We start from the raw sequence: 68,445 nt of genomic DNA on the forward strand, positions 1-68,445 counted from the left end.
CCTCAGCCATGGTGGAGGCTGCTCTGTATAATGGCTCGGGCCTCCTGCTACTTGACCCTGAAATGCAGCCACCCAGGGAAGAATCAGTGTTGGCACCAGCAATCAGAATTTCTGTCTTGGAGGAGCTCAGGAATGGCAATGTTCTTAGAAGCCAGAAGAAGCTGTTTGCTTAGCAGGAACAATTTTTACTTATTCTGAAAGTTTATTTGGAGTGGTGGATGAATGGTGTGTGTAGGGGGAGGCTGGTAGAGAACATGGAGAGAAGGCTAACACCTGTGGGGTTGTGATTGGAGGGAACTCAGTTAAGGGTTAGGAGGATGTGTGGGGGACTGGGTACAGTGGCTCATGCCTGTAATCCCAGCACTTTGGGAGGCCGAGGCAGGCGGATCACAAGGTCAAGAATTTGAGACCAGCCTGGCCAACATGGGGAAACGCCATCTCTACTAAGAATACAAAAATTAGCTGGGCGTCGTGGCACATGCATGTAATCCCAGCTACTCGGGAGGCTGAGGCAGGAGAATCGCTTGAACCCGGGAGACGGAGGTTGCAGTCAGCGGAGATTGTGCCACTGCACTCCAGCCTGAGCAACAGAGCAAGACTCTGTCTCGGAAAAAAAAAAAAAAAAAAAAAAGAGGATGCATAGGAACTCTACTGATGCTTCCAGAACTAAGTCCAGATGAGACTGAAGGTAGGGGACAGGAGGATACAGAAGGAGAAGGTCAGGCTGAGGGAAAGGACTCCAGATTGAGGCAGTCTATGATCTTACAGTGTTCCTGGAACTCTCCCAAGCCCCACTTATAGACAGCTCACAGAGGCTGTCAGGCTGCTGGAAAAGGGCCAGAAGAGGACAAATTGTATCCACAGAACATTATCTGAGGGTGGAGGATGAGGGGAGATAAAGGGCAGAAACCTTCAGAAAGCCTGGGAGAGACGGCAGCCAGCTAATGGTAACACCTGGCCTTTCCACCCTGAAGTTTCCCTCAGGCCATTCCCCATCCCTGGAAGTGAATGGAGCTTAGGACATGGGTGGAGAGCAGGTATAGGCCTTGGCCCCAGAGCCACGAGGTTTGACTGGAGGAACACTGGTTAGGCTGTATTCTCAAAACAACATCCACTCTCCTACTGCGTGTGGTGGGCACTAGAAATCTCACTCTTAGAGATCTGTCCCTTTGGGTCTGTGAAAGGCTTTCAAGCATCCTTTATCACACGGAAACTATCCCTGGGTGGGGCAGCAACAACTGTGAATTAAGAGTAAAGCTCAGGCTGGGGCACAGTGGCTCACGCCTGTAACCCCAGCACTTTGGGAGGCCGAGGCAGGTGGATCACCTAAGGTTAGGAGTTTATGACCAGCCTGGCCAACATGGCGAAACCCCATCTCTACTCAAAATACAAAAATTAGCTGGGTGTGGTGGCAGGCACCTGTAATCCCAGCTACTCGGGAGGCTGAGGTAGGAGAATCGATTGAACCCGGCGGGGGGGCAGAGTTTGCAGTGAGCTGAGATTGCGCCACTGCATTCCAGCCTGGGTGAAAGAGCAAGACTCTGTATAAAAAAAAAAAAAAGTAAAGCTCAGATGAAACAAGGCCCAGGAGACACTGGGCTTGACAAGGGAAAGGGACTACTCTCAATTTTGCCCAAAGTTGGTCTTCCTTCAATCACAAATCTCCAGGAGCCCTTATTTGTACGGTCTTGATTCCTGGACAATCAGTGGTTTATTTAAGCTGTGGACAGCCCATAGTTCTGTCTAGTAGAGGCTCCCCAAAATACAGGGGCCCCACCAGTCAGGGCTGTTAAGAAGTTATGAAGCTCGGCTGGGCGCGGTGGCTCACGCCTGTAATCCCAGCACTTTGGGAGGCCGATGTGGGTGGATCACTTAAGGTCAGGAGTTCGAGACCAGCCTGACCAATATGGTGAAACCCTGTCTCTACTGAAAATACAAAAATTAGCCAGGCATGGTGACGTGCGCCTGTAGTCTCAGCTACTCGGGAGGCTGAGACAGGAGAATTGCTTGAACCCGGGAGGCAGAGGTTGCAGTGAACTGAGATCAAGCCACTGCACTCCAGCCTGGGTAACAGAGCGAGACTCTATCTCAAAAAAAAAAAAAAAAAAAAAAATTTATGTAGTTCATCTCAAGCTTAGATTGTCCTCCAGCTTCTAATCCCAAAATCCTGGGCCCAGTCTGGACTTTAACCAGGTGACACACATTAGTGCGTCAGTTTCAGTGGGCGTTAACATGGAACTGGACCTGTGCCTGATTCATCCAGGAAGCTGAGCCTAGGCCGCAGAACAAACACCCCTAAGCAGCTTCTGCTAGGCATGGGTGAGAGGCTGTCTGGCCAAACAGTGACTGTGTTTGCTTTGTCTTCTTCCTCTCTCCCACCCCCACTTGCCAGAGTCCCTCATTTCTCTCTGCCCATCACTGGGTCAGGTGCTGTGTGTTTTTTTTATGGATGACTCTAGAAAGTTTTCTCTTTCTCTCTTTCTCTCTGTCTTTGGTGGTGAAGGTGATTCTTGAAGAAGAGAAGGCTTTAAAAGGGGCACAGGCCGGGCATGGTGGCTCACGCCTATAATCCCAGCACTTTGGGAGGCCAAGGCGGGCAGATCACCTGAGGTCGGGAGTTCGAGACCAGCCTGACCAACATGGAGAAACCCCGTCTCTACTAAAAATACAACATTAGCTGGGCATGGTGGTGCATGCCTGTAATCCCAGCTACTCGGGAGGCTGAGGCAGGAGAATCGCTTGAATCCGGGAGGTGGAGGTTGCAGTGAGCTGAGATCGCGCCATTGCACTCCAGCCTGGGCAACAAGAGCGAAACTCCGTCTCAAAATAAATAAATAAATAAATAAATAAATAAATAAATAAATAAATAAAAAATAAATAAAAGAGGTACAGCAGGAGCTGATATTGGGAGGGGAAATAAAGGGAAGTAAGAACTGGTTTGGATGGGAATTAGAAAAAACAAAAAAATCAGACATCAGGCCAGGCGCTGTGGCTCATGTCTGTAGTCCCAGCACTTTGGGAGGCTGAGACAGGCGGATTGCTTGAGCCCAGAAGTTCAAGGCCAGCCTGGATAACATGGTGAGACTCCTGTCTCTATTTAAAACAAAAGATGTAAGGAAAAAAAAGAAAAAAAATGTCAGAGAAGTTCTGGGCCACCTCCCCCATCCCCTACTCCTCCAAAACACACACACACACACCTGTCTATAGTCTAAGCAGGTCCTGCTCTTGTAACCCACCCGGGACAGTCCCTGCAACTCCAGCCTGACCTCACTTCCTGCTTCCATAGCTAGTTTGTTTTTCTGACACTTATTGGTAGACACTCCAGATCATTTCATTTTGCTTCCAGTACCCTTTCCCCTTCCTAATACAAATGCAAAACAACCTGGGAATCCCCTTTCAGGCGGAAACAACGGTGCAGCTTTAAGAGAAAGAGAAGGGAGGAAGGGGGCGCTGACTCAGATCCTCAGATCCATTGGCTGCTGGAGGGAATCCCACCTCAGGGATTGGGCGTAACAGAGTCCGCCTCCTCTTGTGATTGGCTCACCCAGAAAAATAAAAGGCGGCTGTGCCGTTCTCCTCCTCAGTTGGAGGGAGGCAGGGAATCTGGCTGGATTGGTGTGCTGAGACGCACCTGGCGCAACCCTCCCTTCTGAATCGAAGTTCAAGTCCCGCGGACACTGCAACCATGAAGGAGAGACGGGCCCCCCAGCCAGTCGTGGCCAGATGTAAGCTCGTTCTGGTCGGGGACGTGCAGTGTGGGAAGACCGCGATGTTGCAAGTGTTAGCGAAGGATTGCTATCCGGAGGTGAGCTGCCCGCCCGCCCGCTGGCTGGCTTTTCTCCTTGCCTGCCCGCCTTGGGGTAGATTTCCACCTGCCCAGGAGACGTGGCTCCTCCAGCCCCAGCCCATCCTCAGCCACTTTCTGAGGCTTTACCATCCTCAGCTGCTTTTTGGCTGGAGGACTGCCCTGCCTTAGCTTCCCCTGAGACCTGTTCCACTTCTGCCGCCCCGCTGGCTCCTCCTCACCTCTTCACCCAGAGGCCCCATCAGATCCCCTCCACCTTCCTGCGTCCCTGGAGTCTGCTCTCAGGAGAGGGCACTGGAGGCATTTGAGAGTCTGGGGTTTCTTCTTGACGTAATCCCTGCCTATCCGCTCACCTGCTCCTCAAAGGCTCTATGCCTGTGCCTCCAGGCAGGCTTCTGCAGCCCCTCTGTTCACCTGGCCGGGAGGGGTTTGAGAGGAGATGAGCTAGGATTGGCTTTGGCCTGTGGCTTTCTCAAACTGGGAAACACAAATCTGGGGATGGGAGGAATCTGTGTGTGTGTGTGTGTGTGTGTGTCCCTGAGCGCCTAGGATATGGGGGGCTTACCCCTGGTGTGGTGTGGGGGGGGTGTCATTCACATTTCTCACTGCTGCAGAGCAAAGTGCCTGGTCCTCCACAGTCCCTTCCCTCCTGCCCCAGGCATCTCCTCTGGTTTCTTGTCTCCTGTGACTTTACTGTCTCTCTGGTGAGTGCATGTGTAGCCAGCACTAACCAGGGGATCTGAGGGTAGGGGTGCCTGGGGTGAATGTTTCCTCTCTTTTCACAGACCTATGTGCCCACCGTGTTTGAAAATTACACAGCCTGTTTGGAGACAGAGGAACAGAGGGTGGAGCTTAGTCTCTGGGATACCTCAGGTAAGAATTTGGCTCCAAATACCCCTTTCCCACCCCCACTGGTCTGCTGTGTAGCTGCTGTCTTTTAGAAATTGTTTTCCCCTTTGGTGGGGAGAAGTGAAAAAAGAGGATCTGAAGACTCATTAGTTGTGGGGAGGGCTGACAGTTGGTCCACTCAGTTGCATGGTCCAAGGGTGCAGAGTGGGTGAACCCCAGGAGCCACTCTCTTCCCTGGGTCTGGTTCCACCCTTTAGAGGGCTGGGATGGTGAGGTGAAGGGACCCATGAATAGTCCTGGGGGTGGGCAGTAAAACAGGACTTCTCCATTTCCATTCCCTACCACCCAACATGCGCGCGTACGCACATGCACACACACGCGCACACACACACACACACCTTTTACTTCCCCAGAGCAAAGCCAAATAAGAGGCAAGAGGCAGTGCTGCTGGAGGCAGCGTGGTTGGGGCGGGGAGACAAGTCTGCTTTGGGGAAAGGTTGCTCAGACTCAGTTTTGTCTCCTGCATTCCATCTTGGGCCACTGCTGTCCTCCTGCCGCAGCTCAGCCCCACTCGTCACACCGCTGCAGCTTGGGGATGAAGCAATGCATCATCGATGTTTTGGAAGCTGGGGGAGATGGCTTAATATAGGGCATAGTCAGTTGTGAATAGTGGCCGGCAGGGCAGAGGGGAGGTTGGCTCTGACTGTTTTCCCTCTACTGGGGTGAGGTAGAATATGCCCTGTCTCTCTAGAATGTAGAAACAATGTTTTTCCAGCCTCTCAGCCCCAAGCCCTTAGTGCTAGGCTATCCTTTGCCTTGATTCTGACCCCTTCCCATTATCTCTCTACCCCAGACCTTTTTCAATAGACTGGCTCAGAGTCATAATTAAGGAGTAAAAGCCGGGAATAAGAGAAAGAAAATAAAATCCACCCCTCCCCAAAAATGCATATTCAGGCTGAGTTTAAAAAGGGACCGTAAATCACTAGGTGTTTCCTGCTACATATAATAAATATGCTGTCCTGCTCCTTCAACAGCCATTGTTCCCATGCTCTAATTCTGAGGTCTGAAAAGATTGGGGCTAGGGAATGGTTAGACAGACAATGAGCCTTTCCTCCCCAAACAAAAATTCCCCAATCTGGTATGCTTTTCCCTGTTGCAGTTTCAGGGCTTGGGAGGCAGCGTTCTGGTTCTCCTGGGCTGTGCTATGCTGGCAAGATTGGGCTAGAATGCAGCTTGACTGCATGATGTATAATTTTTGGTTTTTCATCTGCTGTACCCTCCCACCTTCCAATCTTCCCAGAATCTTACTGCAGCTCATCTCTTTTCACTACCACCGCCCAAACGCCCTCCCCCGACCTCCTCCCTCCTTTGACAGTCAGAATGCAGCCCTCAAATCCCAAACCAGATCATGGAAAATCAGCAAGTGTAGTCTCTGTTCCCTGTGTCACACCCCCACCCCCAATTTCCGAAAGGATAAAGGCTGTCAGTTATTCTCAAACTCCCTCTTTCAGATTAGGTTCCCATAAGGAAGGAGGAAGTGGCCATGGTGTGTGGGATAGGGTTTCCCAATGTTAGGGTCAGGGTTGACCCTGTTCCCATTATTTACTTGCTAGTCTTAGGGGAGGGGGATTGCTTGGAGCCAAAATGGAGGCCTCCTCCCCTCCCCCTTCCCCAGTGCTGCAGTGCTTCCGCTCCTCAGTGCTGCAGTGGTAAGACCCCACCTCAGAAAGGGATGGAGGAGGCTTGCTAAAGCAGCAGGCAGCTATCCCAACTTCCCTGTATTCCTTTTTTTAATGACCAACATCCCCCCACCAGCTTGGATTCCCCCCAGTTTCCATGGCGATTGCGGTGCAGGGAGAGGGGCTGCTTGCTATTCTGAGCACGGATTGTCTGGGTTCCAAATCTGCTACTGCTCCTTCCCCAGGATGGAGGGGGCAGGCTCAGCCCCTAGCATTCTCCCATATGGGACCACCTGGGTCTGCATTGCCTATTTCCCTCCCAACGAAGGACTCTTGCTCTAGCCTCTAAATCCCCAGCCATCGGTGCTGCTGTCTTTGAGACTGCCTTCCTGAGATGGGGGCGGGGGGGGGGGGGTCAGGAGGTACAGCTTTCCTTTTGCCCTTTTCAGTGTAAGCCGATCTGGGTGGGTGGAGAAGTGGGGCACTGAACCCTTGATTTTCTCCCTCCCCTGCTAGCCTCCTAAAGCTCTGACCCCATGGAAAAGCAGCAGCCAGGTTATGTAACAAGGAGGTTTTTCTCTTCACTGGGGAGACCCTGGAGCAGAAGGGAGTGAAGTTGTGCAGCAGGCAGGCTCTAGAAGAGAGAAGCCCTGAAATAAGTGCTGTCTCTCTGCAGGGCTGGAAGCATCTTCTGGGACTCAGAAAACTAGATCTCCAATTAAGCCTGCTGTAGGAGACCCAAACAGGGCCAAATTATACTCCAGCCACTTTATTTTGTCTTCTTTCCCTTTTTCTGGACTAAGGGGGATGATATTCTTTCATGACCTTCTGGCAGACAGTCAGGTCCCAAGCTTCCAGCCTCAGTACATTCCCCCTGGGAGATGGGTGAATCCTCAGGGATCGAGGATGGTATTCCCAGGGCTTTAGGGCTTAGGCCTATTGGGGAAGGAAAACACCATGGCTCACCATCAGCTCTTTCTGGCCTACACCAGGATCTCCCTACTACGATAATGTCCGTCCACTCTGCTACAGCGACTCGGATGCAGTATTACTATGTTTTGACATCAGCCGTCCAGAGACAGTGGATAGCGCACTCAAGAAGGTAAGACTAGATCAACTCTCTAATCTCTAACTCAGCATGAGGACCAAGAAGGAATTGGGACCTTGTCATGAATGCAGTCTTGTATAACATCAAGAAACGGAAGCCAGGGAAGAAAGAGATTTGCCCAAGGCCACACATTAGCTACAGCTCTGGGACTGGAACTTGGGTCTCCTTACCCCGCTGCCTCCTGCCCTTTTTGTTATCCCATGCTGCCTTGCCAGAGGCCCCGCAAGGGAGGGTGGTATTGAAGACTCAGGAAGCAGAGGACGGAGAGTCACAGAACCTTTAGGTGATACGGTATGAGGGTCAGGCATGGGACCTTTTGGAGGCAGCTTCTATAGACCCTGATCCCAGTCCCACTGAGAATGGGCAAGCCAGGCAGGTCTGAGCTGAGCTGCTGGTATGAAATGCTTAGGTCTGGGCAGATCCGCCAATGCCGAGGAGTCCTAGGAAACCTTGTGTATCTAGCATAGTATAGAAGATGCTGGGATCATGTTCTTCCCTTGAGAAGAGACTGGTTGGCTTCCCCCTGGCATTCTGGACTTGTGAGGCCCTTTGGGGTGAGGGGGCAGATCCATGCCTGTATGGTTGGCAGAGAGTGGGAGGAGAATTGCCCTTGTGCCCTCTCTGGTGACTGAGACATAGACTAGGGGAACAGCCTCCTGGGTCAGCACTCTGGGGGCCCCAAAGGCCTCATGGGCAGGAAAATGATGTAATTAGTGCAACGGTGATGCTGTGACTCAGAGGGAGGACTGGGCTGGTGATGAGTGAGGTGATGTGTGTGACGTTGCCAGCCAAGCTTCTCCTGGTATGTCTGCCACTAACTCTCCTTCCTTCCTTCTTCTCCTACCCTTCTTCCTGCTCCACCCCTCAGTGGAGGACAGAAATCCTAGATTATTGTCCCAGCACCCGCGTTTTGCTCATTGGCTGCAAGACAGACCTGCGAACAGACCTGAGTACTCTGATGGAGCTGTCCCACCAGAAGCAGGCGCCCATCTCCTATGAGCAGGTGTGTGCGCGTCCAAGTGCATGTCGTGGGGTGGAGTGAGGAAGGCTAGAGGCAGACAGCTTGAAATATGGCCCTGGCTCAAATTCTTCCACTATGGCAAGAGAGAATTGCTGTTATAATTAGCAAATGAGTCACCTGGAGAGAGGTGGTGGGCACCTGCTTACCCAGATGTATGCTGTCAGTTAGCAGGTGAGTTATTCCTGTGTGTGCCCACATTTCTAAGATTGTATTCTGACCACCTGCGTTAGAATCATTAGAGGTGTTTGTTAGAATTTCACACACACAAAGAAAGAGGCCAGGTGCAAGGTGGCTCATGCCTGTAATTCCAGAACTTTGGGAGGCTGAGGCAGGAGGATAGCTTGAGCCCAGGAGTTTGAGATAAGCCTGGGCAACAAAGCAAGACTGTCTCTACCAAAAAAAAAAAAAAAATAGGTGGGTGTGGTGGTGAGTGCCTGTAGTCATAGCTACTCAGGATGCTGAGGTGGGAGGACCGCTTGAGCCCAGGAGGTTGAGGCTGCAAGGAGCTGTGATCATGCCACTGCACTCCAGCCTGAGTGACAGAGTGAGACCCTGTCTCAAAAAAAAAAAGAAAAGGAGGAGGGGCACTGGGTGCGGTGGCTCACGCCTGTAATCCCAGCACTTGAGAGGCCAAGGCCGGTGGATCACTTGAGCTCAGGAATTCAGGACTAGCCTGGCCAACACGGCAAAACGCTGTCTCTACTAAAAATACCAAAAGTAGCTGGGTGTGGTGGCATGCACCCGTAATCCCAGCTACTCAGGAGACTGAGGCAGGAGAATCGCTTGAACCTGGGAGATGGAGGTTGCAGTTAGCTGAGATCGTGCCACTGCACTCCCACCTGGGCAACAGAGTGAGAGACTCTGTCTCAAGAAAAAAAAAAAAAAAAAAGGCCAGGTGTGGTGGCTCATGCCTGTAATCCCAGCACTTTGGGAGACCGAGGCAGGTGGATCACTTGAGGTCAGGAGTTCAAGACCAGCCTGGCCAACGTGGTGAAACCCCATCTCTACAAAAAATACAAAAAATTAGCCAGGTATGGTGGTGCACACCTGTAATCCCTGGGCAACAGAGTGAGACTCTATTTCAAGAAAAAAAAGTGTGATCTGCCTAGGTTGGAGTGCAGTGGCACAATGGTTGTTTATGCAGCCTTGACCTCCCGGACTCAAGTGATCCTCCCTCCTGTCTCCATAGTAGCTGGGACTATAGGTATGGGCCCCAAGCCTAGCTAATCTTTTAACATTTTTTGTAGAGACAAGGTCTCAGTATGTTTCCCAGGTTGTTCTTGAACTCCTGACATCAAGTGATTCTCCTACCTTGGCCTCCCAAAGTGCTGGGATTACAGTTGTGAGTCACCACACCTGGCCTGGAATCTGCATTTTTTATAAGACCCCTGGATACTTTCTTATGTGCATGAGAGCATAGGGTTGGGGGACTGAGTTTCGCTCTTGTCACTCAGGCTGGAGTGCAGTGGTGCGATCTCAGCTCACTGCAACCTCTGCCTCCTGGGTTCAAGAGATTCTCCTGCATCAGCCTCCTGAGTAGCTGGGATTACAGGTGCCCGCCAACACGCCCAGCTAATTTTTGTTATTTTTAGTAGAGATGGGGTTTCACCATGTTGGCCAGGCTGGTCTTGAACTCCTGACCTCAGGTGATCCACCTGCCTTGGCCTCCACTGCACCTGACCTGGGGAGCTCTTAAGAATACTAATACCGGCCAGGTGCGGTGGCTCACGCCTGTAATCCCAGCACTTTGGGAGGCTGAGGCGGGCGGATCACAAGGTCAGGAGATCAAGACCATCCTGGCTAACACGGTGAAACTCCATCTCTACTAAAAATACAAAAAATTAGCCAGGCGTGTTGGCGGGTGCCTGTAGTCCCAGCTACTTGGGAGGCTGAGGCAGGAGAATTGTGTGAACCCGGGAGGCGGAGCTTGCAGTGAGCCGAGATCGTGCCACTGCACTCCAGCCTGGGCGACAGAGCGAGACTGTTTCAAAAAAAAAAAAAAAAAGAAAGAAAGAAAAAGAAGAATACTAATGCCTTGCTCTATACCCAGAATTTTTTTTTCCTTTTCCTTTTTTTTTTTTTGTTTTTTTCCATAGACAGGGTCTTACTCTGTCACCCAGAATGAAGTGCAGTGGTGTGATCCTAGCTCACTACAGTGCAGAACTCCTGGGCTCAAGGGATCCTCTCTAGTATTTGAGACTATAGTTGTGTGCCCACTTCCAGTGAATTTTTAAACATTTTTTAAAAGTGTTTATTATTATTTTATTATCTTTATTTTTGAGATTTATTTTTGTAATTCCAAAGTGCTGGGATTATGGGTGTAAGCCACCGCGCCCGGCCACCTAGGCTGGTCTTGAAGTCCTGGCCTCCTCAAGTGATCCTCCCATCACAGCCTCCTGAGTAGCTGGGATTAGAGGCACTAGCCACTGCCCCAGCTATCCCCAGAAATTCTAATTTAGTTTGGCATCAATATAGTTTTAAGAGTATTCCAGATGATTTATAATGTGCAGTCAGGCATCGTCTTAAGAAAAAGAGGCATCATCAGACAGGGTGTATGCCAAAAAAAAAAAAAGAAAAGATAATCAAATAATCTGCAGAGGGTGGTGTTTGGAGACTGGCAGCTGGGTCCCCTCTGGAGTGGCCCTGGGGAGTGACGCACAGAGGCAGCGTCCCAGAGCCATTTTGGCCCACTGCATTAATGCCCTCACCCCCTCCTGCAGGGTTGTGCAATAGCAAAGCAGCTGGGTGCAGAAATCTACCTGGAAGGCTCGGCTTTCACCTCAGAAAAGAGCATCCACAGCATCTTTCGGACGGCATCCATGCTGTGTCTGAACAAGCCTAGCCCACTGCCCCAGAAGAGCCCTGTCCGAAGCCTCTCCAAACGACTGCTCCACCTCCCCAGTCGCTCTGAACTCATCTCTTCTACCTTCAAGAAGGAAAAGGCCAAAAGCTGTTCCATTATGTGAAGTGGAAATTGGAGGGGGGAGACAACCCCCTACTTCCTCCCTTGGGGTGCAGATGCACGGGGAGAGGGAGGATGAGACAATTTAGGACACTGGACATGAGTTTTTCAGATGGCCACGGTGAGGGCTTGGAAGGAGACAGGAATGGGGCGAGGAAGGAGCCAGGCCCGGCATGAGGACCTGACGCTGAGAGAGAACCATCATACCCCAAGCCAGGCACTAGATTGTGGAGGGGGCAACTACCCCAGTGCCCCCCCCTGCTCCAGAGGAAGGAAAGCTGTGGGGGACGGGGGGCATGCTGGCCTCATGGGCTTGGGGGCCTACAGCAGCCTCACCTTCAGCATCATGCCTCTTCCACGCAGCGTTTCCATGCAGGTCAGGGGATGGGAGGGGTCCCTGAGCCCTTCCCTTCCCCTCTAAGGAGGCAGCAATGGAGAGTGGGGAAGCGGAGCGGCAGCTCCCTTGGGGGCTTAGCCCAGGTGCTTCGTAACTGCAATCGGAAGTGCGGGAGCTGGTCAGAGCCAATGAGAAGGAAACCTCATCTTTGCATAGCCCATGCCTCATGGAGAGGTGACATCATACATTCACATGCTTCTCACCTAAGTCCCCAGGGTCCAAGGGAGAAGCCCCAGACCCCCTTCTCTTGCAGAGTGTGGGGGTGGTGGTGCTGCAGGGGCAGGGCTGGGTGGGGGTCACCAGACTTTTTCTGCCCTTAGGGTAGTACAGCTGGCATTTGTTTTATAGACTCTTGTCTTTGGAATTGGGGGGAGGGGGGGAGTGTTTCAATCTGTTATATGTTCTGTGTTTAATGAAGAAAACCTATTTATTAATGAAAAATATAATACATATAAAGAATTTGGCTCCGTATTTTTTTCTGTTTTCTTTAGTTGTTACAATTGATCTTTTTTTTTTTTTTTATCTTTTTTTTTTTTTTCCTTTTTGTGGAGAACACGGTCTTGCTATATTGCTCAGGCAGGTCTCAAACTCCTGGGCTCAAGCTATCCTCACATCTCTGCCTCCCTAAGATCTGGGATTACAGGCATGAGCCACCGTGCTTGAGCCCTTTGGTTGATGATAATGAGAGAAAAGCTGTCCTGGGACCCTTTCTGTGGGTTGCAGAGGGGCTGCCTCCACCATTCCCCAGCTCCTCCAAGAAGGAGCTTCTCTCTTCCCCCATCCCCCTGCCCTAGCCCCACCCAAGACCTACTAAACCAAGGAAGGGCTCCTTAGCCCAAGAGCAGGGGTGCAGGGGTTCTCAACCCTGGAACTATTGACATTTTGGACTGGATAATGCTTTGTTGTGAGGGACTGTCCTGTGCAGCCCAAGATGTTTAGCAGTGTCCCTGATCTGGTGGATGCTAGAAGACAGCACCGCACTCTCCAGCTATCACACCCAAAAATGTCTCCAGATGTTGCTAAATGGCCCCTGTGGAAAAATTCTGGTTGAGAACCACTGCCCTGGAGAGTCTAGAGGAGAGAAAAAGGTTGGATGAAATCATCAGTAGAGGATCCAAGCTGCTGAGATTCCACCCCACATAGAAGGTGGACAGACTAAGCCAAAGCTGGGGGAGGCTCCTGGGATTCTGGTCTCCTCTGAGTTCAAGGAGAGGTGACATTTGCCTTCATGACCTTCCAATTCCGATGCCTACTGATGGCAGCTCAGGGGCCTTAACTCTTAACTTCCTTTCTCAGTGACTTATAGCTCTTGTTTTCCAAGTGCCATAGTGTAGTGCTAGTGCCAGAAATAAAGTTAGCATGTACTAGGCCAGGCGTGGTGGCTCAAGCCTGTAATCCCAGAACTTTGGGAGGCCGAGGCAGGTGGATCACAAGGTCGGGAGATCGAGACCATCCTGGCTAACACGGTGAAACCCCATCTCTACTAAAATACAAAAATTAGCCGGGCATGGTGGCACATGCCTGTAATCCCAACTACTCGGGAGGCTGAGGCAGGAGAATCGCTTAAACCCGGGAGGCAGAGGTTGCAGTGAGCCAAGACTGCGCCACTGCACTCCAACCTGGGCAAAAGAGGGAGACTCCATCTCTAAATAAATAAATAAATAAATAAATAAAGTTAGCATGTACTTAATGAGTGTTCAGCACTGTGCACTGTTGAGGGCTTTACATGATCATGTTTAGCCTCATAAATGATAAGAGCTAACATTTGTTAAATGTTTACTATGGGTCAGGGGCACTTATGAGATTTTTTTTTTTTTTTTTTGAGACAGGGTCTCACTCTGTCGCCCACGCTGGAGTACAGTGGCATGACCACTGCTCACTGCAACCTCACCCTCCTGGTTCACCGTCCTGATCACCCTCCTGACCCTCCTACCTCAGCCTCCTGGGTAGCTAGGACTACAGGAGTACCACAGTAGTAGTCTATTTTTTGTGGAGATGGGGTTTCACCATGTTGCCCAGGCTGGTCTTGAACTTCTGGGCTCAAGTGATCCTCCTGCCTCGGCCTTCCAAAGTGCTGGGATTACAGGCATAAACCATGGTGCCCGGCCCCACTTACGAGTTCTTTCTATGTTATTTATTCCTGTGATAACCCTATGAGCCTATGAGGTGCTATTTTTTTTTTTTTTAGACGGAGTTTCACTCTGGCTGGAGTGCAATGGCACGATCTTGGCTCACCGCAACCTCTGCCTCCTGGGTTCAAGTGATTCTCCTACCTCAGCCTCCCAAGGGACTACAGGCATGTGCTACCATGCCCGGCTAATTCTGTTTTTGTTTGTTTGTTTGTTTGTTTTTTTAGTACAGACGAGGTTTCTCCATGTTGGTCAGGCTGGTTTCGAACTCCCGACCTCAGGTGATCCACCCACCTTGGCCTCCCAAAGTGCTGGGATTACAGGTGTCAGCCACGGCGTCTGGCTGCTATCTACTTTATTTTACAGAAAAGAAGACCGAGGTTCAGAGAGATTAGGTAACGTGCACAAGGTCACACAGCTAGGAAGTGGTTGAACACAGATACAAATCCAGGCAATCTGGCTTCACATCATGCACTCTAACCTGCTCTGCTGTCCTGTCCTGTGAGGGAAGTGGTATTATTATCTCTGTTTTGTAATGAGGAAAAAGAAAAGCCAGAGATGCCATATAATTTGCACAAGATCACAGTACTAGTAAGCAATTGAGCCAAGATTCAAACCAGATCTCACTGTTCACCAAAATCCCATGGACCCCTTACTGGTAGGCATGTTGTACCTAAATAGGTATCTCCAGTTATGGTTCTTACTAGAACACCATCCCTCTGTCTCTATCTCCAAAGATGATGGTTTAGGTGTGGTGACTGGTGCCTGTAGTTCCAGCACTTTGGGAGGACGAGCCGGGTGGATTGCTTGAGGCCAGGAGTTTGAGACCAGACTGGACAACATTGCAAGACCCTGTCTCTACAGAAAGTAAAACGATTAGCCAGGTGTGATGGGGTGCACCTGTGGTCCCAGCTACTTGGGAGGCTGAGGCAGGAGGATCACTTGAGCCCAGGTCAGGGCTGCAGTGAGCTGTTTGTGCCACTCCACTTCAACCTGGGCAACAAAGTGAAACCCGGTCTCAAAAATAAATAAGTAAATAAGCCAGGTGTGGTGTCTCATACCTGTAATACCTGTAATCCCAGCACTTTGGGAGGCCGAGGCAGGTGGATCACGAGGTCAGGAGATCGAGACCATCCTGGCCAACATGATGAAACCCCGTTCCTACTGAAAATACAAAAATTAGCTGGGTGTGGTGGCATGTGCCTGTAATCCCAGCTACTTGGGAGGTTGAAGCAGGAGAATCGCTTGAACCAGGGAGGTGGAGATTGCAGTGAGCCGAGATTGCACCACTGCACTCCAGCCTGGCGACAGAGCGAGACTCCATCTCAAAAATAAATAAATAAATAAAATAAAATAAAAATACAAACATATAAGAAAACAAAGATGCATGTTTGTGAGAGAACTAGTGGGGCAAGACAAATAACAGTATCCTTGAAGCCCAATGTCTTACATGTGTTATGAGATGTGCACACAAGTACTAGAGGAACTCTGCCACTATGAACTGGGACAAGCTTTATCATCCTCCAGGAGCTCAATTTAAAGAGAGTTGAGATGGCAGCCTGAAAATGGGGAAAGGTAATGGACTCTGAAGTTAAATGAACCTGAATTTTGGCTCCATTCTTTTCTTTTCTTTTTTCTTTCTTTTTTTTTTTTTCCAGTCAGGGTTTTGCTCTGTCACCCAGGCTGTAGTGCAGTGGCACGAGCATGGCTCACTGCGACCTCGCCCTCCTGGGCTCAAGCAGTCCTCCTGTCTTGGCCTCCCAAAGTGCTGAGATACAAGCATGAGCCACCTCACCTGGCCCATTCTTTTAACTATGTGGCCTTTGAAGGCATAATTACTCTTTCTGGGCCACAATCTCCTTACCAGTAAAATGGAGATAGCACTCATCTCATACTGCTATGAGAACTAAGTAAAACAAATAAGGCAGGTTAAGTGTCCAGCCCAGAGCTGAGCACTTAGAAGATTCTCAATAAAAAGTGGCTGCAGTTTTTGAAGATTCTGGCCTACCATGGTTGGTCTGATTCTTAGTTTAATCTGTGAATCTGTGAGTCGAGCGCCCTCTCGTGCTTTTGTGGTGAATTACACCTAACAGATCTCAGAGCTCTCTTCTTTCCCTTCCGTTCTCTCTGGAGTAGAAGCTGGGAGGTGAAAGGCTGCAGGTTCTAAGAGAAGTGTGTGTCTCCGAGGGTTACTTTGGGCCATTGTACGTGATGCTCAGGGCTTTAGGATTACTTGGGTCTATCCTGAGGCTCTGCTTGAGAGCTTGGGCATATTCAGAGAGAAAAGGCAGACCTACAGCCATGTGGAATTGAAGCAACAAACCTGCTGCTGGCAAAATGGGAAGGGAGGTCCGAGATACTTCTGGTTATCTAAACCGTTTCCGCAACTGCAATGTTTTGTTTTGTTTTGAGGGAAAGAGCTATGAACCCATAAGACCAAAGAGAAACACAAAGTGAACTTACGATTTGACGTTAAAACAACAACAACAACAACAGCAACAACAAAACTCAGTGGAAGACTGAAGTAGGGGAATCTGGGGGAAGAAAGAAGCAAAAATACCAAGATAGCTCAACAATTGGTCACATTCCAAAGGGCAAGAAATTGAGGAAACCAGGGTTCCATCTGGAATGTTGAGAAAACAGGTGCTAGAGCCCAGGAGATACCATCCTTCCGGGAGGACTTTAGAGCCCATTGTGTGGGCTCATTTGGAGCTGTAACAATAACTGGGGGTTGTTATGGCATTCACCCGGCTGCAGGGGCCAAGGTTGCTAAAACGTCCTCCTAAGCCTGGGATAGTTCCACACACAATGGAGAATTGCATCACCCTCCTTGTGAACCTACTCCGGTAACCTAATCTTTAGTTTGTCCAACTGTAAAATGGGGCTAGCCCCATTCTCACAGAATTGTTATAAAAACCGCTTTTCCACGAATGGTATTTATTGTTGTTACTGCGGTTGTTAGCTATAATTACGTACTATAGATATCTCAGGAAGCCCTTAAATTCCTCCACTGTAAGCCACGGGCAACGACAGTCATAGACTGTAGTTTCTAGGAAGACCAGCCGATTCCAAGAAGGGTGCTTGGCGGGAGAACCTAATGCCGAAAGCCTATTTGCGAAAAACTCTTCCTTCCCGGACGCTAACGTCTGGCAAACCACATTGCCCGACAGACCCCGCAGCCTGCGGCCGGCGCTCAAGCCATGCATTCTGGGATTGGTAGTTTCCAGGCCTCAGTGTCGGCCTGTGCCGCCCAGCTCCAGGAACTCGCCTTCCCAGCTTGCCTCGCGGCCGGGGCGGTTCATCTCCGCGACCAGGAAACGGGAAAGATGGCGACGGCTCCGCGACGTTGAGGCCGCGTTGGGCGGTTCAGACTCAGGGTGGTGAGTCCCGGGCGGTGGAGGCGGTTCCCACGAGCTTACAGAAAGGGCTAGAGTCAGGGCACGGCGGTGGCCCCTGCCTCCTGGACGAGGCGGGAAAGAACGCCTCAGAGAAGGGGCATGAACCCGGGAAGCTCGGGCGGGCTGGAGTGAAGGGGCGCGGGCCCCAGGGGTAGTGTTGGCTCCTCCGGGCACAGGCCACGTCCCTGCACGATATTTTCCTCCCAGGACTCTGCCTATGGGCACAGCGCCTCTGATACCCCCAGTCTGACCTTATTCTTTCATGCTTAAAGTAGCTTTTGGTGCAGCCAAACTGGAACTCTGGCTTTTCTCTCGCAGTCAGTCCATGTTTTCCCGCCTCTGCGCCGCCCGTATTATTTCTTTTGCCGGGAATGACTTCTTTTCCGCGTCCTTAATTACATATCTTAAAATTCTACTTATACTTAAAGGCTCAAGCGTCACTTCCTCTTCCAAGCCTTCCACATCATCTTTTACAAGTGAAAGGAAACGCCTTTGAACACCTGTATTACTACATCTGAGCCTTGATACTCTTCTTGGTATGTGTCTGATACCCCCTATTGTTCTTTTTTTTCTTTTCTTTTCTTTTTTTTTTTTTTTGAGACGGAGTCTCGCTCTGTCGCCCAGGCTGGAATGCAATGGCACGATCTCGGCTCTCTGCAACCTCCGCCTCCCGGGTTCAAGCGATTCTCCTGTCTCAGCCTCCCGAGTAGCTGTGATTACAGGCGCACGCCGCCACGCCCGGCTAATTTTTTGTATTTTTAGTAGAGACGGGGTTTCGCCGTGTTCCCCAGGCTGGTCTCGAACTCCTGAGCTCAGGCAATTCACCTGCCTCGGCCTCTTAAAGTGTTAGGATTACATGCGTGAGCCACCGCGTCCGACCTCATAACCCTGTTGTTCTAAACACTTCCCGTGAACAGAATTTATTTTTGTAACTCACATAGCACCTAGCACTGTGCCTTGCGTACAGTAGATGCTTGTTAAATACGTCATTGAATGAAAAAAAAGAATGTGCCCCTGCCCTGCAAGAACTGAGGACCTGAAGATCTGGAGGTTTGAGAGGAAGGCTGCTGGGAAGCATGGCCAGAGTCAGCCTGATTATTTGGCCCTTGTGATAATAGAACCTGTAATAAAAGTTGCCTGTATTTACTGTCTTCTTCTCATTTTTCATTCTCTTCCAAACTTATTCCACTCAGGCTTCCATTCCCGCAATGCCACTGAAACAGCTCTTGTCAAGGTCACCAATCTCCATTTTTCCAAATTCAGCGGTTACTTCCCTGTCCCTTATTCCCTCTCCACTTCGGTGGTACTTGACACAGTTGACCCCTCCCTCCTTGAAACATGTTTTTGGCTTCTTCGTTGCCATGCTTTTCTTTGTCTTTTCTCACTGGCTGCTAGTTCTTTTCAGTCTTTTTCTCTGGTTCATCCCGTGGCTAACTCCTGTTAAAGTGTTCCAGAGCTCAATTCTGGAGCTTCTTCTCTATTTTTTTCTTTCACTATGCTGCCTACTTAGGTAATATCATTTAGTGTCCCATGGCTTTAAAAGCTATCTGTGTATTGGTGACTCAAGTTTTTGTCTACAGACCCTCTCCCCTAAGTTCAGATTTGCATTTCTCTTTGCCTTCTGGGAATCTCCACAGATAGTCTCACACTCAACCTGGCCAAAATGAAACGTTTGATTTCCTCTTAAATCTGTTCGTTCCCTAGTCTTCTCCAGTTTGTTTGCTATGGCACCACAAACTATTAGGTTGCTGAAACTATAAATTTAGGGGCTATCTTTGTGTCTGCTCTTTCTGCTTCTCCCTTAGTAAGTCCTGTTAGCTTTGCCTCCAAAATATACTCTGACGCTGCCTACTTCTTTCCATCTCCATCGCCACGTTCCTAGAACAAGCCACTGCCATCTCTTGCCTAGAGTACCATAATAGCACTCTCAGTGGTTGTGTTTTCACTCTGTCTCTCTACTGTATATTTTCTTGCAAGTCACCAAAGTATTAGATAGCTTCCTATTTAAAGCTCTTCTAAGATCCCCATTGCAGTTAAAAGCCAAGTTAACTCTACTCTGACCTGTAACACATTTTCATTATCTAACTCCTGCCCAGCTCACTGAACTCATCTTGAGTCAGTATTCCTCCTGCATCAGTGCTTCCTAGGGTCAAGAAGTCTTTCCACCTCAGCCTGGGCTCAGGTGATCCTCCCCAGGCAGGAGCGAAGGGGCATGGGCCCCATAGGTAGTATTGGCTCCTGGGGGCACAAGCCGTGTTCCTGGACGATATTTTCCTCCCAGGCCTCTGCCTATGAGCTCTTGAGCACTTTTGAGCTCAGGCATTCCACCCACCCTCAGCCTCCCAAAGTGCTAGGATTACAAGTGTGAACCACCACACCTGGCTGACTTTTTTTTTTTTTTTTTTCCCTCTCGAGACAGAGGGAGTCTTGCTCTGTCACCCAGGCTGGAGTGCAGTGGCAGTATCTCGGCTCACAACAACCCGCACCTCCTGGGTTCAAGCAGTTCTGCCTCAGCCTTCCGAGTATCTGGGATTACAGATGCCTGACACCACGCCTGGCTAATTTTTGTATTTTTAGTAGAGACGGGGTTTCACCCTGTTGGCCAGGCTAGTCTCGAACTCCTGACCTCATGATCTGCCTACCTCAGCCTCCCAAAGTGCTGGGATTACAGGCATGAGCCACTGCTCCTGGCCTCCGGCTGATTTTTAACTGTTTATAAATGTAAAATTTTATTGTTCAAAATAGACGGGAAGTCTTGCTATATTACCCTGGCTGGTCTCGAACTCCTGGGCTTAAGTGATCCTCCCGCCTTGGCTTCCCAAGGTACTGGTACTAGAGGCATGAGCCACCAGGCCTGGCCAAACAAATATGTTTTTAACTGACAAACGTGCAGTTGGGCTCACACCTATAATACCAGCACTTTGGGAGGCTGAGGCAGAAGGATCCCTTGAACCCAGGAGTTCAAGACTAGCCTGGGCAACAAATTGAGACCTTGTCTCTAATAAAAATTTTAAGAATTAGTTGGGGCCGGGCACGGTGGCTCATGCTTGTTATCCCAGCACTTTGGGCACTCAGGGCGGATCACCTGAGGTCAGGAGTTTGAGACCAGCCTGGCCAACATGGTGAAACCCCGCCTCTACTAAAAATACAAAAATTAGCCAGGCGTGGTGGCACGCGCCTGTAATCCCAACTACTCGGGAGGCTGAGGCAGGAGAATCACTTGAACCTGGGAGGTGGAGGTTGTAGTGAGCCAAGATCATGCCATTGCACTCCAGCCTGGGCGACAGAGCAAGACTCCATCTCAAAAAAAAAAAAAAAAAAAAATTAGTCAGGTGTGGTGGCATGCGCCTATAGTCCCAGCTACTTGGGAGGCCGAGGCAGGAGGATCGCTTGAGCCTGGGAAGTCAAGGCTGCAGTGTGCCATGATTGTGCCACTGCCCTCCGTCTTGCTTGAGAGGGTGAGACCCTGTCTCAACAACAACAACAAAACAAACCTGACAAACATGCTAAGCTAGTTCACATTTCTTGTATCTAACAAGGGTTTTTTACCCTGATCTTTTCATGGCCCTCTTTCCCATCATTCAAGTCTCAGCTTAAATGTCAACTAAAACTTCTTCCCTGAGCCATCTATCTCTTGTTATACCCCTACCCATCATATCACTGTTTTATTTTCTTCATTAGCATTCGTTACTATTTAAAATCCTTTCCGCTACACTAGAATTTAAGCTTTATGAAGTAGGAGACTTTGTTTTCTTTTTTTTTTTTTTTGTTTTGTTTTGTTTTTGAGACGGAGTCTCACTCTGTCACCCAGGCTGGAGTGCAGTGGCACGATCTCTGCTCACTGCAAGCTCTGCCTCCCAGGTTCACGCCATTCTCCTGCCTCAGCCTCCCGAGTAGGTGGGACTACAGGCGCCCGCCACCACGCCCGGCTAATTTTTTTGTATTTTTAGTGGAGACGGGGTTTCACCCTGTTAGCCAGGATGGTCTTGATCTCCTGACCTCTTGATCTGCCCGCTTCAGCCTCCCAAAGTGCTGGGATTATAGGCGTGAGCCACCGCGCCCAGCATGAGACTTTGTTTTCTTTACTGCTTTGTCTCCGTTACCTACAACAATTTCTGGCACCTTGTAGGTGCTCGGTGAATATTTGTTGAAAGAATGAATGAAATCCAGGATGCTGTACAGAGAAAATAGCCTTCCTTTGGGATTGTTTTCTTAGGGCTGTAAGTGTTTTTTTTTTATTTTTTATTTTTTGGTGTGTGACAGGGTTTTGCCCTGTCACCCAGACTGGGGTGCAGTGGCACAATCTCGGCTTACTGCAGCCTCTGCCTCCCGGGCTCAAGCAGTCCTTCCACCTCAGCCTCCTGGGTAGCATGTACCACCATGTGTGGCTAATTTTTTATATTTTTAGTAGAGATGGGTTTTTGCCATATTGCCCAGGTTGGTCTCGAACTCCTGGACAAGCAATCCACCCACCTCAGCCTCCCAAAGTGCTGAGATTACAGGCATGAGCCACCACACCCAGTCAAGACATAGGTATTTCTTTCTTTTTTTGAAACGGAGTCACGCTCTGCTGCCAGGCTGGAGTGCAGTGGTATGATCTTGGCTCACTGCAACCTCTGCCTCCTGGGTTCAAGTGATTCTCCTGCGTCAGCCTCCTGAGTAGCTGGGACTACAGGCACGTGCCACCATGCCTGGCTAATTTTTGTATTTTTAGTAGAGATGGGGTTTCACCGTGTTGGCCAGGATGGTCTCAATCTCCTGACCTCATGATCTGCCTGCTTTGGCCTCCAAAAGTGCTAGGATTACAGGCGTGAGCCACCGTGCCCAGCCCAAGACATAGGTATTTCTGTGTGATAGCCATGATGTACTGATACAGAACAATCAGTCATTTCTCAGGTGATTGTGAGATAAAATGGGTTGTCCTCACCTTTTGAAAGTGCTTCTTGTTCATTTTTCTTTTCTCATCTTTATACAATCTTTCTTAAGGATATATGGCAGGGAATGGCATGAGAAGGGGGCTTGTAAGCTAAAGCTTAAGGAACCATTCGAGCTGAACCATTTGGGGATAAAATAAGTTGCGAGAAATGTATCCCAAGTCTTTGGGATGATGATGAGGTGGTTGCAGATTCAGGCTTGCTGCAGTTTTAGCTCCTGGCTGAACTAGATTTCATAGTCCAAAGAATAGTTGACAGTGTGGGAGTGGTGTTCGGTGTCTCCCAGGTAGGAGGGAGACAGAAAAAATTCCTGCTGAAAACTTTCACAAAACTGGGTTATGCAGATGACCAAGGTTGTGAAAATCTCAATAGGGAATGTCAATCAGGACTTCTGCAACCTCTAGTTTTGAGTATTTAAAATATATATCTTTGAAATAATTATAGTTTCACAGGAAGTTAAAAAATGTGTATAGAGGTCCTGTGTACCCTTCACCAAGTTCTTCCCATTGCATAATTAGAGTTACATTTCTTTTAATCTGAGTAAAAGTGTGTTTCTCCACTTAAATTCAGGTTTTCCTTGTGGTGCTAATTATAACATAATCCAGATCTCAAAGTTAAACTTTTTTCTCCATTGAGCTTTCTTTATGAGCTCAAGAAAATTTCTCTCTCTCAGATGTATGACTGCTAACTGATCCTAGTGGGTTGGCAGACCTAATAAACTTCAAAGTAAGCAATATAGGATGTTTCTAGAAATAGTTGGGACACTGTTCATACACTAACACTTCTTTTAATACTCTTTTGTAGTCTAATTACAAAAACATGGTATATTCACTGTACATATTTAGAAATGAATATATAAAAAGGAATCGACCAGGCACTGTGGCTCACGCCTGTAATCTCAGCCTTTTAGAGGCTGAGGCAGGAGGATTGCTTGAGGTCAGGAATTTAAGACCAGCCTGGGCAACATAGTGAGACCCTGTCTATAAAAAAAATAAATTAGCTAGGCAAGGCAGGAGGATGGCTTGAGCCCAGGAAGTTGAAGCTGCAGTGACCTATGATTGCACCACTGCACTCCAGCCTGGGTGACAGAGTGAGACTCTGAAAGGAATTACAGGGAGACAATATAGTGAGTAACGATGGCCTGTGGAGCCAGACTGCCTGCAACTCTGCCACTACCTGTCTGCCCTCAGACAAGTTCCTTTATATACCTGAGCTTCAGCGTTCTCATCTGTACGATAGACATACTAATATATCCACCTCATAGGGTTGTTTTGAGGGTAAGTGAATTATATATAAGCAGTTTAGAGCAGTGTCTAGTACATTGTAAGTACTCTTCCTACTCACTACAGATGGCAGGAGAGCTGGCTGACAAAAAGGACCGTGATGCATCACCTTCCAAGGAGGAAAGGAAGCGATCGCGGACTCCTGACAGAGAGCGGGATAGAGACCGGGACCGGAAGTCTTCCCCGTCTAAAGATAGAAAGCGGCATCGTTCAAGGGATAGACGTCGAGGAGGCAGCCGTTCTCGCTCTCGTTCCCGTTCCAAATCTGCAGAAAGGTAAAGTAACTTTGTATGTTATTACATGGGAAGGGAGAGTACGTTTCAGATTTCTTCCTTCTTGGTTCTTCTGATGCCTCCAGTATTAGGCATCTACTTTTTATTTTTATTTTTTGAGACAGAGTCTCGCTCTGTTACCCAAACTGGAGTGCAGTGGCGCGATCTCAGCTCACTGCAAGCTCCGCCTCGCAGGTTCACGCCATTCTCCTGCCTCTGCCTCCCGAGTGAGTAGCTGGGACTACAGGCGCCCGCCACCATGCCCGGCTAATGTTTTTGTATTTTTAGTAGAGATGAGGTTTCACCGTGTTAGCCAGGATGGTCTCGATCTCCTGACCTCGTGATCTGCCTGCTTCAGCCTCCCCAAGTGCTGAGATTACAGGCGTGAGCCACCGCGCCCGGCCTTTTTTTTTTTTTTTAAAGATGGAGTTTCACTCTTGTTGCCCAGGCTGGAGTGCAATGGCACTATCTCCGCTCACTGCAACCTCTGCCTCCCAGGTTCAAGCAATTCTCCTGCCTCAGCCTCCCGAATAGCTGGGATTACAGGCATGTGCCACCACACCTGGCTAATTTTGTATTTTTAGTAGAGACGGGGTTTCTCCACGTTGGTCAGGCTGATCTCAATCTTCCGACCTCAGGTGATCCACCCACCTCAGCTTCCCAAAGTGCTGGGATTATGGGCGTGAGCCACCACGCCCGGCTAGGCATCTACTTTTTGTACATTAATCTACTCCTAGCCCAGTTGGACCTGCAAGTGTTTTCAGTTTTCCTCAGTGACCCAACTCTTAAAAGTTGAGAGGGGGCTGGGCGCGGTGGTTCACGCCTGTAATCCCAGCACTTTGGGAGGCCGAGGCAGGTGGATCACGAGGTCAGGAGATCGAGACCATCCTGGCTAACACAGTGATACCTGATCTCTACTAAAAATACAAAAAAAAAAAAAAAAAAAAAGGTTGAGAGGGAACTTGTAAGGTGAAGGTCCGGGTTATCAAGGAAGGTTCATCTGTGGCCGGGCGCGGTGGCTCATACCTATAATCCCAGCACTTTGGGAGGCTGAGGTAGGTGGATTACTTGAGGTGAGGAGTTTGAGACCAGCCTGGCCAACATGGCAAAACCCCATCTCTACTAAAAATACAAAAATTAGCCAGGCATGGTGGTGCACATCTGTAATCCCAGCTACTTGGGAGGCTGAGGCATGACAATTCCTTGAACCCGGGAGGCAGAGGCTGCAGTGAGCCGAGATCACACCACTGCACTCCAGCCTGGGCGAGAGAGTGAGACTCCATCTCAAAAAAATAAAAAAGGAAGGTTCATCTGTTCACATAGTCCGTGACCTGTCATTGCCGTTAATATTTAACAGTACATCTCTGATCTATAAAAGCTTCTTAGAATTCCCTCGTTATTTCCGTGAGAGATACATTCTCTAATTTGTAAAACATTACTTTGGGACGAGAGTATAGGAACTTTCTCAGGGCTGCAGTGAAGCAAGATACTTTGGAAATACCAAGTGAATTCTTAAATTTGCGGTCTTCCAGAGAACGACGGCACAAAGAACGAGAACGAGATAAGGAGCGGGATCGGAATAAGAAGGACCGAGATCGAGACAAGGATGGGCACAGACGGGACAAGGACCGTAAACGATCCAGGTACATGAAGGAATGAGAGGGGGCTTTAGGGGAATGCTCCCATTTCTTCTCTGCACCTGAGTTTGCTCAGCTTCTTATGAAAGTAGATTTTTCGCCAGGCGTGGTGGCTCACGCCTGTAATCCCAGCACTTTGGGAGGCTGAGGCGGGTGGATCACGAAGTCAGGAGATCGAGACCATCCTGGCTAACATGGTGAAACCCTGTCTCTACTAAATATACAAAAAATTAGCCGGGCGTGGTGGCGGGTGCCTGTAGTCCCAGCTACTCAGGAGGCTGAGATAGGAGAATGGCGTGAACCCGGGAGGCGGAGCCTGCAGTGAGTCGAGATCACGCCACTGCACTCCAGCCTGGGCGACAGAGCAAGACTCTGTCTCAAAAAAAAAAAAAAAAGAAAGAAAGAAAGTAGATTTCTCTTAACAGATTCTGTTGGTAGTTATTACAGAGCTCTCTTTCTTATTTATTTTTTTGAGGCAGGGTCTCACTCTTTTGCCCAGCCTGGAGTGCAGTGGTGTGATCACAACTTACTGCAGCCTTGACTCCCCCAGGCTTAGGTGATCCACCCACCTCAGCCTCCTGAGTAGCTGGACTACAGGCATCTGCCACCAGATTTTGGTTTTTTTGGGGGTTTTTTTGAGACCGAGTTTTTGTCCTGTTGCCCAGGCTGGAGTGCAATGGCACGATCTCGGCTCACTGCAACCTCTGCCTCTTGGGTTCAGGCAATTTTCCTGCCTCAGCCTCCCAAGTAGCTGGGAATACAGGCATGCGCCACCATGCCTGGCTAATTTTTGTATTTTTAGTAGAGACAGGGTTTCTCCATGTTGGCCAGGCTGGTCTCAAACTCCTGACCTCAGGTGATCCACCCACCTCGGCCTCCCAAAGTGCTGGGATTACAGGCACGAGCCACCACACCTGGCTAATTTTTGTATTTTTAGTAGAGACAGCCGTTTTGCCTGTTGGCCAGGCTGGTCTCGAACTCTTGACCTTAGGTGATCCGGCCACCTCGGCCTCTCAAAGTGCTGGGATTACAGGTGTGAGCCATTGTGCCTGGCCTGTATACAGAGTTCTTATCAGGCCCTGAAAGTATAGGTTAGAATTCAAGGCAGAGGACAGAATGCTCCTAACAGAAACTCAGTGGGGTTGTTTGAATTATCTTGTAGATTAAGCTTAGAGCAGGTATGGGGAAAGGATTGTTGGGATTGATAGGAATGAAAAATGATGAGGGAATATAGATAGCAGTATCTTCTTGGCTTGTGGTGGTGGCCATGTAGGCTAAATTCATTGTATATTAAAGAGTTAAGGAGGGCCAGGCGCTGTGGCTCACACCTGTAATCCTAGCACTTTGGGTGGCCGAGGTGGATGTATCACCTGAGGTCAAGAGTTCGAGACCAGCCTGGCCAACATGGTGAAACCTCGTCTCTACTAAAAATATAAAAATTAGCCAGTGGTGGCAGTACTCGCCTGTAGTCCCAGCTACTCAGGAGGCTGAGGCAGGAAAATTGCTTGAACCCAGGAGGCAGAGGTTGCAGTGAGCTGAGATCACACCATTGCACTCCAGCCTGGGCGACAGAGTGAGACTGCGTCTCAAAAAAAAAAAAAAAAAAAAAGTTTTCTCTAAACAACCATGCCTGGCTAATTTTTGTGTTTTTACTAGAGACAGGGTTTTGCCATGTTGGCCAGGCTGGTCTTGAACTCCTGACCTCAGGTAACCCACCTGTCTTAGCCTCCCAAAGTGCTGGGATTATAGGCATGAGACACCGCGCCTGGCCTAGGGAAAATATTTTTGACATCAGTAGTAAAGTCCCACTTCCCAAAAGAGGTTAGTCTCAAAAGGAGATTTGGGTAGAAAGGGGCCAAGACAGGGCCATAATTAGGTTTCAGAGCTGGCAGAATGACCATGCCTGCTAAGAGAGTTTCAAGACATGATAGATGACTATGGGCCAGTCTTGTTGAGTCATGGGGAAACTTCCATTCTCTTTTTGGGGCTCAACTTGAACCTCATCCAGGCACTGAAGTAAGAGTGATGTGGACCTTGTTCCTTTTCCTCAAAGCTTATCTCCTGGTCGAGGAAAAGACTTTAAATCTCGGAAGGACAGAGACTCTAAGAAGGATGAAGAGGATGAACATGGTGATAAGAAGCCTAAGGTAAAGGAGAGGAAGGATATTTTTCATCTTCAACTCGTGCGTTGCTCTGTTGATCTTTAAAGGGAGAGAGCCTTTATAGACTAAAGTTCTGTTTTATCTTCAGGCCCAGCCATTATCCCTGGAGGAGCTTCTGGCCAAGAAAAAGGCTGAGGAAGAAGCTGAGGCTAAGGTAAGTACTTGAGGGTCTTCATTCATCTGCTCAGGCTGCCATAACACAATACCACAGACTGGGTGACTTCAATGACAGAAATTAATTTTCTCACAGTTCTGGAGGCTGGAAGTCTGAGAGCGGAGTTGTCAGCAGGGTTATTTCTTCTGAGGTCTCTCTCCTTGGCTTATAAGGCTGTCTTCTTCCTCAGCTCTTCACATGGTCCTCCCTCTGTACACATGTACCCCTTGTGTTGGATTAGGGCTCACCCTAAAAGGCCCTTTTTTTTTTTTTTTTTTTTTTTTTTTTTGAGACAGAGTCTCACTCTGTCACCCAGGATGGAGTGCAGTGGCATGATATCGGCTCACTTCAACCTCCACCTCCCAGGCTGAAGCAATCCTTCCACCTCAGCCTCCCAAGTATCTGGGACTACAGGTGCGTGCCACAACGTCCAGCTAATTTTTGTATTTTTTGTAGAGTCCAGATTTCACCACGTTGTCCAGGCTGGTCTCGAACCCCTGGGCTCAAGTGATCTGCCCTCCTTGGCCTCACAAAGTGCTGGGATTACAGGCGTGAGCCACTGTGCCCAGCCTAATGGGCTCATTTTAACTTAATCACCTCTTTACATGCCCTGTCTCTGCATATAGTCAAATTCTGAGGTACTAGGAGTTAGGGCTTCCACATAGGAATTTTGAGCTGGGTACAGTGGCTCACACCTGTAATCCCAATACGTTGGAAGGCCAGGATGGGAGGATCACTTGAGCCAGGGATTTTTAGACCAGCCTAGGCAACATGGTGAAAACCCATCTCTATAAAATTTTAAAAATTAGCCATCTGTGGTAGCATGCGCCTGTAGTCCCAGCTACTCAGGAGGCTGAGGCAAGGATATTGCTTGAGCCCAGGAGGTTGAAGCTGCAGTGAGCCATGATGACACCACTGTACCGCAGCTTGGGCAACAGAGCGAGAGTCTGTCTCAAAAAATATATATAATACATGCATTGTTTGTTTGTTTGTTTGAGATGGAGTCTCGCCCCGTTGCCCAGGCTGGCTGGAGTGCAGTGGCATGATCTCTGCTCACTGCAACCTCTGCCTCCCAGGTTCAAGCAATTCTCCTGCCTCAGCCTCCTGAGTAGCTGGGATTACAGGCACGTGCCACCATGCCTGGCTAATTTTTTATATTTTTTTAGTAGAGATAGGGTTTCACTGTGCTGGCCAGGCTTGTCTCGAACTCCTGACCTCGTGATCCGCCCATCTCGGCCTCCCAAAGTGCTGGGATTACAGGCACAAGCCACCGCACTCGGCCACATTTTTTTTTTTTTTTAAGAGATAAGGTCTTGCTCGTTTGCCCAGGCTGAAGTACAGTGGTGCAATCATGGCTCACTGTAACCTCAAACTCCTGGGCTCATATGATTTTCCTGCCTCAGCCTCCTGAGTAGCTGGGACTGTGCACATGCCATCATGTCTGGCTGAGTTTTTTTATTTTTGTAGAAACAAGGTCTGCTATGTTGCCCAGGCTGGTCTTGAACTCATGGCCTCAAGCGGTCCTCCCATCTAGATCTCGTAAAACACTGGGATTACAGGCATGTGCCACCACGTCCAGCCTGAAAAAACATATGAATTCTGTAGGGGACATAGTTCAGTCCATAACCGAGTCCAAGGCCTATTTGTGTTTTCCTCAACAGGCTTAATGCCTGAGCAAATACTTTTGGGTTCCCTGCCATCTCCCCATCAGTGATGTGATTGTACCCTGCTCCCAGATTCTTTGTTGACAGTTCCAATCTCTTTTGTAGCCCAAGTTCCTCTCCAAAGCAGAACGAGAGGCTGAAGCTCTAAAGCGACGGCAGCAGGAGGTGGAAGAGCGGCAGAGGATGCTTGAAGAAGAGAGGAAGAAAAGGAAACAGTTCCAAGACTTGGGCAGGAAGATGTTGGGTTCGTTATTCTACCCTGTGTAGCCCCTAGATGGAAGAGGAAAGAGTGGGATGAGATACAGTGTCTCTTAGGAGAGACAGAAACCTGTTCACTCTGGAGTTTGGAAAAGGGAAGGATGGTGGGAGTTTATGAGAAAACATTTTTCTGTTAGATCTCCATTTACCCCATATCATAAGTCTACCCCTTTTTTTCTTCATTTGGTGTTCCTCGTCTGGATTCCCTCCATTCCCTCTCCTCTTTTCTTCCATGAGCTCTTCTGCAGCTTTGCTTTCTTTGGTCTGCAGAAGATCCTCAGGAACGGGAACGTCGGGAACGCAGGGAGAGGATGGAACGGGAGACCAATGGAAATGAGGATGAGGAAGGGCGGCAGAAGATCCGGGAAGAGAAGGATAAGAGCAAGGAACTGCATGCCATTAAGGTGCAGGCCTTGGCTCCATCTTCACTTCTCTCCCACACAAAAATGAGGTTTAGTTATTTGGCCATTGTGATCTCTGCATGTGAGAATTGGGCCTTAAAGCTCATGTGCTTTGTGTTCTGTCCCTGGGCAGGAGCGTTACCTGGGTGGCATCAAAAAGCGGCGCCGAACGAGACATCTCAATGACCGAAAATTTGTTTTTGAGTGGGATGCATCTGAGGACACATCCATTGACTACAACCCCCTGTGAGTGGCTTCAGGCCTGAGTTCTAGGTCTTTTCCACTAGGCAGTCCTAGAGAGCTGATGACTACGGAGGTGGAGGAAGTAAGATAAGCTGGGTTGGAAAATTGGTAGACTGGTAGTCAGCCAGCCCTCTGGTGGAAGAAAGACCCTGTCCAGGAAGAACTGTTTCATACTAGTAGTCTGCCCTTCCCTCCTACTGCCGTTAACAGCTCCTCCTTTTTTCTTTTCCTCTATCTCAATCCTAGGTACAAAGAACGGCACCAGGTGCAGTTGTTAGGGCGAGGCTTCATTGCAGGCATTGACCTCAAGCAGCAGAAACGAGAGCAGTCACGTTTCTATGGAGACCTAATGGAGAAGAGGCGAACCCTGGAAGAAAAGGAGCAGGAGGAGTGAGTGATCAAGGCTAGGGTGGCTGGACAGAGCCCAGAGGCTCTACAGAAAGGAGTTGGAGGGCACTGATTCTACTTACTCCTCACACCCTGCTCCAGGGCAAGACTCCGCAAACTTCGTAAGAAGGAAGCCAAGCAGCGCTGGGATGATCGTCATTGGTCTCAGAAAAAGTTAGATGAGATGACGGACAGGGACTGGCGGATCTTCCGTGAGGACTACAGCATCACCACCAAAGGTGGCAAGATCCCCAATCCCATCCGATCCTGGAAAGACTCTTCTCTGCCCCCACACATCTTGGAGGTCATTGATAAGTGTGGCTACAAGGTAAGGAGAGATAGATTGGCCCAAGACATCTGACATGTTCCTACACTAGTTTGGGAATAGAGAACTTTGTTCCTTGACTATTTGGAGCCATCGTTGCTAGTGGGCACCAATGTGACCTTTTCTGTCACTTTCTGGTAGAAGTGTTGGCTTTTAGTGATTAGGTTTCTTCTTGGGGTCCCTATTTCTGTGAACTGTACTTGGCATCCTTCCATTGTGCTAGCAGATGTGCTTACTACTATCAGTGGTTGCCCAGGTGGTATAACTCTCCCTGTACCTATTACTCTTTCTTGGGGTCACTGCAGGAACCAACACCTATCCAGCGTCAGGCAATTCCCATTGGGCTACAGAATCGTGACATCATTGGTGTGGCTGAGACTGGCAGTGGCAAGACAGCAGCCTTCCTCATCCCACTGCTGGTCTGGATCACTACACTTCCCAAAATTGACAGGTGAGGTCAGCTAGCATCAGCTGGAGTGGGCTTGTCTGGGTAGGAAAGGTGAAAGTGGCAAATGAATGTTTGATTTTTGTTTTACGTCTATAATCAGAAGCTTTCTTCTTTATTCTTTGTTGGATATTAGGGAATAATTGGATCATGGTATCGAAGAAGTATATGTTGCTGGCAAAGACCTGGAGAACTTTGCTATCCTGGAGTCTCTGATTTATTTTATTTTATTTTATTTTATTTATTTTTTTGAGGCAGAGTCTCACTCTGTCACCCAGGCTGGAGTGCAGTGGCACGATCTCGGCTCACTACAGCTTTTGCCTCCCAGCTTCAGGTGATTCTCCTGCTTCATCCTCCTGAGTAGCTGGGGATTACAGGCGTGTGCCACCACATCCAGCTAATTTTTGGTTTTTTGTTTTGTTTTGTTTTTTGAGACGGAGTTTCGCTCTTGTTGCCCAGGCTGGAGTGCAATGGCGCAATCTCGGCTCACTGCAACCTCCTCCTCCCAGGTTCAAGTGATTCTCCTCCCTCAGCCTCCCAAGTAGCTGGGATTATAGGTGCCCGTCACCATGCCCGGCTAATTTTTTTGTATTTTTAGTAGAGACGGGGTCTCCATGTTGGTCAGGCTGGTCTCTAACTCCTGACCTCAAGTGATCTGCCTGCCTCAGCCTCCCAAAGTGTTGGAATTACAGGCGTGAGCCAGTGTGCCCGTCCTTAATTTTTACATTTTTAGTAGAGATGAGGTTTCACCATGTTGGCCAGGCTGGTCTCAAACTCCCGATCTCAACTGATCTGCCTGCCTTGGCCTCCCAAAGTGCTGGGATTATAGGCGCGAACCACTGCACCTGGCTGAATCTCTGATTTTTATTTATTTATTATTTATTTATTTATTTACTTTTTGAGATGGAGTCTCGCTCTGTTGCCTAGGCTGGAGTGCAGTGGTGTGATCTTGGCTTACAGCAACCGTTGCCTCCCAGGCTCAGATCCTCTCACCTCAGCCTCCCAAGTAGCTGGGATTACAGGTGTGTTCAAACATGCCCAGCTAATTTTTGTATTTTTTGTAGAAATAGGGTTTTACCATGTTGCCTAGACTGGTCTCAAACTCCTGGGCTCAAGCGATTCACCCACCTCAGCCTCCGAAAGTGCTGGGATTATAGGCTTGTGCCACCTTGCCTGGCCTCTGGACTTATTTTTTTTTTTGGAGACAGAGTGTCTCTGTCACCCAGGCTGGAGTGCAGTGGCGTGATCTCAGCTCACTGCAACCTCCGTCTCCTGGGTTCAAGCGATTCTCCTGCCTCAGCCTCCCGAGTAGCTGGTATTACAGGCGCCGGCCACCACGCCTGGCTAATTTTTGTATTTTTATTAGAGGCAGGGTTTCACCATGTTGGCCAGGCTGGTCTCAAACTCCTGACCTCAGGTGATCCGCCTGCCTCAGCCTCCCAAAGTTCTGGGATTACAGACATGAGCCACCATGCCCAGCCCCGGCCTCTGATTTTTAAGTGAGATCATTGCATTCTTTTCTCATCATCCTCCCCATTCCCATTGCTCCCCGTAAGAGTGACTTTGTCTTGCTCTGGCTTGTGGTTGGATAAGAACCAAAGCTCACGAAGCTGTGGGGCACCCTGTTTACCACAGGATCGAAGAGTCAGACCAAGGCCCTTATGCCATCATCCTGGCTCCCACCCGTGAGTTGGCTCAACAGATTGAGGAAGAGACCATCAAGTTTGGGAAACCGCTAGGTATCCGCACTGTGGCTGTCATTGGTGGCATCTCCAGAGAAGACCAGGGCTTCAGGCTGCGCATGGGTTGTGAGGTTTGTTTTTCTATCTAGCAGCCAGCCTGCTGTCTGGGAAGGCTATCTTGGGGCTTTGTTTCTAGTTTCTGGAGTATATGTGCAGTAGTATGAAGAAAGGAGCTGGTTTATATATATGTGCTACTTATTGAGAACTTATGCACCAGGGTTTATATCACAAATAGTATATATCATATATATTAGCTCATTAATTCTCACAATAATGTATGAGAGTGGTATTTCCTTGTTATAGATCAAGCTGAGGTTCAGGTTAATAACTGCCTGAAGTCACAAACAGCTGGCAGTGGGCAGAGCTGAGATTCATATCCATAGCCTGTGCTTTTAGTTACTCTTTACTCTGCCAGACCAGATCTTTGACTTTGTGCATTGCCTTCATCTCAGGAAAGTGGAGGAGAGCTCTTTATGAGAAGTCTGCTGTAGAAATTTAGTCTTTTTACAATTTTTAAAAAAAATTTAGTCTTTATACAACCCCCTTCATAGTACCCCTTAGTCTCTCCCATCTAAGAAATTCCTTCTTCAGGATCTGAAATGATTTGCCAAAAAAAAAAAAAGTTTCTACTGATTTTGCCTCCTCTGTCTAATCCTTGCACCTTACTCAGAGACCTCATTCATTCCTGAGAAAATCCAGGCAACAAGTGATTTCATGCCAGTTTGCAGGAGCCTTTACTGCTAAACATAACCAGAGGTTGGGGTCCAAGTTCCTCAGCATTGGAGGTCTGTCACCCAAGTGGGTGGATAGTTCACAGGAAAGAAAAGAAGGGGCACCTGCTGGGCTATAAATGATTATACTGTACTCCTCAGATTGTGATTGCTACCCCTGGGCGTTTGATTGATGTGCTGGAGAACCGCTACCTGGTGCTGAGCCGCTGTACCTATGTGGTTCTGGATGAGGCAGATAGGATGATTGACATGGGCTTTGAGCCAGATGTCCAGAAGATCCTGGAGCACATGCCTGTCAGCAACCAGAAGCCAGACACGGATGAGGCTGAGGACCCTGAGAAGATGCTGGCCAACTTTGAGTCGGGAAAACATAAGTACCGCCAAGTAAGGCTGCTTCCCTGGGCCGGGAAAAGTTGGACAGGCCAAGGCGGGTGGATCACTTGAGCTCAGGAGTTTGAGACCAGCCTGGGCAACATGGCGAAACTCCATCTCTACAAAAATTACAAAAATTAGCTGGGCATTGGTGGTGCACACCTGTGGTGCCAGCCACTCAGGAGGCTGATGTGGGAGGACCTCTTAAGCCTGGGAGGCAGTGGTTGCAGTGAGGTGAGGTCGTGCCACTACTCCATTCCATCCTGGGCAACAGAGTGAGGCCCTGTCTCAAAAAAAAAAGAAAAGTTGTACAAGGTTGCCAACCTCCTGTTGGGCCTTTCTTGCCTTAGGTGGGCTCAGAGTACATGTTTCTAGAATGAAGTGTGCCTAGGTACAGTCCTCTGACAGTCCTAAGGGTGGAGCCATTTAGCTTAGCCCTGGAAAAACGATTCCAAAGACTCATGCTGCTACCGGGACCACAGGTGCTAGCAAATGCTCTCAATCCTTCCTGTCATCATAAGATGGAAAGTGCCTTGATGAACAGGTACTCGGGAAGGATGGGAATTCAGAGGACACTATTTTCTAAGGTGGTGGCTATCAAAGCCTATACTGTGGCACATTTTAGATTCTTTAGTCTGGGCTGACCTGCCTTCGGTGACAGTGGGATATATGATTATTCCTGCCTGGGTGCAGGGCTGAGCCTCCTGTTTTCATAGACAGTCATGTTCACGGCCACCATGCCCCCAGCGGTGGAGCGTCTGGCCAGGAGCTATCTTCGGCGACCTGCTGTGGTGTACATTGGCTCCGCAGGCAAGCCCCATGAGCGTGTGGAACAGAAGGTCTTCCTCATGTCAGAGTCAGAAAAGAGGTATGAGGGCAGCTGAGCCAGGGGAAACAGGGTGGAGAATAAAATGGCTCTGAGAACTTTTTTAGTGCAAGTGCAGGGCAGGGCAATTACTTTGCTGTGTTGAAGAGCTGCTGTTTTCTTGGGCAGAATGTCATGGGCATTGAAGACCCTGAAAGTAGTGTTCATAGGTGAGGGTTGGGCATTTCACTTGGAGTGGGAGGTATTATGCATCTTGTTTTTCTCCTCTTCCTTCCAGGAAAAAGCTGCTGGCAATCTTGGAGCAAGGCTTTGACCCACCCATCATTATTTTTGTCAACCAGAAGAAGGGCTGCGACGTGTTGGCCAAATCCCTGGAGAAGATGGGGGTGTGTCTGGCAGGGGAGAACAAAGTCTAGCCTCTGTGGCACTGCTTTCTAAATCTAGCAGGGCCCCCTAGGCTCTTCCTTTCGAGTCTCACCCTTTCTCTAACCTGTCCAGCAATCAACAAGTTAGGACCAGGGTGAAGGGTGGTTTGAGGCAATAAAGAGAATGGAGTCAATTGCTGGGACCCCCTGTCTGCTGCAGTAATGCCAGCCAAAGCTGCCTTGGGTCTTCATCGTGGTGAGGTGGAGCCAGGGAAAGGTTTGAGACCCATATCCTGGCAGTCTGAGGATGTAGAAAAGAGTAGGTGAAAACTGTGCTTAGGTACGTTGAGAGGAGGTGATATGGTCAGAAGGGAGCTGATAATCAGTGTCCTTTACTCCTGTCACTGGTGCTTGAGGGGAAGGGTGTGTCCCTGTCACTCAGCTCTTCAACTTCCTTAAACTTCTTGATCCCTGCTTTCTACCCTGATCTTGCCCCTAATTCTCTTTGAGGACTTCTCATCTGTCTGGCTCCACCGCTCTCCCAGCTGTTTTGCCTTTGACCTTACTCTGTGTGTCCCTGCCACACCACACCTTTTTCTCTCATCCCTCTCTTCAGCTCACTTGTTCTCTCCTTCCTTTCACTGCAGTCATTCTCTTGTTTCCTTTCCTTTCTCGTACTCTGCTGCTCTCTCCAACCCTCCCTTCATCTGTGTCCCATTCCTCTGAACTCCTGTCTCTCTCCTTGATTGCATTGCTCACTCTTCACTTCACCATTCTTCCAACAGTACAATGCTTGCACACTGCACGGTGGAAAAGGCCAGGAGCAGCGAGAGTTTGCGTTGTCCAACCTCAAGGCTGGGGCCAAGGATATTTTGGTGGCTACAGATGTGGCTGGTCGCGGTATTGACATCCAAGATGTGTCTATGGTTGTCAACTATGATATGGCCAAAAATATTGAAGGTAAGTTCCAGGGAAAGCAGCTTCAATCCAGGGTGAAGTCAGATTCCTTATGGTGTCCCACTGGAAGTCAGGGTGCTGTCCATGGAAGGCTGTTACTGCCTCCCTCAGCTCCAAGTCTGGGATTGCTTGCTCCCATGAGAAGCAGTCCTGTTCTTTATCTTACCTGGGTTTGTTGTCCCAGCAGCTGGGATGACACTCGTGTCCTCAGGAGTGTGAAGAATGAAGCTAGGCAGCTGTGGGTCTTAGTGTGGTAGGGACCGCAGTCAGTAGGAGGACAGGGGAGATGGGCACCTGGAGAGGGCACTGTGGGCGCCTCAGGTTCAGGCAGCATGTGCTGTATTCCTGCCTTTGGAGATGGGGTGGGAAGGATGCCTCTAGAAGTGGAGGCATCAGACACGGCTCCCCAGGGCATCTGGGCTATGCTGAGTGATGTTCTTCCCATTCCCCAGATTACATCCACCGCATTGGCCGCACAGGACGAGCAGGCAAGAGTGGGGTGGCCATCACCTTCCTCACAAAAGAGGACTCTGCTGTGTTCTACGAGCTGAAGCAAGCCATCCTGGAAAGCCCAGTGTCTTCTTGTCCCCCCGAACTAGCCAACCACCCAGATGCCCAGCATAAGCCAGGCACCATCCTCACCAAGAAGCGCCGGGAAGAGACCATCTTTGCCTGACACAGCACTCTTCCTGTGGGCTGAGGGCATCTCCGAAGCTTCCTGATGCCTGTTTTTCAGAACCCTCACATCCCTCTTTCCAGGTCCTCACTCTTGGGATATGGGGGCTTAGGAAAACAATCCAACTCCCTAGCCCAGACCCTCAGGTCAGGAGGCCTGCGTGTGGGGCTGCAAAAGGAGAGGACGATGCTGTCGGAGGCAGGGAGAGCAAATTACCACAGCTTCTTGGCCCAGTTCTGCCCTTCTTTGCTTTGGGATTGCACTGGGCCATCAGCTCATGCCAGGCTATGGGGGCAGCCAGTTGGCATTGCTCCCCAGACTGAACAGAAACCTGGCCGCCGGATGGGACCTCCTTTGGCACAGACTTGACTGTGTAACTGCATAATGATGCAGTAGCATCATTGCCCTAGATGCCCCAGGAGACCTGGCACCATGAGGATTACAGACAGTGGAATCTTACTGTCATCTGGACAGCTGTTTTCCTGTTTGGATGGTAAAGGAAGTTGAGAGTCTTTAGACCTGTGCACAGCCCCGTACCAAGGAGTGCTGTATGCTCTAGGCATCCCCTCCCCCAAGGGATTTTCTAAGTAGATCGGGGGACACGGTGAACTGGCTGTGTCCATCTTTGTCACTGAGTGAAATCTCTGTTTTCTATTCTCTGAGAAGATAAGTTTGTATGTTCTGAGAATAAATACATGAATATTAAGACTGTTAGATCTAGTTCTAGTTAAACTTCCCAGCTTCTCCCTGGCAGGAGGGACACCACTGGGTGCGGGGTGAGTTGGCTTGGAAAATGAGAGACAGCCACATTAGGAGAAGAGTAGAGGGGTCTCTGCTGATAGTCTTGAGTCCGTAGGTGGACTTGAGGGGAGATGCAGAAGCCACGCAGGACTGTAATGCATCTTCCGCCCCTGCTCTAGCCTCGCGTAATGTGTGGCCCTGGCCTGGGGAGCTTTAGGCAAAGGTGAGAAAGGAAAGCAGTTGTGAAATTTTGGCAGGTGAGGCAGTTGGAACCACTCTGCCGCTGTGTGCCCAACGCCTGGTCTCGGGAGCTTTGCCTGTGGCTCCCTAGTTGGACCCATTGCTCCTGGGAGGGGATGGTGCAGAACGGGTGGACCCAGCTGTATCAGGCTGTGGTGAGAGGAACGCAGGGCTGCAGTCCTCCCCCCATACCCCTCTTGTTCACATGCTCTTCTTACCCCACAGAAAGAGTTGGCCTAGTACATAGAGTTCAAGTTGTAGCTGCTTCTAGGGCCTTTTTGGCCTGGCGCAAGGATACTGTAAAGCCGTGACCAAGCGTCTTCCTCACATCCCAGGACAAGCCCCTTCCGTGCTGCTGGATGTCGCCCTCTTGACACCTGGGCATGAGGAGTGGGGATGCCTGGGAGTGGAGTGCCTCCCCAGCTCTGCCTTTGTCCCCTTCCCGCTGGACAGATCCTCTGAGAGAAGGGCGGCCCAAACACATCTTTCCCTCCACCAGACTTTGGGCCGCATCACAGACAGAACAGAAGCCGGAGGGACTGTGCATGATGTTTATTAGTGATGACAGTGAGGTGAGGCAGGGGCTTGTGGAGCATGCTCTGTAGGTCACACACTAGAGCCATAAGGCAAGAGTAGCCGGGGAGACAGGTCCTCTGTGCCCTGTCTCTCCCCATCTAACCCTAACCTAACAAGCAACAGCTATGAGTCAGGGAACAAGGTCTGGAGCCCGGTTCTCCAAGGATGTATGAGGGACAAGAACAGAAATGACAGGATGCAGGACAAAAGAATGAGAAAGGCAAGGAGGCCCCCCTAAGTTCTCTGCTACACATGCCCTCCTTCCCCAAACACCCATCCAGGTTGGCTCCCATCTGCCACTTGGCTTCACCATGCTCCTGGTCCCTAGTCCTGTCACATGTTAAGAAGCTTCCTGGCAGGGTGAGGAGAGACCCTCCCTCCAATAGCTTCAGCTGTGAGCTCTCTGGCCCGAGCGTGGCCAGCCTGCTGCTCCAGTCTTGGATGTGGCTGCCACACCCCAGCAAACGGATGGGTGTGCCACCCTGGGGGGGCTATGATTGTCTCATTTCTAATGTGTGGCAGTGAGGTGACTGGAGGCCCTGGATGCCAAAGCAGTCCCTTGACTGTCAGGACTTGTGCCTGCTCAGGGACCTTATTTCTTCCTCATGCCATGGTGCCCACACCCCACCCTTTTGTCACTTTAATGGGGCATCCCTTCCCTGAGTCTGGTGGGAAGGACCCTGCTAAGGGGATCCTGGCCTGAGGGCACTGCCCAGTGGGGCAGCTTCCTGTGTGGGAGGAGAGGAAGGTGCCAGGGGTGCAGAACACACAGCTAGTACCTGGAATGGGAGCCTAGTAGGGGGTCACTGCCCAGGAGGTGAGGGGGCCCCCTGTTTCTCCCAGAACCTTGGGACCACAGGCAGCCCTGAAGCTGGGGCTGGGCAGGGGGTTTTGGGGGCTGAGCCTAGTGCCAGCCTAATGCCAGTCTAACGCCACCCTGCCTGGAGTGGGCCCCCCAGCCAGCTGTGCCTGTGCCTGCCAGGGTAGGGCAGCAGGAGGCTGTCAGTAGCTATCCTTGGGCCAAGGCCGGTTGCGCTGCCAGTTCCGGTCATTGTGGTTGTGCTCTGAGTCCTGGGCTAGAAGCCGGTCTTGGGGGTCATGCCCGTTAGCACTAGGCAGCCCCGAGGTGTGTTGGCGGTGAGGCTGGTACAGGTCCTGGTAGGCATCTGCATAGTCCTCCTCCAGGTGGCGGGAGCTACGCTGTGAAGATCCTGTCCAGGCTTGCCGGGAGCTCTCGCTGGCCTCATCAGAGGGCATCAAGCTGTCCCGCTCAAGGGGGGAGTGCTCCTCGCCACGCTCCCCCAGCAGCTGCTGGTTCTGGGGGCCATACAACAGCTCTCAGTGAGGCAGTACAGACCTCACCTTGTCTTCTGGTGAGGTGCGAGATTCTTCCCCCCTCAACTCTCAATTCCCCGGTACAGGAAATAGTGCAAGGAAAAAGCATGCTGGAGCATTTTTCCTCTTCCGAGAGAGAAAACTGGAGCTTCGACTCCCGCAAAATTCAGGCTCTGCCTTCAAGGCAGCCTGGGAGAAGGTTTGGAGATTGTGTTTCTCTTGACCCCTAGGAAACTAATCTCTGACGTATCCATCTCATTGATTGATTCCCTCTCTCCTCAGGAAGTTCCTTTGCCCGTCTGTGCTAGCTCTGTACAGCAGATCTGAGAGTTCTACAATCCTTTGGCATGCTGAACTGGAGGCCAAGGATAGTCCTCTGGGCAGGGAGGGGCAGTGCCTTGGCTGGCTTAGCTTGAGCATCTCTGCCCACTGGAAATGGTTACCTGAAGTCCGGGGATGGCACTGGGAGGACCCAGAAGTCCGGGGCCAGGGGCTGGGTGGTGCGTGGCCCGCCAGTAAACCTCCAGGTACTCAGCCAGGTGCTCACAGGCATCCTCCAGCTGGTTCTCATCCAGAATCACATCAAATGACTCCTGGGGAGGGGGAGGAAGGCGCAACGTTGGTTTCCCCTCAGTAGCAGCCCCCCACCCATCTCTATCACTGCCGCAGCCCTGGGGGAGTGGGCACAGGAGCAGCTGACCCAGGCACTCACCGGTGGGCACTGAACCAGCTTATCATATGCCATCATCTGTACGGTCAGGTGCTTCATCTGTGACTTCCCCCGGGAGCGAATGAGACGCTGGAGTACCTGAGCGGGGAGGGCAGAGCTAGGCCTGGAGTCTCTCAGGACTCTGGGCAGAGCTGAGCCCGGGCAGAGCTAGGCATTTCTTCCACTTGTGGCATCAGTAGCAGGTGAGGATGACTCAGAGTTGTGTTAAGGGCAGCAGGAAAAGGGAACTCAGGTGCCCCAGGCAGGGACCAAGTAGAGTCATGCCACATTCTAGTAGGACAGCCCTGTGGGCCTCCTCCATGAGCCCAGCTGACTTACCTTTGGTGAGGACACTTTGACAAAGACGATGATGGGGGCCAGCGAGGTCTTGGCCAGCTGTGCTGGGTGGTTGATGGTGTCAGCGTCCAACACTACTAGCTGCAGGGATTTGGCCAGCTCAAATATGCGCTCGATCTCACTCTGCACTTCCGCTATGGAGGGAGGCAGCAGCAGTGCTCACCAGGAGCTCTGCCCACTGCTCACTCCAGCAGGCTTTGAGGGCTCCCGAATGGTGGACAGGAAGGAATTGGAGGAAAAGGGCATTCATCGAAGCCTGGACAGGCAGAGGAATGGGAATTGAGGAGGAAGGGTGTGTTCTTGCCAATCCTGGGGGCAGGTAGAGGAGTTGGGCAGAAAGACAAGGAGGTAAGGAAGAGAAAAGGGAAGAGGGGCCAGGCATGGTGGCTCATGCCTGTAATCCCAGCGTTTTGAGAGGCCAAGGTGGGCCGATCACTTGAAGTCAGGAGTTCGAGACCAGCCTGGCCAACATGGTGAAACCCCACGTCTACTAAAAATGCAAAAATTAGCTGGGCGTGGTGATGGGCGCCTGTAGTCCTGGCTACTCAGGAGGCTGAGATGGGAAGATCGCTTGAACCCAGGAGGTGAAGGTTGCAGTGAGCCGAGATCTCACCACTGCACTCCAGCCTGGGTGACAGAGTGAGACTCCATCTCAAAAAAAAAAAAGAAAAGGGAGGAGGAAGGTTCTCACTGGCACTTGAGTGGGCACAGAAGCAGGTGGTGGGGACTTCTCACCAATGCTGGAGCGGGCAGAGGAGCGCTCAATGATGGTCCTCTTGCCAGGATTGTTGAGCACAGATCGCTTTGCCAGGGAGAGGTCGGCTGTGACTCGGGTGATGGAGATCCTGGGGTGGGAGTGGAGAATCACAGCTTACTTCTAAACCTGTGCCTCAGCCTCTCCTTACTCAGCTCCCACTAACTCTTCCCTTAGAGAAGACTAGCTACAGGCATCTGGAAGTAGGCCATGAGCTTCTCCTTGGTTCTCAGGCCACCTCAGGCCAGGGCAGCTTACCTGCCATCAAATCTGTGTTTGAGGAAGTCGAAGAGAGCCTTCTGCATCATGTCTGTGACCTGGGGGAAGGCATGGCACTGATGAAGGGCCCCTTTGGAGAGAAGCAGCCTCCCCATGCATGGCCCCAGAGTCGATGCCCTCCACATACACACCCTGGAGGGAGGAGACACACCCCTTCTACTTTCCCTAGGGACTTCCTGTGGCAGGCTTGGTAGAGGTGACTCTTTGGGGTCAAGGACCTCCTCTCACCTCATAACCTTTCAGAGAGGGTCCCACCAGCACCACAGGCCGCATGGAGGGCACCACGTCATATGGGGGAACATGTTCCGCCTGCAGAATGGACATGAGGTCAGTAGAAACCATGGCCCTGGTGCCTGTCTCATGCCTGGTTGGCGTCAGGGCAGATCCACAGGTTCTGGGCTCCCTCCCCTCTCTGTTCTGCCCTCCAACAATGACTTCCTAGAACACTGTCCCCAGAGCCATAAGCCATGATCCCCCCAGCCCAGGTCCCTTCCTTGACTCACCTGCTTTTGCTTCTGCTTGGCTTTTTGGAAAAGGAAATACAAGATTAAAGTTGGTGAAGGGGGAAAGGTCCCTGGGGGCATGGTATCCCTGTCCCCAGGGGAGATACTGGCTTCTCCCCACCCCTTCCGATCCCTCCACAAACCCTTCCCACACAGTTCACTTGGGCAGGATCCCCTCTTTCCCTGTGTCTTAGCTACCCACCTACCCAAAATGGGTGGGTTGGGGGGAGGCTACCTAGAGATGGCGGAGGGGAGCGTCGGTTGCCAATGTCACTCAGGCTGGAAGGGTTCCCAGATCTCCTGAGAAGAAAGGGAGGCGAAAGAGAGGGAGAGAAGAATGTGTCTCTGTGTATGTATGTTCTATGCATTATTTAATAATTGTACACAATTCCATATGCTTTATCTAGTGAGACAGGTGTACATGCAATATGTGTGTGTGTTTGTAGATTTGTTTAGTGTTGAGTGTGTAGAGCTGGGCATACGTGTATGTGTATTTCAGGGGGATATGCATGTGTATGGCATGCATGGTGATGTGTCCTGTGGGTACAGTGCAAGTGTCTGGGGTGTGTTTACTGACTCACGGCCCAACTCTCACCTGGCCTTCTGCTCCTGTTTGAGCCGGATGCTCTCCAGGCGCTGGGGGCTGGGGATGAAGGCGATGTCCCCGCCCTCTTTCACTAGCCGCCCGATCCACCAGTCATTGCTGTACTTCTGGGGGTAGGTGGAGCAGGAAGGGGTGGTGAGAGAAGCGCCCCACCCCAGTCCTGGCTCTTCAATGTGAAGGAGCCAGCGAGGCAGTCACTGAGCTGGTCTGAGGAATGCAATGCAAGGGGCGGTGGGCAGAAGGGGCCAGGGGAAAGGACAGCCAAGTTTGGGCCACCCAGGATTTCTGAGTGAGGCATTGCAGCTGTCACAGGGGACCTCAGAGGCAGCTAATCTAACTGCTCACTTGACAGACATGGAGACTGATGCCCAAGCCAGGTCTCAGAAGGATGGAGACCCTGGGGATGAGATCTTAGATATGAGGGGTGGACAGGTGTGTGTTAAGGAGAAGAGCTGATTAGCTTGGGGAATCAGACTGAGGATTGAAGTCAGAAGCATTAGGATCTGGAGCAAGAGCAAGAAAATGAAGTGTTAGAGGCTTCTGGAAGTAGGGGGGTCGATCACCTCTTTAATGTGCAGAAAATCTTTGGCCTCAAAGTTGACTCCAGAGCCCTGGACTGGGCACTCCTCATCCAGTACGCCACAGTAGCTGACATTGGTCCTCACCGCAAATGCCACAGGTTTGTGCTGGAGAATTTGGCCATTAGTGCAAGTGAGAGAAGCCTCGAAGCACCCCTTCCAGCTTCAGTGCCCCAACAGCAGAAGGCCGTGGCCTCTGCCCATCACACACACCCTCTCACACTCAAGGACATCCTGCCCAAGGACCCCTTGGGACTTAGGACCGAGTGCAGGTTTCCACCTAGCTTAGCCTCCTGTCTTGCCCCATGCCCAGAAAGTATACCTTGGCCCTTTCGAGCTGCTGCTGAGCCTGGCTCTCTACTTCACGCCGGGCACTCTCCCGGTCCTCCTCCAGGGAGACGTCTGAGTCCAGAGACGGGCGGCTGGTGTAGGAGTCGGCTGAACCCTGGGTTGGGAAAGAGGCTGTGACTCCCAGGCTCTGGCATGAAGGATGCCATGGAGGCACCCTCCTCACCTTACAGTGTTGCCTCTATTGCCCCCAGTTTCTCCATCTCCAAGGGGGTAGCTGGGTCCCTATGGCCCCTCCTATCCCCTGAGAAGGCCCCAGTGCCTCTGAGGCTACAGGAAAGCTGGCCCGATCCATAGGTGCAAAGATCTGGGCCCCTCCTCCCCCAAGCCTATTAATACTGCAGCTTTGAATAGAGCCTTCACTTCTCTCTTTCCTCCCTTTTCTCCCCTCTAACATGTCCTCTGAGCCGAGGGAAGGGAGGTGTGCTGAAGATGATGTATTAGAGATGATTCTGGATCCAGGAGACCCAGCCCTCTGGTTCACAGCAGCCTGCAAAGCAGCCTGGACATCATCCCTTTAAGATGCCTGTCAGGAGTCCAGCCAGCCGCAACAGTCAAGAGATGCTGGTTGGCACAGCACCAGTCCTGAGTGTGGGGATCCAGCCATCTGCCCCCTAAGATTCCACTTTCCCTACTCCAACAAGGCTCTGAAGGCTCCCAAATGGTGAGCCCTTACCCTTCCAGGGTGAAGAGGAGGACACAAAGCTGCCAGCTCCTAGAAGTTACCTCCCCTTTGCTCTCCCCACCCCCTACTTTTCTTCCTTCCACACCTGCTGGGGCAACTAGCCAGGTGTGGGCAGCAAACAAGACACAGACCAAGAAGAACACAAAGCTGTCTCCCTGGGTGCAGGTGAGGCTGGGCCACACCTACCACTTGGCCTACATCTCCCTAGTCCTTTCCCAGGCCCAGGGGACATCAGCCCTAGAAGAAGGCTATGCTAGTGCCAGGCAACCTAGCTACAGAGCAGGACCCTGGGGATGTGGGGAGGGGGTAACATGAGCAAGGAGAGTCTCTGAGTCCTGCCCATAGGAAAGGTCTTGGGCAATGAGGGTGCATTTGATGGTCACAGAGTTCAGCCTCAAGACCATGAGGGAGAGGCACAAATGAGTAAGGGACGCTGGACTTTGAGACAAGAGCCCAGAGGTTACAATGTCTGGGTTTCCTCCTCTGTCAGGGAAAGGGAGTCTTTCGTTTCCTGCCTCAGTTTTCCCTCTCTGTGGGGAGAAGCCTCAAGTGATACTTCCCACAATTCTGAGATGCCAGTGGCAGAGAGAAGGGATAAGCCTAGATAAGGGGTTCATGCAGGAGTGTGTGTGTGTATAGGGGAAGGGGCTTTAGAATGTCCTCGGGTAGAGGAACATTCTCTCAAGCTCACTGGGCATGACCACCTACGGAAGGCAGCAGAGGCCAGACTCTCAGAGGAGAAGGCAAAAATCACATACCTGTTGTCCACCATGCCCTCTACCCCTACCCTGCTGTGGGCAAGAGGGCTGTTCAGCTAGGGGTCAGCCCAGGCTCTCGAGCCTTAGGCTAAAGACAGTGTCTACAGTAGACCAAAGGCCTGAAGATAGCACAAGGGGGAAAGATCTTTCATTTTACAGAAGAGTAGTCCGCCGACTGTTCCTCATCTCTCCTGAGAACAAAATGAGGCTAGATGGCAGCAGGATAAGTGGCGGTTGAACCCCAGAAATAATCTTTGCACAGGGTGAGGGACCTCCTTCCCAGGGGTCTTAGGACACAAGAGAAACCTCTGTGGGATGTTGGTGTCTGAAGCAACCAGACAGGGGCCAACAGGCTGGAGCGCAGGAGGCAAGGCAGATGACCACTCGCTTTGGTACAGATACATCAGGTACCTCCCAGAGGCCCAGAACTGTGCTAAAAGAGGAGTCTGACCTTTTCTGCCTGTGCTCCAGGCTCTCAGCCCAATTTAGTAATCTTTATTTTTATTATTTTATTTATTTACTTAGAAACAGGTCTTGCTCTGTCACCCAGGCTGGAGTGTAGTGGCACAATCGTAGCTCACTGCAGCCTTGAACTCCTGGGCTCAAGTGATCCTCCTGTCTCCTGAGTAGCTACGACTACAGGCATGCGCTACCATGCCTACTAGTTTTTTGTAGAGACAGGATCTTGCTATGTTGCCTAGGCTGGTCTCAAACTCCTGGGCTTAAGCCATCTTGCTACCTTAGCCTCCCAAAGCGTTGGGATTATAGGCATGAGTCTCTATGCCTGGTTTAATTTAGTAATTTTTTTTTTTTTTTTTTTGAGATGGAGTTTCACTGTGATGCCCAGGCTGGAATGTAATGGCGCGATGTCGGCTCACTGCAACCTCTGCCTCCAGGGTTCAAGCAATTCTACTGCCCCAGCCTCCTGAGTAGTTGGGACTACAGGCATGTGCCACCATGCCGGGCTAATTTTTATATTTTTAGTAGACACAGGGTTTCACCATATTGGCCAGGCTGGTCTCCAACTCCTGACCTCAAGTGATCTGCCTCGGCCACCCAAAGTGCTGGGATTACAGGCGTGAGGCACCGCTGGCGGCCTAATTTAGTAATCATAACGCCTGGGGCATCTGGCTTACCTGACCTCTCACCCTGGGATGGGAATCACAGGATCTCTCCCTAAATATTTAATGAGTTGTGCTCAGAATGGAACCCCCTCTCCATTACTCCCAAGTCCTCCAGGCTCACTCATCTCTAGTGCTCCAGTATTACTTGGGGAGGCCAGGGCTGCCCTGCCAAGCATGATCTAGGGTCTTACCTTTCCTGTACCCTGCTACGCCAAAATAGCCAGAGTTTCAGTACTTTGGAGCTGCCAGGAGTTGGCACAGTGCCCTGGTGGTGCCCCCCTTGCCTAGTGAGTGTGTGGGCAGGCTGCAGCTCCTCTCTTGCCTGGCACGGGGGAAGGAGAGGAGGGAGATGAGCCGTTGGATTTATTTAGAGCCTGATCTCCCTCCTACTGCTTCAGAGGGGGCCTCAGGGAGAGCAAGGAGCCAGGCAAGAGAAAGGGAAGTGGGGGAGGGTGATCAGGAGCCAGAGAGAGATGGGAGGGAGCAATGGGTCAGCAGGCTGCCCTCCAACACCATCCACATGTCAGTCTGTTCCTTGCAATAGCCCTTGCCTTCTCACCAGGGATGGAAAGAACCTCCTAGGGCCATCCAGCCCCACAGAGAGGTTTGTTTTCAAGCTCACCTTGGCACCCTGGGCTATACCAGCTGTCCCTTCAACTGTCAGAAAGAGGTGTCCACCAGAGCCTTGAAAATGATCTGCTCTAGCGGCAATGTAATTAGCTCCAGAGGCCCCATGGAGAATTGGATCCAGAAGGAGACCAGTCCCAGAAAACGACAGTTGCCTATTCTGAACATCAGCATTCATCTATCCTGGGCCTGGCAGTAAGTGATGGGAGAAGACTTGAACATGAACTCCTCTTTCCGACCCAGGGGTGCTCCAACCTATTGGGGCCCTTTCCAAGCCATCTAGTGGTCCACTCCTAAGGAGGCCTTCTTACAGGACATTTGAGGGAAAGTTGTCAGGTCCAAGGGGCTGAGAAGCTGCTCCGCATTCTTGCCCCATCTTTCCAGGCACTCTCCCTGCTGTCTGAGCTCCGGGAATCACTGCTTAATGAGCTGATTTGTCTCAGTGGGTCAGGAGATAAAAGCAAAGAGGAGAATTAAATATTTATCGGTTGCCTGTTTCTCTGAGCAAAGCGCTTCCTCTCCATCCCCAGGCCCTCAGCTCCTCTGGCCTCACCTCCAGGCCCTCCATGCTGGGCAAGAGCTCAGGATGCCCGCTGCAGAGGAAGCCTCAGCAGGGGGCTGTGGAATAGATGGGGCTCAGTCACCTGGCCTACCCATGTGCTGGGCGCCCAGGTTTCAGCCTGGGAGAGAAACTGGGCTAGAGAAAGGGTGAGGAGATGAGGCAATGTGCAGAGATGGAGGGGGTGGAAGGTAATAATGGAGCTCCTCAAGTTTTAGGATCCGTCTGTCTGAAGAGGTTGGTCCCTGGCTCCCTGATGTCCTCTCAGCTCCCTGATGTGTTTGCTTGAGGCACAAGAGGTCTGGAATGTCTGCCTCCCCAACCACCTCGGCGGCTCTCCTAGCTGTTGTGTTCAGACCCCAGAAATCCAGAATTTGGAACTCCAGACATGGCGTGTTCCCTCTCCAGAGCCTCTGTGCCCTCGGCCTCCAGCCCTGCCTTCTCCCACCCCTCTTTCCTGGGCCGTGGAGCCACCTGCTTGAGCCCTTCCCCTATACTGCCCCCTCTCTGCACACACCCGATGGCCCCAGGGTCTGAGTCTGGGTCGCTGGGGAACGCTTGGCATGAAAATCCATCTCCCCACGTTCTTAGAGCGCCCCCCTACAAACCCTGCCCTGCCACTGAGGCGTTTTTCAGTCCTGAACCGGGGAAAGGGTTGAAGGGAGAGGAGGTGACACCCCAACTTCCCCGCCCCCACCCTCACCGTGGGCACTCACCGCCTCCGAGTCCTCAAACCCGGGCACGTAGGAGTCGTCATACATGGGGGAGTCCGGGTGGGGGGAGCGAGCGGCGCCGGGGGCGGGAGCGGCCCGGAGGCAGGGGCAAGGACTGCGGGCCGCGCCCGGGAGATGCCACCGAGCCCCGCAGCCCTGCGGGCGGCGGCAGGGAGCGAGAGAGCGCGAAGGACGGAGCGAGCCGCGAAGACCAGCAGCTCGGAGCTCAAATCACCGCTCCCCCCACCCCACCCCCCCAAACCCAGCCGGTCCCACCCCGAGCTCGGCTGAGGAATCTGGCGCCGGCTCCTACAACAATAGTGCCCGCCCACCTGACCCCCTCCCCGGGAGAAGGCGGGGGCGGCGAGGGGGCGGCGGCCACCGGGGAGCCCGGGCCAGGCCGGGAGAGGGGAACGAACCCGTGCTGGGTGGAAGGTGGGTCCCCGAGCACCTACGGGGCCGTGGCGGCAGGGAGGAAGGGGAGGAGAGGCTGCGGGCAGGGCGGATCCAGGCAGGGAGGAGGCGGGGCGAGAAGAGATGCGGAGACAGAGACGCTCGGCAACCCAGGAACTACTCCGCCGGGAAACAAAGGGCTGCGGCGGGGGAGGGAGGGGGCGCTGAGACCGCGAGGGAGACGCGACCCGGGCGGAGACTGGAGAGGGCGCAGGTGTCGAGGAAACCGGAGAGAGAGAGGCAGAGGGAGGACGGAGAGGACAGGAAAATGGGGAGACCCTGGGAGACAGAAGAGGCGCGGGAACGAGCGGCAAACGGGGGAGGGGTCCCAGGCGACAGCAGGGCGGGTCTGGGCCCGTGCGTCCCGGAGGCTCCGAAAGCAAACCCTGCAGTGGTCCCGGGGAGGAATGGGCTTGGTGCCCCCAGGCTAATGACAGGACGGCAGCTCCTGCCCCAACAGGTGCCCGGCCCCCTCAGTACGGGGACGCTGCGGCAAAGGCGGTGTTGCCCAACCCTTGAGAAGGGGGGAACTTTCCGTGAGCTGGATAGGCCTCCCCACACCTGTTGCACGGATAGATTTTGTCTTAGTCCTGCCAGGATGGGGGTTCCCTTCCCCACTTCCCTGCCAAGGATTGTGCCAGACAGTGCCAAGGCATCCGTGGGAACTGGGGCAGAAAGGGGCTGTTTTAGGTGAGCCTAAAGGGAAGGGGAAAGAAGCCAGAGGGTGGAGGTAGGGGGATAGTTGTGGGTGGGATCCTGGCTACACTGGGGTTGGGAGAGGAAAGGGCCAGTCTCCTCGGAGTCACTAGGGTAAGGCCAGATTCTCCCCTTAGCAGAAGGGCTTGTACCACTCTGCACCACTCAGTCTCCTTCACAGGAGCATTGAGATTTGGGGTAAGAGAGCCGCAGCCCTTATCTTGAGGAAACTTTCCCCAAAGATCCACCCATTTGAGCTCTCTCCTTTTTTCATCTCCTGAGCAAAATTCCTTCTTTGATTTTTGACTGCCTACCTTTGTGCCCCACGAGGAGGATGTGCGTAGACAGGGGTTACACTTGGAGGCCTCCTGGTGCCCATGCTCTTGGCCCTGAGCTCAGTCCTTTTCCTTTCCCAATTTCTCACACCCGGGAGTTCAGCAATCTGCTCATCCCTCCTAGGCTTGAGGAGAATCAGAAATCCAAAACTCTGACATGGCTTAGTAAGATCTATGGTAGAAAGCACTGTGCATGGGAGAGAGAAAGCCCACCCAAACCAAGTGGCTTCCCACCTGGGTCACTTATTGGTGTTATCTTGGCAAGACAAAGAAGAGCTGCATCTTCAGACTGACATCTTTAGTCTGTCTACTGTGGGTGGCCCAGAGCAGCCCTGCCCAGCACCTTCCTCATGCTGGGTTTGACAAACAACTTTGTTGCAGCCCCTGTGGCTGAAGGGACTGTCTCCTCTCCTGAGTCCAGCACCAACTGGGGTTTGGTCATATACTGGATTCTTCTGTATTGGAAGTTCCCAGACACTGCCCACTTTTGTGCCCTCACCCAGTTACGCAGTATTCCTTGTATCCCCCTCTTTCATCCTTTCTCTTCAATTCCTCTGTCTTTCAGGGGCCTGGAGAGGTGTCAAAGAGTAAGACCCTCAAGGTGCTCTTCTCCTGGGAGATGGCTCTAGTGAAGAAAGCAGTGGTGGAGGCAGCTGTTTCTCTTCCCATCCCTGCATCCACTCTCCTGGCCTCTCCTTTTGGGACTCTCTCCACCCACAGAAGGTCCTGGGGCTGTAGGTAACAGCGGATCTGCCATCGGCAGCACTCCTTCCTCACACTCCTTGTAATCTCCTGCGACAAGGTTGTCTAAGTCTGCTCCTGAGGCATGTGTTGCCATGCCAACCATCCCCAGGAGATGGGTTCAAGCTCCTCATACCTGGGCCCATCCCCTGGGTCCTGCAGTAGCTTCAGAGCTTCCCTCCTTCTTCTCATATCTCTGGGTTGCTACCCAATGTCCCTTTCATTTCTCATCTCACCCACACCTGCCTACTCTAGTTCTAATACCAACTTGGTGACTTCTTGTCCTGTGACAGGACATGTGCCTGTCAGTGTCCATGTAGCCCTAACCTCTTTTCTTTTTCATGGCTGGGCATAAAGGGAGAGAGCTGAGGGCAATAAAGGATCAGGGGAGAGGCTCCTCCTGCTGATTCTTTCTAGGAGAGAGTTGTTAGACTGGCAGCTGGCAGGTACCCAAGTCATAGAAGCAAGACATAAGAGGAAAAGCCTGAATAATCAGGTTTGGGAGCTGGAATATATTGAAACCTTCTTGGGAGGTTTCAGAATATATTCTAGCTTCTCCTCTAAGTGTACCAGGAAGCTGGGCAGATCCCAGTCCCTGGGCACTGAATGGGGAAACTGAGACAGAAGCTAGGCCTTCTGGGAAGACTTAAAGACTCCTCCCCAGCAGTTTTTAAGATCTGGACCAGGTGGAGGCCCCTACCATTCTGGCTGCTAGGCTGCCAGGGAACTCAGGGACAGGCGCTAGGGGAGCTTGGCAGAGCCCTTCTTGTAATCTAGCCCCTTTTTTCTGGCTCCTCAGTCAGTCCTCTCCTCTCATCCAATCCCAGTACTAGGAAGCTGCCAGCTCTGGCCGCTCCCTCCTGTCTAACCCGGTGCCTCTTCCACCCCTGGCCTCACTTCCTCCGGTTTCCCTGCCTCCCCATCGGTGCAGTCTCCCCCAAACGCGTGCCCCCTTCCTAGCTTGGAGCGGAGCTCTCCTCCCACCCAGTGGGGAACCCCCTTCCCACGACCCCACACCCCCCCCCACGGTTACCTCGTTCAGCAGGAATGTTGCACTGGAGTCAGAAAAAGACATAGACCAGGCTAGCGGCCTCTCCCCCTCCCCCGGGCCAGGGGCTCCGAGGCGGGAGCAGAACCCGGCCGCTGCTCTGCACGCTGCTCCCGCCTGCACGCCTGGCCTCGCCCCACGCCCGCCGGGCTCCGCCGCCTGCTCCCTTCCCTCTCCCCTGGTTCCCTCCCTCTTTCTCCTCCCTCCTCCCTCCCTCCCTCTCCCTTCCTTTCTCGCCGCCTCTGTCAGTCTCTGGCTCTCCCTGCCTTTCAGCCCAGCCTCTCTCTACTTCCGTCTCTCCTGTCTAAGGTCCTCGTTCTGTTTTTCCGTGTGCCTCCCACTGTCCTTCCATCCCCACGTCGCACCCTCGCTCCTCGGCTTCCCCTGCCGCTCTGCTTCTTCCCGAAAGTCCTCCCGAGAAAGAGTAGGGACTCTGGAGTTTCCGCCGCCGCGGGCAGAAGGGCAGGAAGAGCTCCAGGGCTGCCCCAGCTCCAGGGCTGCCCCAGCTCCTGAGCTCTTGGCGGAAGCTTCTGCTCCCTCCCGGCCCTGCTCCGTGCGCCGGGCGCCCATCCTCCGGCGGCGGCAGCGACCCCGACCTCGGCGGGGGAAAGGACCGAAAAGCAAGAGTGCTGGTGCTCTGCTTGCCCGCCCAAGCGTCAAGGCGCCCATCCACCCGTCCCCGGCTCGGCTCTGTGTCTCCAGAGGGATCGGCACCCCTGTGGAGAGAGCCCAGCTGGGATCGCCCCGCGCCCGCGGAGTCTCTGCCGTCTCCCCCCTCTCCTGGGTTCTGGTGCAGCGGGTCTCAGCTCCGCGAAGGGGAAGGGCGAGGCGAAGCGACGCGGCTCCTTCTCGACCCGCTGCAGCGCCCCCTGGGCTCGCTGGCCCGGCGGCTACACGCGCCCTCCAGGTGGCGGCACCGCCTGGTGTCCGGTCCCGGGGCCGCGGGGTCCGGCCCTGCCAGCAGGCGGCGCTGCCCAGGCCAGAGCAGGGGGGACGCACCCCGGATCCAGACACCGCCCAAGCCCAGGACGAACCCCTCTCCGCCTCCTTTCTCCAGGAACTGCAGTCCCAGCTCGAGACCCCCAGTAGGAGACCCCAGGCTGCGCTCTACTTATTCCCACCCCGTGGGGCTCCTTCGAGACACCCGCGCCCTTCCGGGACCCTAGCCCGTCCCTACCTCCATCCTGGTCTCGAGGGGCGCCCCAGCTAAGCCGGGCAGCGTCCTGGCCGGGACTGGGCAGCAGGGAGTACAGAGTCGCGGGACCGCTCCTCGGGTCAGTACCCCTCCCGCCCCTTTCTGCGGGTGCGTCAAACAGGACAAGCCCAAGTTCTGGCGGGGGAAGGGGGAGCGGGGCTGTAGTACCAGTTGGCTCTCTCTCTGGACCCTTCTGAGCGGACAGACCGCTCATTGGTCCCTTCACACCGCCAACGACCCCAGGCTGGACCCTTCTCCAGACCAAAGACGGCGCCTGGGGCGGGGAGAGACGGACCCCCTTCATGGAGACAGACACACGCTGACTCCGATTGACCCAGGTCCCCAACTTCCCCTCAGCATTAACTAGAACGCTCTCCCCTTTCCAGTGGAGGGCGTCCCATCCTTCTTCCCGGCCCTTCTTTTAACCCACTTCCCCTGGGAGTTTCCGGGACCCCTCCCCTCAATCCTCCCATCCCCGGGATCTCGGGAGACTGTTCCTCCCTCTCTGCTCAGCTGACCCTCCACTTGCCCCCATTTCTGAGGGAGGTAAGTTGGGGGAGAGTAAATTCTCTCTCCACTCCCGGCTCCTCCCGAGGCTGGATTTAACCTGGAAAGTGCTTTGAGAAGGCACCTCCTCCCCCACTCCCTCTGTAGTCTAGTCTAGTGCATTACGGAGCCCCTACCACCCACCCACCTCCAAGTTGCTCAGCTTCGACCATTCAGAGGAAAGAAGTTATGTTATTTGTGTGTGTTAAAAATGCGTGTGGAGGTTTTTATGGTTTTGTTTTGTTTTTTGACTCTAGTAGAGGGAGCAAACGCTTTGCCTTTCATTTGGCAAGAAGACCTGGAGGGAGAGAGGGCCCTCCCCACCTACACTCCCCTGCTGACCACAGCTAATGGACTAGCTCCGCTGGGCCCTGCGGCAGCTTAAGTTTCCATAGGAGAAGGGAGGTGGGGAGAGAGGGGATGTTGGCCCAGGCAAGCAGTTGTCCCTGGCTTCCCGCAACCTTCTCTCCTTCCCTCCCTCCACATTCTCTGCCTGAAACTATAGCATAGAAACCATCTCTCCACCTTCCACTTTATTTTTATTTATTTATTTATTTATTTATTTATTTATTTATTTATTTTTGAGACGGAGTCTCACTCTGTCGCCTAGGTCGGAGTGCAGTGGCGATCTCGGCCCACAGCAACCTCCGCCTCCCGGGTTCAAGAGATTCTCCTCCTCCCGAGTAGCTGGGGCTACAGGCACGCCACCACACCAGGCTAATTTTTGTATTTTTAGTAAAGACGAGGTTTCACCGTGTTGGCCAGGCTGGTCTCCAACTCCTGACCTCAAGCGATCTGCCCGCCTCGGCCTCCCAAAGTGTTGGGATTACAGGCGTGAGCCACCGTGCCCGGCCCACCTTCCACTTTAAAATAGAAATATCAGTTACTTCTCCCTGAGGTTGGCGCCAAGGCTCACGCCTATAATCCCAGCACTTTGGCAGGCTGAGGCGGGCAGATCACTTGAGGCTAGGAGTTCAAGACCAGCTTGGCCAACATGGTGAAATCCCATCTCTGCAAACAATATAAAAATTAGCCGGGCATGGCAGTGCACACCTGTGGTCCCAGCTACTTGGGAGGCTGAGGCAGAGAATTGCTTGAACTCAGGAGACAGGCCGAGATCGCCCTACTGCGCTCCAGACTGGGGGACAGAGTCTTTGTCTCAAAAAAAAAAAAATTACTCCTCCATGAGCCTATCACAGGAAATCTGAGGTGCACAGGGGCAGTTCCCCACCCCTTACTTTTCTCATTTCCACCCCAGCTGCTGGACCACAGGCCCCTTCTCCGTCTTGCTCTGCAGAGAAGGTAGGAACTTTAGAGCTAGAGCCAGCAGCCCATCCTCCAGGTCCCCAGAACTGCCCTCTCCCAGGCCCTTCTCTGTGACGTGACTGGCAGGATTATCCTTCTCCAGGGCCTGCCCAAGATGCATATCCTCTTCCTCCCCACTCAAGCTCCCTCAGGGCCTTCATCTCTGGCTCAAACCTCATAGTATCTGGGCAGGGCACCCTGCTGAGAGGGGCCTCTACGCTGGATCCATTCCTGGAAGCTATGCCCTCTAACTTGGCCCATATAGGCTCTGAGCTCTAGCAAACAGGCCCCCAGGGCTTCCCAGGCAGCCTTCATCCCTTCTCCCTGCTCACCTTGTCCTCCGACCCCAAGATTGTCAGGACTTGGGATATCAAGACTTGGGATATCTGGCAGGGCCCCTACAAGCCACTCTGGCTAGTCTGTACAGACACAGCTCTGCAGCAGGAGGTAACTGATCTAGAGCTGGATTTCAGTCTCCGTTTGCCTCCTCAGCAAGGCATAATCTGCACAACTGTGCTTAGTGGCCTTGATATTTGAAAGTCTGTATACTACAAAGATAGAGATCACCATGTCCATCCCTTTTTATCTTTTCTACCTAGACCAGAAAAAGGTACCTATCCCTTCTCTTCTGAGAAAATCCTGTGGAAGTAGCTTCCACAGGGAATCCCCATTGCCAGTTCCAGATATTACTCTGGGGGAAGTTCCTCCAACATCAAACCTCAATCCCTCCTGCTGCAGTGCCTTCTTTTTCTGGGCTCTGCCTCTGGACTCATGGTGTTATTTGATGCTTCGAGGCACTTTCAGATTCCATCCCCTGATGCAGCATTTGCTATAAATATGTCTGAAGGGTTTCTTGCTGACAATGCCCAGCAAGATCGCACCCTCCTTCCCAAATCAGGCCTCTGGACAGACTGGGGAGTCAGCTGTGGGTTCAAGACCTAACTCTTGCTCACTCTGGGACAGATAGTATGACTGCTGTGTGCATTTGGAGGTTCCTCCTGGTACCTGGGAAGGAGGGGAAGGTGAGAGGGCTGAGGTGATTGGCTTCATGCTCTTGCTGCCCAGAATCCGGCTCAGCCTAGCACATAGTAGGTGCTTGATAATATGTTTCTTTTAGTCTTAGATCCCAGTTTCCCCTCTGGGTCTGCTGATGCACATGATAGGTGATTCCAGTCTCACAGAACGGATTGCAGTGAGCAATGAGCCTGGAACATGAGTGGAACTCTAGGGCTGCCCCACATGGAGAAGGGGTATTGATGGCAGGATCTCTAGGGTGGCCAGGGGAATGTGGGGGCTGGCCTAGAATTTACCACCTTCTCTCCCTCACTAGAAGCAAGGAACTGCTCTCGCTAAATTCCTAAAGCTTTAGGACTCTGAATCACAGCACAGCACAGCACAGCCCAAGGGGTCAGTTCAAGTCCTTCCTCCACCCCCACACGTTTACAAGCTTTGTAAACATCAGAGGTTAGTCAGGGAAGCTGGGCTGAAAAGAGATGGAGGTGGGGGTTAGGATCCTTGGAAAAGGTTCTGCGATGTTTGACTCAGATTACAGGCACATGTGGTGGGAGTTCTTTGGGAAAAGAGTTCCCCAAGTGGGGGCAGCTGAAACATGCCAGCTGGAGCAGAGAGGACTTGGGCCTTTAGGAGGGTGGGGCTGCTGACGAGAGGCTGAGGGTGGCCTTGAGAAGGTCAGAGCCATGAGGGAAGAGGCTGACCCTGGCATGTACAGCTGGAGGGAGTGGGAGTGAGGCAATGTGTTTGGATTCTTCCTCTCTGCCCCTCTAGCTCATGGCAGTTTGCGTGTTCCTTTATCTCATGGGATCCCTGCTCTGAGCCCGCATCAGAGCCCCTCTCTAACAAAGAGGTGCCAGTGTCTGGCCTGCAGGCTGGTACCTTTCTACTTGCTCCCACTAGCCTCTGCCCCACCCTTGACTCCCACCCTTCTCAGTTTAAGGATCTGAGCTGTGGTAGCCATCTGTAGCTCAGGGTGAGGGCATGGTGCCTGCAACCTCCCTGGGAATGAATTATTGAAGACAGCGTTGTGCTAGCTGTTCACAGCTGCTGCCCCTTGGGCCCACCATTGCCTCTTACTGTGCTTCTCACTGTTGTAAGGGGGTGTGAGTCTTGGGGCCTCGGAAGAGGGTATTGGGGAGAGGCAGAGACTGAATAAGGTTGAGGAAGTGGGCCTTGGAGAGAAGCCTCCTGGGGTGGAGGGAGGTGGGCTGGCAAAGACTTGTGGCCCCTCATCATGGATCAGGAGGGTAGTCATAGGACAGAGGGAGCTGGCAACCACTTGGTTGCAACCAGGTTGGGAAGTGAGACTGGAAGACTTTTGACTGGAGTGGTTTCCCAGGGTTGGAAGTCTGGACTCTCATATGCTTCTGGGGTAACACAGAGCCAGAAGGAGTCTGGGTTTTTCCTTGAATGACCTGAAGTCAGCACCGGTAAGGGTCATTCAGGGATGCTCTGTGCAGAGAGGCCTCTGTCCCTTCCCTGCAAATAAGGTCTTGCATGTGTGGTGTGAGGAGTGCAGTTAGTGTCACGGTCCTAGACAGGCCTCATCTGGTACCTTGGAAAGAATGCAGGATTTAGAGCCTGAAGACCAGAGGGCAAGTCCTAATTCTGCCATTTGCTGGTTGTGGGCAAGCCATTTATTATCTCAGAAACTCAGTTTCTTACTTTTATTTTTTACTTAAAAAAATTTTTTTAAGACTAGTTAATTGCAAGAGTGAGAAGGGGGGAAGAGTAGAACAAGGAGTTTGATCTGACTCTGAACAATCAATTCAGATTGCTTGCTACCTTTGTACTAGCCTCAGTTTCTTTTCTTTTCTTTTTTTTTTTTTGAGTTGGAGTCTCACTGTGTCTCCCAGGCCGGAGTGCAGTGGAGTGATTTTGGCTCACTACAACCTCCACCTCCTGGGTTCAAGGGATCCTCCTGCCTCAGCCTCCCGAGTAGCTGGGACTACAGGTGTGTGCCACCACACCGGGCTAATTTTGTATATTTTTAGTAGAGATGGGGTTTCATCATGTTGGCCAGGCTTGTCTCAAACTCCTGACCTCAGGTGATCTGCCTGCCTCGGCCTCCCAAAGTGTTGGGATTACAGGTGTGAGCCACCATGCCTGGCCCCCACAACCTGTTGCTTATTATTTTCTTATTTCTTATTTATTATTTTTTTTTGAGAAGGAGTCTCACTCTGTTGCCCAGGCTGGAGTGTGATCTCGGCTCACCACTGCAAGCTCCGCCTCCCAGGTTCAAGCAATTCTCCTGCCTCAGCCTCCTGAGTAGCTGGGATTACAGGCGTGTGCCACCACGCCCAGCTAATTTTTTTGTATTTTAAGTAGAGACGGCGTTTCACCATGTTGGTCAAGCTGGTCTCGAACTCCTGACCTTGTGATCCGTCTGCCTTGGCCTCCCAAGTTCTTTTAAAACTGGAAAAGAACGATGGTGGCTTAACAAGAGGTTCTGTGAGAGCTCAAGAGGAACACTTGCGCTTCATGAGATGTAAATTGCTGTACCAAAGTTAGTTGTTATTGCGGGTAAGAATATTATAAACAGGGAAGCAGCACGTAGTGGAAAGAACCTGCACAGGGTCAGTGGCCTAGGTTTTGGCATCTGCCCTGTGACTAACCCATGGAAAGACCTCTTAGGTCCCTTCCACTTCTGAGATTAAATGACTTCTCAAAGGCCAATTAGTCAACGCTCGGATCTGGATTCAGACTCAGATCTTCAGAATCTACCTCCTGGGTTTTTTTCCATTACAGCCCGTGGGCCGGGTACTCTAGTCCACCCTGACCTTCCATGGGCTCAGCATGCTGGGACCTCCCCTGAAAGTCCCCCACACCCAGATACCACAGTGATTAGCATTTCATTCCTTTGTATTATGCATGGGAGGCGCATAATACAGGTGGATCCTCCCACCTAAGCCTCCCTAGTAGCTAGGGACTATAGGCACGTGCCACAATGCCTGGTTAGTTTTTTTTATTTGTTATGTTTTGTAGAGATGGGGTTTTACCATGTTGCCTGGGCAGGTCTCAAACCCCTGGGCTCAAGCAATCCTCCTGTCTCGGCCTCCCAAAGTGTTGGAATTACATTCGTGAGCCACTGTGCCCGGCCAATTTTCATTTAATCTAATCATAGTCTATATTTAAATCTCCCTGGTTGGCCCCAAAATGTCTTTTTTTTTGAGATGGAGTTTCACTCTTGTTGCCCAGGCTGGAGTGCAATGGCGCAATCTCAGCTCAATGCAACCTCCGCCTCCCGGGTTGAAGCCATTCTCCTGCCTCAGCCTCCTGAGTAGCTGGGATTAGGCGCGCGCCACCATGCTTGGCTAATTTTTGTATTTTTAGTAGCGACAGGGTTTCACCATGTTGGTCAGGCTGGTCTCGAACTCTTGACCTTGTGATCTGCCCTCCTTGGCCTCCCAAACTGCTGGGATTACAGGCATGAGCCACCATGCCTGGCCAGCAGCCTACTTTTAAGGAAGAGAGAGAGAGATCGCATAGAAGTCACAGTCTTTTTGTAACCTAATTTTGCAAGTGGCATCTGATCACTTTTGCTGCATTTTATTTCTTAGAATTGAGTCACTAGACCCAGCCCATGCCCAGAGTGTGGGAGTTACATAAGGGCCTGAATATCAGCAGTCAGAGATCATTGGAAGCTATTTCAGAGCTGCCTACCAGTATATTATAGGTAATATTCCATATTTTATCACATGAGAAGATACGTAGCATTTTATTTATATTATTATTATTATTTTTGAGATGGAGTTTCGCTCTTGTTGCCCAGGCTGGAGTGCAATGGCGCAATCTCGGCTCACTGCAACCTCCGCCGCCTAGGTTCAAGTGATTCTCCTGCCTCAGCCTCCTGAGTAGCTGGGATTACAGGCATGCGCCACCATGCTAGGCTAATTTTGTAGTTATAGTAGTGAAGGGGTTTCTCCATGCGTGAGCCACAGAGCCCAGCCTATTTTTATTATTTTTTTTGAGATAGAGTCTTGCTCTGTTGTCTAGGCCAGAGTGCAGTGGCACAATCTTGCCTCACAGCAGCCTCCTGGGTTCAAGTGATTCTCCTGCCTCAGTCTCCCAAGTAGCTGGGATTACAGGCACACACCACCACATCTGGCTAATTTTTGTATTTTTAGTACAGACAGGGTTTTTGCCATGTTGGCCAGGCTGGTCTCAAACTCCTGACCTCAAGTGATCCACCTGCCTCGGCCTTCCAAAGTGCTGGGATTACAGGCATAAGCCACTGCACCTGGCCAGATACATAGCAATTTAAAAGGGCCTTTCATATATATGTTATTTGAACTTTAACAACTCTGTGAAGGCAGATATTGTTACCTCCATTTTATCAATGAGAAAACAGCCTTGAAGAGAGCTTCCTTTTTCACCCTACCTAAAGTAGGCCCCTTCAGTTACCCTTTATCACACATTAATTTCCTGCAACACAGTTTTTAAAAAATAGACTCTTTTTTTTTGAGACAGTCTTGCTCTGTCGCCTAGGCTGGAGTGCAGTGGCGCAATCTCGGCTCACTGCAAGCTCCGCCTCCCGGGTTCATGCCATTCTCCTGCCTCAGCCTCCTGAGTAGCGGGGACTACAGGCGCCTGCCACCATGCTCCGCTAATTTTTTATATTTTTTAGTAGAGATGGGGTTTCACCGTGTTCGCCAGGATGGTCTCGATCTCCTGACCTTGTGATCTGCCTGCCTCAGCCTCCCAAAGTGCTGGGATTACAGGCATGAGCCACCACGCCCGGCCTAGCAGTTTTAAATTCACAGCAAAATTGAGCAGAAAGTCCAGAGTTCCCACATACTTCCTGCCCTGACACATGCACAGCCTACCCCCTATTAACATCCTGCAGCAGAGTGGTAAATTTGTTAAAATGAACCTACATTGACACATCACTGTCACAAGTCCACAATTTACACTAGGCAGGGGAGAGTTCTAGTTCTACCACTGAACTGCAAGTGCTACAGTTATACTAGGGTTCACTCTTGGTGTTGTACATTCTGTGGGTTTGGATAAATGTCTAAATGACATGTATCCACCATTATAGTATCACACAGATTAGTTTCACACTGCCCTAAAAATCCTCTGTGCTCTTCCTCTTCATCCCTCCCTACACTTAACCCTTGGCAACCATTGATGTTTTTACTGTTTCCAGTGTTTTGTGTTTTTCAGAATGTCCTATAGTTGGAGTCATGCAGTATGGTGTTTTTTTGTTTGTTTGTTTTTTTGAGACAGAGTCTTGCTCTGTCACCCAGGCTGGAGTGCAGTGGCACAATCTCAGCTCACTGCAAGCTCTGCCTCCCAGGTTCACGCCATTCTCCTGCCTCAGTCTCCTGAGTAGCTGGGACTATAGGCGCCAACCACCACGCCTGGCTAATTTTTTGTATTTTTAGTAGAGACGGGGTTTCACCGTAGTCTCGATCTCCTGACCTTGTGATCTGCCCGCCTCGGCCTCCCAAAGTGCTGGGATTACAGGCATGAGCCACCGCGCCCAGCCATCACGCAGTATGTTAACCAGATTCTGCGACACACTTTTCAGGCTGTATAATCTCATTCCTTTGTCTGCTTGTTTATTAGCTGCCTCTCTGGATGAGACTGCAAGTTGCCTGAGGGCAGGAACTTTGTCTGTCTTCTTTACTTATCACTGTTATTTCCAGTGCCTAGAATTGTGCCTGCCACCTAGTAAGCATTAATGAATGTTTGTTGAAAGGAAGAATGTTTCTGGCTGGGCACAGTGCTTCGTGCCTGTAATCTCAGCACTTTGGGAGGCTCAGGTGGGCGGATCACTTGAGGTCAGGAGTTCAAGACCAGCCTGGCCAACATGGTGAAACCCCGTCTCTACTAAAAATACAAAAATGAGCCGGGCATGGTGGCAGGCGCCAGTGATTCCAGTTACTCAGGAGACTGAGGCAGGAGAATCACTTGAACCTGGGAGGCAGAGGTTGCAATGAGACGAGATTGTGCCACTGCACTGCAGCCTGGGCGACAGAGCAAGACTCCACCTAAAAAAAAAAAAAAATAAGTTTTGAAGTTTGTCCTTGTCACATTCCAATTGGTTGGAATCCAGGTCTCCTTGACTTGACAGCCTAGACTGATCTGTTCATTACACCACACTGGGAAGGAAGAAAGGTGTGTCTGACGGGTCGGGTGGGAATAGAGCCCAGAGAAGGGAGACAGCAGGAGGAGTGACAACCAGAGAGGAGAGGAGGGGGCAAATGGCTTTTCTGTAAAACACACTTGGTCAAGGGGGCAGCTCAGAAGGCTCTCTTTTCCCCTTAGAATTCTGCCCCAAAGTGGGCATAGTCCTCTTGTCTTGGTCCTTCTCGACATACCAAGAGAGGCTCACTTTAAATGAGTGAGCAAAAAACTTTACCTAATACTAAGGAAACACAAAAAGAAAATAAACAATGAAAATACATGAACTCTAAAACAGCTCAGCGTTGTCTGAAGTGTAAAGTTTCCATTCTCACTCCCTGGACTCTCAGACTCGGGTCCTTTGTGTGTCTTGCCTCCTAGATAACTGCTGCCCAATTCCAAAGGGCTTTTCACAATTTTCCAGTCTCCTAGTTTCCCTGCCTCCCAGCTCCCAGCCTGTTTGCCAGGATGGGTATGGGGATACATTAAGACTTTTATTTATTTTTAAAAACATTTATTTTGAGGCAGGGTCTCACTCTGTTACTCTGGCTGGAGTACAGTGGTGCAATCATAGCTAACTGCAGCCTCAAACTCCTGAAGTCAGGCGATCCTCCTGCCTCAGCCTCCTGAGTAGCTGGGACTACAGGTGTGTGTCACCATGCCTGGCTAAAGACTTGTAGATGCACTAAGAACTCAAGAGACTACGATGATCCCCATGCAGTTGAAAACAACTTAATTCAACAAACAATTCAACTGTAAAAAAAAATTTAAGAATGCTAAAAATGTTCTGAAAATTTCCATGACAAATTTGACATTTTGGGGAAAATGTCAAGTATCACATTATTTCTAAATAAATATTCCTCAGTGCCCCTGCTTTGCTGGCACTTAACACTCAGAGTGCCTATTAGGTAGATACTCACTCTTCCCCCTATGCCTACCTCCATGGGAAATATGAAATACAGAGGAATCACAGTACACTGTTAATTTCCTCATTTGGAGTACTTTCCTGCTGGCATAAAAACTGTGAACGCTTGGCATCTCCCTAACTTTTTATCTTGAACATTTTTTAAATGTAGTTAATTAATTAAAAAGATTTTTTTTTTTTGAGACAGTGTTTCACTCTGTTGCCCAAGCTGGAGTGCAGTGGCGTGATCTCAGCTCACTGCAACCTCCGCTTCCTGGGTTCAAGCGGTTCTCCTGCCTCAGCCTCCTGAGTAGCTGGGACTATGGGCATGTGCCACCATACTCAGTTAATTTTTGTATTTTTGGTAGAGATAGTGTTTCACCATGTTGGCCAGGCTGGTTTCGAACTCCTGACCTCAAGTAATCTGCCTGCCTTGGCCTCCCAAAGTGCTGGGATTAAAGGCGTGAGCCACCATGCCCGGCCTTGAACATTTTTTTTAATTTTTAATTTTTTTAAGAAAGAGATGGAGTCTCGCCTTATTTCCCAGGCTGGTTTGGAACTCCTGAGCTCAAGCGATCTGCCCGCCTCAACCTCCCAAAGTGCTGGGATTACATGGTGCCTACCCATGAACATTTTAAAACCTACAGAAAAATTGCAAGAATAATACAATGAACACATAAACCTTTCACTTAGATTCACTGGTTGTTAACATTATCCCACATTTGCTTTATCACTATGTAGGTGTGTGTTTTTCCTGAACTATGTGAGAGTTAGTTGCAGACATTAACTTCCTTCCTAAAGACTTAATTCGGTATTTACCAAGAACAGGGGCATTTCTACATAACCACAAGATAATTATCACACTCAGGAAATCTAACAGTGATATACCATTATCTAACCTACATTTCCCCAAGTGTCCCAATAATGTCCTTATAGTTTTTTAAAAAAATCTGGGCTCTGATAAAGCATCATGTGTTGTATTTAATTGTGTCTCTCTAGTCTTATTAAAGTTTCCCAATTTTTTTCTTGCATAACTTTGATATTTTTGAAGAATGCAGGCTAATTGTCTTAGAGGTGTCCCTCAATTGGTTTCCTCAATTCAGGTTAAACATTCTTGGTAAGAATACCACATAGGTGGTCGGGTGAGGTGGCTCACGCCTGTAATCCCAGCACTTTGGGAGGCCGAGGCGGGTGGATCACGAGGTCAGGAGATCGAGACCATCCTGGCTAACACGGTGAAACCCCGTCTCTACTAAAAATACTAAAAATTAGCCGGGCGTTGTGGCGGGCGCCTGTAGTTCCAGCTACTCGGGAGGCTGAGGCAGGAGAATGGCGTGAACCCAGGAGGCGGAGCTTGCAGTGAGCCGAGATCGCGCCACTGCACTCCAGCCTGGGCGACAGAGCGAGACTCCGTCTCAAAAAAAAAAAAAAAAAAAAAAAAAAAAAAAAAAAAAAAGAACTTTGGAAGGCTGAGGTGGGCAGATCACCCGAGGTCAGGAGTTCAAGACCAGCCTGACCAACATGGTGAAACCCAGTCTCTACTAAAAATACAAAAAATTAGCCAGGTGTGGTGGTGCACACCTATAATCTCAGCTACTTGGGAGGCCGAGGAAGGAGAATTGCTTGAACTTGGGAGGTGAAGGTTGCAGTGAGCTATGATCGCGCCACTGCACTCCAGCTCTGGTGACAGGGCAGGACTCCCATCTTAAAAAGAATACTACGTAGGTGATGTTGTGTCCTTCCCAGTGCCTCACACTGGGGGCATATGATATCGGTTTGTCCCATTTTTGGCACTCTTAAATTCGATCACTTGGTTAAGGCAGTGTCTGTGGCATTTTTCTTATTTTTGAGACGGAGTCTTGCTCTGTTGCCCAGGCTGGAGTGCAATGGCATGATCTCGGCTTACTGCAACCTCTGCTTCCCAGATTCAAGCGATTCTCCTGCCTTAGCCTCCTGAGTAGCTGGGATTACAGGTGCATGCTACCACGCCCAGCTAATTTTCGTATTTTTAGTAGAGATGGGGTTTCGCCATGTTTGTCAGCCTGGTTTTCAACTCCTGACCTCAGCTGATCCACTCACCTTGGCCTCCCAAGGTGTTGAGATTACAGGCATGAGCCACCGTGCTGGGCCGGTGGTATTTTTCTTAATCACGGAGGATTTTTTTTTTTTTAATTTTTTATTTTTTATTGATCATTCTTGGGTGTTTCTCGCAGAGGGGGATTTGGCAGGGTTACAGGACAATAGTGGAGGGAAGGTCAGCAGATAAACAAGTGAACAAAGTTCTCTGGTTTTCCTAGGCAGAGGGCCCTGCGGCCTTCCGCAGTGTTTGTGTTCCTGGGTACTTGAGATTAGGGAGTGGTGATGGCTCTTAACGAGCATGCTGCCTTCAAGCATCTGTTTAACAAAGCACATCTTGCACCGCCCTTAATCCATTCAACCCTGAGTGGATACAGCACATGTTTCAGAGAGCACAGGGTTGGGGGTAGGGTCACAGATCAACAGGATCCCAAGGCAGAAGAATTTTTTCTTAGTACAGAACAAAATGAAAAGTCTCCCATGTCTACCTCTTTCTACACAGACACGGCAACCATCCGATTTCTCAATCTTTTCCCCACCTTTCCCCCCTTTCTATTCCACAAAACCGCCATTGTCATCATGGCCTGTTCTCAATGAGCTGCTGGGTACACCTCCCGGACGGGGCGGCTGGCCGGGCAGGGGGCTGACCCCCCCCCACCTCCCTCCTGGACTGGGCGGCTGGCCGGGCGGGGGGCTGACCCCCCCACCTCCCTCCCGGACGGGGCGGCTGGCCGGGCGGGGGGCTGACCCCCTCACCTCCCTCCCGGACGGGGCGGCTGGCCGGGCGGGGGGGCTCCAGGGAGGATGTTATCTTAGAAAGAAGGAAAGAAATGAGGATAACAAAGAGCAGAGGCAGATGTGGTGGCTCATACCTGTAATCCCATCACTTTGGAAGGCTGAGGTGGGAGGATTGCTTGAGCTCAGGGTTTGAGACTAGCCTAGGCAACAGAGCAAAACTCTGTCTCCACAAAAAAATTTTAAAAATTAGCCAGGCGGGCTGGGCATGGTGGCTCATGCCTGTAATCCCATCACTTTGGGAGGCTGAGGCGGGTGGATCACGAGGTCAGGAGACCGAGACCATCCTGGCTAACATGGTGAAACCCCGTCTCTACTAAAATACACACACACACACACACACACACACACACACACGAATTAGCCAGGCGTGACAGGAGGCGCCTGTAGTCCCAGCTACTCAGGAGGCTGAGGCAGGAGAATGGTGAGAACCTGGGAGGCGGAGCTTGCAGTGAGCCGAGATCGCGCCACTGCACTCCAGCCTGGGCGACAGAGCGAGACTCCGTCTCAAAAATAAAAAATAGGCCGGGCACGGTGGCTCATGCCTGTAATCCCAGCATTTGGGAGGCCAAGGCAGGTGGATCACCTGAGGTAGGGAGTTTGAGACCAGCCTGGCCAACATAGGGAAACCCCCTCTCTACTAAAAATACAAATATTAGCCGGGCGTGGTTGAGGGCACCTGTAATCACAGCTACTTGGGAGGCCGAGTAACGAGAATCGCTTGAACCCGGGAGGCAGACGTTGTAGTGAGCCGAGATCGTGCCACTGCACTCCTGCCTGGGCGACAAGAGCGAGAGTCCATCTCAAAATAAATAAATAAATAAAAATTAGCCAAGTGGCTGGGCACAGTGGCTCACGCTTGTAATTCCAGCACTTTGGGAGGCCAAGGCAGGCGGATCACCTCAGGTAGGGAGTTCGAGACCAGCCTGACCAACATGGAGAAACACCGTCTCTACTAAAAATACAAAAATTAGCGGGGCGTGGTGGCAAGCGCCTGTAATCCCAGCTACTCGGGAGGCTAAGGCAGGAGACTCGCTTGAACCCAGGAGGCGGAAGTTGCATTGAGCCGAGATCGCGCCATTGCATTCCAGCCTGGGCAACAAGAGGGAAACTCCATCTCAAAAAAAAAAAAAAAAAAAAAAGCTAGGCATGGTGGCACTTGCCTGTAGTTCCAGCTAATTGGGAAGCTGAGAGGAGAAGATCGCTGGAGCCCAGGAGCTCGAGGCACCTCTGCACTCCAGCCTGGGCAACAGCGATGATACCCTGTCTCTAAACAAACAAACAAACACAAACAAACAAAACAAAGAGGAGAGGCCCAGAAAGGAAAAGCTGTGATTGTTCATAGTTTTTCCTGGGGACATGACTGCATGACGTGACTAGGCAATTCCTGCTCCTTGCTGCAAAGGCAGTGAGCCTTGGATCCAGTCTGAAGCAAGCCCAGTAGTAATTGAAAATCTTCCTCTTCTTCGCTTCTCTTTTCCCAAGCTCCAGTCCTAAACTAAGGACTGAGTTCCAACTGACTGAAAACCAGATTAAAAGAGGAGCCTTGCTCCCTTCCTTGTGCTCAGCGTTGAGACCCTGCCGCCGCCTCAGCGGTCGTCCCTGCCCTGTCCGCCCCGGGCTGCATCCTGCAAGGCTCCTGCTGTTGTCCCCGGAGCATGGGAGGCTGCTGGGCATGAGTGGCTTGGTCCTGCGGAAGCTGCGTGGCAGGGAGGGGGTCCATGGCTGCAGCCAACAAGGGCAGCAAGCCCAGATTCCGGAGTATCCACTTTGTGACAGGCCACAATGCAGAGGGCTCCCAAAGCCACGTCCACTTTGATGAGAAGTTGCAGGACTCGGTGGTCATGGTCATCCAGGAGAGGGACAGCAGCTTTCTGGTCAAGGTTCCTGAAGATCCTGCACAGGTATGAGATTACCTTTGCTCCGCCCCAGTGCACAGGCTGAGCAAGGACGTCCGCCAGGCACTTGTCCCCAGCCTGCACCTGAAGCTTCTCAGCGTCCTACCCTTCCCTGAAGGTTATATTGTCAAGTGCGAGTACTAGGCGCACAAAGAAGGGGTCCTCAAAGAGGGGATGCTACTAGTCTGGGAAGGTGGCACCAGCACCTGCGTGCGTGGGAGGTGCAAGCCTGCATCATGGGCTGACGCCATGGCACGTGCATGCTGCTGGACGGTGTCAAATGTGTGGGTGCCAAGCTGGAATACCACTCGGAGCACAGCGACTGGCATGGCTTTGACTGAGGCCCGAGGCCCTGCCTGCCCTGGGCTGCTCAGCCTTAAACCCTGCCTTGTTCCCCCATACCCGACATGCTGCCTGATGGTGTGGCTTCCTTGCCCCTCTCCGGGGTGGGTGGGATGGAGTGGCCTTGCCCACGCCTGTCACCTCTGCCTTCATTCAAGCCACCACCCTGCCTCTCCTGCATCCTCCTCTTCCACTTCCTCCTCTCCGTGTGCCTCAGTCTCCTGCCAGAAGAAATGGCTTGAGCCCTCAAGGAGGCTGTCTGAGGAAGGGAGGGGAGGGCCTGGAGTGGGTACTCC

At 51.2% G+C, this 68,445-nt stretch overlaps 3 protein-coding genes and 1 pseudogene across 7 annotated transcripts; 3 read left to right on the plus strand and 1 right to left on the minus strand.

The window, feature by feature from the left end:
* Positions 1–3,582: 3,582 nt before the first annotated feature.
* Positions 3,583–12,280, plus strand: RND1 (Rho family GTPase 1). The gene is made up of 5 exons (XM_004053060.3): positions 3,583–3,805; positions 4,591–4,678; positions 7,326–7,435; positions 8,310–8,444; positions 11,183–12,280. The coding sequence occupies exons 1-5, from the start codon at positions 3,686–3,688 to the stop codon at positions 11,426–11,428; spliced, it is 699 nt and encodes a 232-aa protein (XP_004053108.1). The 5' UTR covers positions 3,583–3,685; the 3' UTR covers positions 11,429–12,280.
* Positions 12,281–16,064: 3,784 nt separating this feature from the next.
* DDX23 (DEAD-box helicase 23) lies at positions 16,065–37,896 on the plus strand. 2 transcript variants are annotated; one of them, XM_019038774.4, is made up of 17 exons: positions 16,065–17,330; positions 23,632–23,840; positions 25,370–25,480; positions 27,528–27,621; positions 27,725–27,790; positions 29,560–29,698; positions 29,983–30,116; positions 30,247–30,359; positions 30,603–30,746; positions 30,846–31,071; positions 31,374–31,519; positions 33,149–33,326; positions 34,128–34,370; positions 35,075–35,226; positions 35,462–35,570; positions 36,335–36,509; positions 36,959–37,896. In XM_019038774.4, the coding sequence occupies exons 2-17, from the start codon at positions 23,632–23,634 to the stop codon at positions 37,180–37,182; spliced, it is 2,463 nt and encodes an 820-aa protein (XP_018894319.1). In that variant the 5' UTR covers positions 16,065–17,330; the 3' UTR covers positions 37,183–37,896. The 2 variants fall into 2 exon arrangements, with proteins under 2 accessions (XP_018894319.1, XP_055213293.1); XM_055357318.2 differs by having other exon boundaries at positions 17,319–17,884.
* An 804-nt stretch (positions 37,897–38,700) lies between these two features.
* Positions 38,701–53,325, minus strand: CACNB3 (calcium voltage-gated channel auxiliary subunit beta 3). 4 transcript variants are annotated; one of them, XM_063694016.1, is made up of 14 exons: positions 50,136–50,278; positions 48,676–49,265; positions 44,181–44,303; positions 43,844–43,966; positions 43,272–43,387; positions 42,912–42,976; positions 42,677–42,696; positions 42,402–42,482; positions 42,153–42,211; positions 41,876–41,985; positions 41,123–41,274; positions 40,787–40,882; positions 40,518–40,667; positions 38,701–40,056 (listed from the first exon to the last, which is right to left on the minus strand). In XM_063694016.1, the coding sequence occupies exons 2-14, from the start codon at positions 48,718–48,720 to the stop codon at positions 39,742–39,744; spliced, it is 1,455 nt and encodes a 484-aa protein (XP_063550086.1). In that variant the 5' UTR covers positions 48,721–49,265; positions 50,136–50,278; the 3' UTR covers positions 38,701–39,741. The 4 variants fall into 4 exon arrangements, with proteins under 4 accessions (XP_063550086.1, XP_055213294.1, XP_030856783.1 ...); XM_055357319.2 differs by lacking the exons at positions 48,676–49,265; positions 50,136–50,278 and adding an exon at positions 53,123–53,325; XM_031000923.3 differs by lacking the exons at positions 48,676–49,265; positions 50,136–50,278 and adding an exon at positions 51,931–52,112.
* Positions 53,326–67,237: 13,912 nt separating this feature from the next.
* Positions 67,238–68,232, plus strand: LOC101140976 (adipose-secreted signaling protein-like; annotated as a pseudogene).
* The last annotated feature ends 213 nt before the right edge of the window (positions 68,233–68,445 follow it).

The sequence above is a fragment of the Gorilla gorilla genome, chromosome 10 (genome assembly GCF_029281585.2).
Source record: "Gorilla gorilla gorilla isolate KB3781 chromosome 10, NHGRI_mGorGor1-v2.1_pri, whole genome shotgun sequence".
NCBI classification, from domain to species: domain Eukaryota; kingdom Metazoa; phylum Chordata; class Mammalia; order Primates; family Hominidae; genus Gorilla; species Gorilla gorilla.

What these genes read in the sequence shown, in the direction of transcription:
- RND1 (XM_004053060.3), top strand. Translation starts at nt 3,686, where the DNA reads ATGAAGGAGAGACGGGCCCCCCAGCCAGTCGTGGCCAGATGTAAGCTC. An exon ending in CGAAGGATTGCTATCCGGAG is followed by an intron (nt 3,806 to 4,590) that starts GTGAGCTGCCCG and finishes CTCTTTTCACAG; the next exon opens with ACCTATGTGCCCACCGTGTT. An exon ending in TGGATAGCGCACTCAAGAAG is followed by an intron (nt 7,436 to 8,309) that starts GTAAGACTAGAT and finishes TCCACCCCTCAG; the next exon opens with TGGAGGACAGAAATCCTAGA.
- CACNB3 (XM_063694016.1), bottom strand. Translation starts at nt 48,720, where the DNA reads ATGTATGACGACTCCTACGTGCCCGGGTTTGAGGACTCGGAGGCG. An exon ending in ATTTTCTGCACATTAAAGAG is followed by an intron (nt 43,388 to 43,843) that starts GTGATCGACCCC and finishes ACCTACCCCCAG; the next exon opens with AAGTACAGCAATGACTGGTG. An exon ending in TCAAAGTGTCCTCACCAAAG is followed by an intron (nt 40,883 to 41,122) that starts GTAAGTCAGCTG and finishes CTCCCCGCTCAG; the next exon opens with GTACTCCAGCGTCTCATTCG.
- DDX23 (XM_019038774.4), top strand. Translation starts at nt 23,632, where the DNA reads ATGGCAGGAGAGCTGGCTGACAAAAAGGACCGTGATGCATCACCTTCC. An exon ending in TCCATTGACTACAACCCCCT is followed by an intron (nt 30,360 to 30,602) that starts GTGAGTGGCTTC and finishes TCTCAATCCTAG; the next exon opens with GTACAAAGAACGGCACCAGG. An exon ending in AATCCCTGGAGAAGATGGGG is followed by an intron (nt 35,571 to 36,334) that starts GTGTGTCTGGCA and finishes TTCTTCCAACAG; the next exon opens with TACAATGCTTGCACACTGCA.